Raw genomic sequence first — 72,089 nt, forward strand, 5'->3', positions numbered from 1 at the left:
ACTCAGTGCCTAATTTATTTCTGTCCTCCCTGCAATACATAAAGTAATATTTTTGTATGTGGTAAGTGAATGAGGTATTTGTTGATTGAGAGAGTGAATGAACTGCATTATTTTTAATTCCAAGAAATTAGGGTGATTAGCATAAATCACATAATTAACATTTTCATTTAAAAATAATGTATCATTGAGAGTAACAGAAAAGGGACTCAGAAATTGCTTACCTAATTAGAGACTAGTTATAATAACCATTCAAAAAACATTTATTAGGCACCTACAATATGCTTGGAAATATGTTAGTTTCTAGGGTCACAAAAGTAAATAAGATGCCAATTCTCAAGAAGTCCGTTGTCTAAGGAGGAAAGCCAGCACATACACAAATTTTTATTTTTCAATGTAATGGGGTCAGTAATGGTGAATAGAAAGTACTGGGAATGCAGAGAACAGTTTTGTGGCACCTGTAATTCCCCCAATATAACACTGGGTGCGCTCTAGGGTAGCACCAGCTGAATAATTGCCCTGCTGAAAAGACTGTAAGCTTGGCAAGGTACGTGGCTGTGTTTGCTATGTTTGCTATAGTCTCCAGGTAGCTGGCAGAGAGTCTGGCACATGGTAGGCACTAAGTAAACTTTTGAATGAATGAATGAATGAATGATAATCCTACTATCACTGCTACTACTACCACTAGCTGGGGGAGGTCAAGGGAGTAGAGGATTTTGCTTTTGGAGATCAGACACTGGTGTTGGATGGACTCAGTTTTAATCTTTACTTTGCTACTTCCTCACTGGGTGACCTAAGGTACTGGCTTTCTATGCCTTGGTTTTTATATCTGTGAAATGAGGGTCAGTACTGTAAGTCATAGCTTTATTGTGAGGATTAGACAAACCAGGAAACATAGGCACTCAGCACACTGCCTACTAAGAGTAATTACGGTAAATATTGCTGTTTCCTGTATTTTATCTTTTTGTTACTTATAACAAAAGTGGAGGAAAATAGTGGCAATATTTCTTCTCACTGTAAATCTGATAATAGTGCTTCATATTTGTTGACAGTCGGGAAAATGGAATCCCTGAATCCTTCCTTGAAATGCTAGTAATTAGTAGTCCTGATATACTAATAATTTCACAATTTGAGATTCAAAGGCTATGTCCTTATTCAAACGTTCTGTATAAGTTGATGATGACAAATAATTGACAGAGCACTGGTTTCAAAGACTAAAATGATTCTCATTTCATATTGGAAACCTTAAAAGATATGAATATTCTTTGTCCTGACAATTTTTCTTTCAGGGATTTATCCCAAGAATCAATCACAGGATATATGCAATGATTTCAATACAAGTTTGTTTATGTCAGTGATATTTAGAGTAAAATTGGGAATCCAAATATCCAATAATGAGAAGTGGTTATATTATGACTCAAAGGAATAAAGGAACACTCTAATACTAGTGACATATATATACATATATATATAGTAAATATATTGGTATCAAGAATACTAGTGACAGGAAATTGTGCTTCATATATTAATCAAGCAGGCTTGAAACTGTACATTCAGTAAACACACATAAATGTGAATGTGTCAATGTTTATAAATATCCTTTTATTTATATGCATATATATGTATATATATACACACACAACAAAGATATTAACAGTTGGTATTTTCTTTAATAGGAGTAAAACCATTCTCTGGTGTCCTGTTCATGATTAACTTATAGTTACTTGATGATAAATATCACTTTAAAAAATAACATAGCACTGCTTTCAGTTTTATGACTCCAAAGAATTAAAGGCTTTATTTAGGGGCTTAAATATTTTTTTGTTTAAAAAGGCTTAATTGGGTAAATAACAATTAGGACAAAGTTGATGACCAATATGTTTGTATCCATTTGAACACCCATTACTATAAAAATTTGTAAGAATATGATAATTATTAAGCAAGTTGTTTTATTTCTGAATGCTTTAGGATTGAAATTTATAGAGAGAGCTGATTTGGTAACTCTGCATTTTTATAGAGTAGCAAAACTTATCGCTACTCAACTCCCATCTTGCTGGTTAATACATTTCTTTTGCAATATAAAGGTATATAAGATAAAAGACATATATGACTGTATTGTAGCTCCATTTGGTTGTCAGATAAACATCTATGGTAGGGAGAGTAATGCCCATAAGCAAACGTCCACACCCTAGTTTCCAGAACCAGTGCACATGTTACTTTCCATGGGAAAGGGGAATTAAGACTGTAAATGGACACTAAGTTGCCAATCAGCTGCCCTTAAAACAGGGAGATTATCCTGGCTCCTCTGGAGGGAAAAAGTCCAGTATAATCCCAAGGGTCCTTCTAGCTGGAAAAGACAGAAGAGTCAGGGAGGTGTAGTCCAAGAAGGACTTAGCCTTTCTTGGTTTTGAAGGTGGAGGAAGGGGCCCCAAGCCAAGGAACATGGGCAGCCTCTAGAAGTAGGACAAGTCAAGGAAACAGATTCCCCTAGAGCCTCCAGAAGGAACAGGGTCCTGCTGACACCTTCATTTTAGCCCAGTGAGACCCATGTCACCTTTTAACTTACAGAACTGTAAGATAATAAATTTGTATTGTTTTAAGATACAAAGATTGTGGTACCTAGTGATAGCAGTAATAGAAAATAATGCAGCATCTCAAAGTTAACAAAGGCTATATATATTTATGGAATATATATATATATCCCAGAACATAGAGAAAAAGAGAAAATTTCCTGAGTTCTTTTTTACAAAGTATAACATTGAAACTAAACCTGATAAAGATACATACTGAATATCAAACCATAGAATAATTGCATTTTGTGAAAACAAATGTAAAAATAACATAGGTAAAATATTAATGAATAGTTTAGCAGTGAATTTAAGGTATGTTACAGAATAAGGAGGCATGATTCAAATGTGGAAAGCAAGAATGATTCAATAGTATAGGAGAAAAAATATGATCTTAATTGATGATGAGGGGGGCATTTGACAAAATTCAATTTCAATCTTTAAATGATGGGAAAAAACATTCAACAATTTCTAATTACCTTTGCTTCCAAATTTCCTGACACAGATCCCACATTTGATTCTAAAAATCAGACTAGAAATAGGGACCATGTCCGTTGGAAACATTGATTTAACATAATAAAAATAAAATAATATTTTTGTTAACTTTAAGCAATATTCAACCAGTGCTATTATGAAATCCTAGAAATAAACAGTACTGTTTATTTTATCTTGATGAAAAAATCTAGACAAAGTTTTCTAGGTTTTCCAACTTAGACTTGGAAGCAAATTCACTTTAAATCTATAGTAAATATTATATTACTATGTAAGAATTAGGGTAGTTTTTTACTCAAATTATATTGCAATGCCTAGGATAAGGATTTGGGTGCAATATAATAATCAAATTAATTTTTTTGGTATTTTTTATTTTATTGCTTCATCCTTGCTACTGAAAAGGTCTTAGTCATGGTTGAAGATTAACTTAATTTTGCTGTGATGATTGAAAATCACTCAGCATTATTATTTTTAATTATTTTAATTAAGCCCATTTTCCCAAATTACAGAAGTAGCATTTGCTCCTTTGGGACAATTAAACAAGAAAGGAAATGTTGATAAACTGCCCCAAATTCACTTCTCCATTTCTATTCCATGGCCATTTTCCATGCTGACTGACTATCCAGCGGCCATTCCCTCTGAGACCTCTCTGATGGAACACTGATTTTATGTGGTCCATCTGCCCAAGAGAGAGCTAACCCCTACAAAGCCCCTGGAGTCTGCATAACTGGTGTAAGGAAGGGTTTCCAAATTTTTGGTCTCATGGTCCTCTCTACACTCCTCGAATTAATAAGCTTTGCAAAGAGTTTTTGTTCATCTGGGTCTATCATATCTGTTGATAAACACCATTTTTATAAATTAAAGCAGAAATTAAAAAAAAATATTTATCGGGGCGCCTGGGTGGCTCAGTTGGTTAAGCGACTGCCTTCAGCTCAGGTCATGATCCTGGAGTCCCTGGATCGAGTTCCGCATCGGGCTCCCTGCTCGGCAGGGAGTCTGCTTCTCCCTCTGACCCTCCCCCCTCTCGTGTGCTCTCTCTCTCATTCTCTCTCTCTCAAATAAATAAATAAATCTTTAAAAAAAATTATCAATCATTTTAAAATAGTAATAAACCCATTATACATTAACAAAAATAATTTATTTTTATGAAAAATGGGTCTCAAGGGACCCCCAGAGGTCTCCTAACTGCACTTTGAAAATTGCGGTCTAAGCTAATTTATCTCTCTATTTGATGACTGAGGGACTTAAAAACACAATCGGCATTTGACATTCCCACTGGATTTGGATCATAAATGGCAACATTACTTAACTCAGGCCAGTGAATCTTGAGAAGGATTTCACTTAGGTCTTCTGAGAAATTAGTTTTCCCTCTCACGGTAAAGCCGGCAGAAAATGCCATCTCTCAGGGCACCTGGGTGGCTCAGTCAGTTAAGCATCTGTCTTCGGCTCAGGTCATGACCTCAGGGTCCTGGGACCAAGCCCCTTATCAGCCTCCCTGCTCAGCCAGGAGTCTGCTTATCCCTCTCCCTCTGCCTGCCGCTCCCCCTGCTTGTGCTCTCTCTCTCTCAAATAAATAAATAAATAAAGTCTTTAAAAATGTAAAAGAAAATGCCATCTCTCTCTCTCTCAGGTGTTGTGACATGCGAAGGGTGACCATAGTTCCCAGTCTGCCTGGGAGTGTTCTGGTTTGTGCCTGTTGTCCTGCAGTGAGTATTAATAGCACAATCTTCCACTCTCCAAAGTTCCCCTACTTAAGTGATGAGGTAGACAGACACCTAGGCGTGGGGATAGGAGGTAAAGAATTACAACAGCTATTTTGCCAGTATGAAGAAAGCAGAAAGAAGACAGAATTAGTGCTCAAAACCTTCAAAGAGAGCAGCCAAAGAAATCAGAAAGCACAGCCAGAGAGACACTGACCCCAAAATCACTCCAGGGCTTGATTTCTAGAATAGATTCCTATTCTAATCTCTTTTCTCAGTTTCAAAATCAATTTGAATTGAGATCGCTAGGTGGAAGCACCACCTAACGTGACCGGGGAGAGTGGTTTGGTGTGGATTCTGCCACCTTTCCCCATGGCCCTATAAACATGTACTTACATGTTTCACATGATAGGTTTTTGGTTAAAGTTTGTTTTTATAAGAATGGAATTACTATATGCATATTAAAAAATAATTTAATACGAATGTACAAACCCTCTGGGTCTGTAGATACATATCTGACACCTTTTTCATAATTCACAGTATTTCATCACAGAAATGTACCCTTTTGCCCCCTGTTCTTGGTTATATAGGTTGTTTCCAGGTTCTGCCACTTTTAATAATATTTAAGTGATGATTTTAACACACATATCCTTTGCATTGTTGCTTTTTTTATGATAAAAGAGATTCCTGTAACTTTGACTTCTTGATCAAAGGGAAGATGAGGATTATTATTCTTACAGGTGATGGAAAGCTTTTAGATGGAGAAGCCATGTAATAATAAAGACCCCCAGGACATATTAGAAGGATCAGTGATCTAAAGTCAGTGTACTTCTTCCTCTAAGGGTAAAGTTGGAGAAGGAAAGAGGTTTGGGATTTCTTTAATTACCATCCCCAATTTACCCCGATATTTTGGAAAGAGAGTATGGATGGAGAATAAAGAAGGATATACCCTCTCTATTTCGGGAATGATTTTTCTCCCTGTTGGCATGTTGAGGAAATCAAACAATTGATCAGTATCTATATGAAGTATAAACTACTCAATTAATTAGATACATATCATGTTTTATTTAAAATGACAATGGACATTTTTGTCAGTATATAGAAAAATTATTTTAGAAATCATAATAGTAGGTAGAAGATTAAACTCCTAAAAGTTGTTTTCCTTAATTATGAGACATAGAAGAAGATGTAAGTATAATAGTGTCTCATTCAAGGCACAAAACTAACTTCTTTTAAGGCTGTGATGATGTCAACCCATATAACCATGTATAAATGAGCAAAAGGAAGTCATAAACTGAATATTAGATTGTTTTTCTATTATTGTTCATGCAAAAATACTATGTTCTGGATTTTATAGTAATGTCCACTTTATAAAATAAATGGTTTTAAGTCTCTCTTTCTCTCTAGTTCTCTCTTTGTTGCCCCTGCAGTATGGAGTAAAGGTTGTGGAAACCAGGCAGAAGAAATTGGAAATAGAGATTATACTTACAATAAATATTCACCAATTTCTTTCATTATTTTCTAATTAAAGGGTTTAAGCAGTTCACACAATCACCAATTCATTCATTACTCACAGAGTTCAAACACTTCAGAGTTTCCAATCTATAGATTTTGAGGGGGTATAAAAACACAGAGCAATCATTTTTTTAAGTTGTCTTTTTTAATTGAGATAGAATCAACATATTATATTAGTTTCAGATGTACAACATGATTTAACATTTTTGTGTATTTCAAAATGATCTTTGCAATGAATCTACAGGCGCCTGGGTGGCTCAGTTGGTTGAGCGACTGCCTTCGGCTCAGGTCATGATGCTAGAGTCCCTGGATGGAGTCCCGCATCGGGCTCCCCGCTCGGCGGGGAGTCTGCTTCTCCCTCTGACCCTCCCCCCTCTCATGTGCTCTCTCTCATTCTCTCTCTCAAATAAATAAATAAAATCTTTAAAAACAAAACAAAAAAAACCAATTCTTTTCTTTTTAAGATATTTATTTATTTATTTGACAGAGAGAGCAAGAGCAGGAGCACAAGCAGGGGGAGTGGGAGAGGGAGAAGCAGGCTTCCCACTGAGCAGGGAGCCCGATGCGCGGCTCGATCCCAGGACCCTGGGATCATGACCTGAGCCGAAAGCAGACGCCCAACCATCTGAGCCACCCAGGTGCCCCAGTGATGAGAGCTTTTAAGATCTATTGTCTTGGCACTCTTTAAACATAAAATACATTATTATTAACTATAGTCTCCATGCTATACATACATTACATCCCTGGGACTCATTTGTTTTATAACTGGAGGTTTATAACTTTTGACCCCTTCACCCATTTAGCCCATTCCCTTATCTCTGGCAAACACCAATCTGCTCTCTGTAGCTATAATTTTTTTTTTTTTAGATTCCTCATATAACACAGTGTAATAGACAAGAATACTTACATATGTATTATTGCTTTTTACACAAATGATAGTCTAGTACTGAAAGCATCATGCTTTTTCATACTTAACATTGTGTCAAAGAGTTCCAGTCCAGTTCCAATCTATATGTACATATAGAGCATAGTTTTTTAATTAATTAATTAATGTATTTATTTATTTATCTATCTTACTATCTTTTTAATTTTTTAATTTTATTTAGATTCAATTAACATATAGTGTATTATTAGTTTCAGAGGTAGAGTTCAGTGATTTATCAGTTGTATATCAATACCCAGTGCTCATTACATCAGGTGTCCTCCTTAATGTCCATCACCCAGTTACCTCATCCTCCCACCCACCTCCCCTCCTGCAACCCTCAGTTTGTTTCCTATGATTAAGAGTCTCTTATGCTTTGTCTCCCTCTCTGATTTCATCTTGTTTCATTTTTCCTTCCCTTCCCCTATGTTCACCTGTTTTGTTTCTTAAATTCCACCGGGTATTTGTCTGACTTATTTTGTTTACCCATAATACCCTCTAGTTCCATCCACATCGTTGCAAATGGTAAGATTTCTTTTTTCTGATGGCTGAGTAATATTCCATTGTATATACATACCACATCTTCTTTATCCATTCAGCTGTTGATGGACATCTAGGCTCTCTCCATAGTTTGGCTATTGTGGATGTTGCTGCTATAAACATTGGGGTGTAGGTGCCCCTTTGGATAACTACATTTGTATCTTTAGCGTATATACCCAGTAGTGTAATTGCTGGGTCATAGGGTAGCTCTATTTTTAACTTCTTGAGGAACCTCCATACTGTTTTCCAGAGTGGCTACACCAGCTTGCATTCCCACCAACAGTGTAGGAGGGTTCCCATTTCTCCACATCCTCACCAACACCTGTTGTTTTCTGACTTGTTAATTTTAGCCATTCTGACCGGTGTGAGGTGGTATCTCATTGTGATTTCGATCTGTATTATCATTTAAAATTTTTAATTCTAGTATAGTTAGTATACAGTGTTATATTAGTTTCAGGTATATGGTATAGTGTAGTGCACTCCTTCATCCCTATCACCTTTTTCGCCCACCCCCCACCCCCTCCCCTCTGGTAACCATCAGTTCTCTAGAGTTAACAATCTGTTTCTTGGTTATTTCTTTTTTTTCTTTGTTCATTTGTACTGTTTCTTAAATTCCACATATGAGTGAAATCATATGGTAGTTATCTCTGAATGACTTATTTTGCTTAGCATAATACTCTCTAGTTCCATCCATGTCATTGCAAATGGCAAGATTTCATTCTTTTTTATGGCTGAGTAATATTCATACACACACACACACACACACACATACCACTTCTTCTTTATCCATTCATCTATTGATACACACTTGGGTTGCTTCCATTTTTGGCTATTGTAAGTTATGCTGCAATAAACATAGGGGTGCATACATATTTTAGAATTAATATTTTCATATTCTTTGGGTAAGTACCCAGTAGTGGAATTACTGGATCATTAGGCAATTCTATTTTAATATTTTGAAGAACCTCCATACTGTTTTCCACATTGGCTGCACCAGTTTGCGTTCCCACCAATGGTGCACGAGGGTTGCTTTTTCTCCACATCCTCGTCAACACTTGTTATTTCTTGTGTTTTTAATTTTAGCCATTTTGAGAGGTATGAGGTGATATCTCATTGTGGTTTTGATTTGCATTTCCCTGATGCTAAGTGATGCTGAGCATCTTTTCATGTGTCTTTTGGCCACCTGGGTGTCTTCTTTGGATAACTGTTTGTGTCTTCTGTCCATTTTTAAATTAAATCACTCATTTTTGGGGTGTTGGGTTATATAAATTCTTTATATATTTTGAATTTTAACCCTTTATCAGATATGTCATTTGCAAATATATTTTCCCATTCAGTATGTTGCCTTTTAGTTTTGTTGATTGTTTCCTTCACTGTGCAGAAGCTTTTTATTTTGATGAAGTCCCAATGTTTTATTTTTGCTTTTGTTTCCCTTGCCTCAGGATACATGTCTAGGAAAATGTTGCCATGGCCAATGTTACAGATATTATTGCCTATGCTCTCTTCTAGGATTTTTTTTGTTTCAGGTCTCACATTTAGGTCTTTCATCTATTTTGAATTTATTTTTGTGTATGGTATAAGAAAGTGGTCCAATTTCATTCTTCTGCATGTGGATGTCCAGTTTTCCCAGCACCATTTGTTGAAGAGACTTTTTCCCATTGGATAGTCTTCCTTAATTGATCATATAATCATGGTTTATTTCTGGGTTTTCAATTCTGTTCCATTTGTTTATGTGTCTGTTTTTGTGCCAGTACCATACAGTGTTGATCACCACAACTTTGTAATATAACTTGAAGTCTGGGATTGTGATACCTCCAGCTTTCCTTTGCTTTTTCAAGATTGCTTTGACTATTCAGGGTCTTTTGTGGTTCCATACAAATTTTAGGATTGTTTGTTCTAGCTCTGTGAAAAATGCTGTTGGAATTTTGAGAGGGATTGCATTAAATCTGTAGATTGCTTTGGATAGTAGAGACATTTTAACAATATTTGTTCTTCCAATCCATGAGCATGGAATATCTTTCCATTTCTTTGTGTCATCTTCAATTTCTTTCATCAGTATCTTATAGTTTTCAGAGTAGGTTTCTTTCACCTCTTTGGTTAGGTTTATTCCTTTTTGGTGCAACTGTAAATTGATTTTTTTTTCAATTTCTTTTTCTGCTACTTCATTATTAGGGTATAGGAATGCAACAGATTTCCGAACATCGATTTTGTATTTATGATTTTACTGGATTCATTTATAAGTTCTAGTAATTTTTTAGTGGACTCTTTAGAGTTTTCTATATAGAGTGTCATGTCATCTGCAAATAGTGGAAGTTTTACTTCTTCCTTACCAATTTGGATTGTTTCTTTTTGTTGTCTAATTGCTGTGGCTAGGACTTCCAGTACTATGTTGAATAAAAGTTGTGAGTAGACATCCCTGTCTAATTCCTGATCTTAAGGGAAAAGTTCTCAGTTGTTCCCCATTGAGTATGATGTTAGCTGTGGACTTTTCATCTATGGCCTTTATTATGTTGAGGTATATTTCCTCTTAACCTACTTTGTTGAGGGTTTTTATCATGAATGGATGTTGCACTTTGTCAAATAATTTCTCTGTATCTATTGAAATGATCACATGTTTTTTATCCTTCTCTTATTGTTGTGATATATCACATTAGTTGATTTGGGAATATTGAACCACTCTTGCATAACCAGAAATAAATCCTACTGGATCGTGGTGAATGATTTTTTTTTAATTTTAAAATTTTTAATTCACGTATTGTTGGATTCTGTTTGTTAGTATTTTGTTGAGGATTTTTGCATTTATGTTCATCAAAGATATTGGCCTGGAGCTCTCTTTTTTTGTGGTATCTTTATCTGGTTTTGGCATCAGGGCAATGCTGGCCTCATAGAATTTGGAAGTTTTCCTTCCACTTCTATTTTTTGGAATAGTTGAGCATAGTTCTTTCAAATGAGCTGCATATACTCTATTTAACCATTCTCCTGTTGTTATACATCTACACTCTATTTCAATTGTTATAAATAATACTGCAAGAAATATCTTTGTGCATGTCCTATGCTTATGTAGGAAAATTCCTAGATGTCAAAGGCATATGAATTTTACATTTTGACAATATTGCAAAATTGCCTTGTATAGAGATGGAATCAGTTCCACTAGTTGTGTGTGGGTAGTCTGCATGCCACAAAATGTTTTAAATATTTTGTTTGCAAATCTGATAAAAAAAAGTACCTAATTTTCATTTTATTTGTCTAAATATAAAGGAGATTGAGAATCATCTTATATATTTAGAATTTTGTTCTTTCCTGCTGACTGTTTATATCCTTTGCTCATTTTTTTTCTATTGAGGCATTGGCCATTTTTAAATTTTTTGATGCTCTTTCTGTATTAATCAGCCTTTTATATGTAGCACTTATGGAAAATGTTTTCTTTGCCATTTATCTTTTTAATTTTTTTATTCTTATAATTTTAAATATTAAGGTCAATAATTTTTAATATTACAGTAACTAAAATTCATTTATTTTCTTCTGTGGCCTGGATTTAATGTCAATCCTATAATGGTTAGTTCTTCAGTTTTTCTTTTTAAACCTATATTTTCTCCTAGTTGCTAGTTTTATTTTTCTTGTTTAAATGTCTGATCCACCTGAAATGTATTTTGGTATGAGTGAAATTCAGATTGAATTGTTTTCCTCAACCCATTTATTGATTAACCATCTGAAGACTTAAAGAAGCAATGCCACTTTGTTTCATATAATTTATTTCACACAATAAATTATATACAGAAAAAAATGCACATGTAAAAAAACAAAATATGATGTCTTAGTTATCAGGCTAGTTTCCCCTATACTTACTAATTTTTCAGAAGTTTTCTGGCTATGTTTGAGTCCAGGATTGTTCTTCAGAGCAACAAACTTAGTGTGTCCTGCAAAAGGATATTTGTGGGAAGGGTAGTGAGATTTAGAAAGTATTTACATAATCTAATATAATTCCATTTAAGTTTATTTTAAAAAATTCAAACAAGAAAAGCTTTTTATTAAAAAGAGAAGATAAATCACTAGGGGTGCAGACATGACATTAAATTATATAAATCTCTGCTCCCCACCCCCCACAGAAAAACACACACATAACAACATCCTTATTCCAGTGGGGTTCTCCTTAGATCATTTTTATATTTGGGTGTTCAGTTGTTATTTGGGAAATGTGACATACGTATTATCTGAATTTCTACATATAAAAGAAAATGGTGAGCATTTTTTTCTCTTTTTTCCCATGTTTTCTGAACTAGTTTCCCCTAATTAAGCAGCAATTTAGCTCCTTACACTTTGATGTTTGGCTCATTACCTGGCTTCTGTATGTCAACAAAAGGCAACATCTAAAGCCCTCAGTATTGGGCCATCACTTTGGGGACTGCTAATTGAATGTAATTACTTTATTTTGTGCCAGTGTTCATACTTGTAACATTGCCTTGTAATAATTTAAATTGTCTGCCTACTGCAGGGGGACTATTTGACGCCAGAGTGGAGACAGCCAGGCAGCCACTTGGGTCTTGGAAGCAAAGTCAAAAGTAAGGAGACATTGTCATTTGCTTACCTACTCATTAGCTGCCCTCTCTGTCTGTTGTTTGGAGTGGACAGGATGTGTAGTGACTGAATCTTGCCCCTAAAAATAGCTGTGAAAACATGCATTTGGGATGTACAGTAATTGGTTGCTTAGTCGATCACAGATATTTTTAGACCTTGAGAAAAGGCAAGATATTTTTAAACCATGACCTTGCAATACCACATTACTTTCCACTCTCTGTCTCTCTGTCTCTGTGTCTCTCTGAATAAAAAGAAATAGGAAGACCCAAGAATTTTAACAGAGCAAAGATCAAAAGGATAAAACATAGGGTTATCCTTCATTATCTCATTTGAGGAATTTGAAGAACAGTGTGTCCTTGAAGAATAAAACCATGTATTTTTGCCTTTTCACTGGCCTGATATTTTGACAATCACCTTACTTTCAACAGGAAGCATCACCTGAACTTCACATTTTTACTGCATGTTAGAAGGAAGTTTATTGTAGAAGGGGAAAATTATAAGCTTGAAGCCCTTAACAAGCTCTGGAAGGGCCCTCTGATCCACACACTAGGTGCATTCCCAGCTGAATTTTTGCCTCTATTTGGGTGATTAATCATATGGTGAATCTAGTCTCACTGGCTCTAACAATGGGGCTTACTTTTGGCTTTTTGTGGAGCAGGGAAATAAGAGCATCTTCTCTGAGTGTCAGAATCCATCCCTTTTGTTCATGGTGCCAGCAGGTCTAAAGCACTGGCAGTTAAAGCTAATGTGAACCTTTTATTCTCAAATTACATTCGAGTGTAGAAAGGAAAAAAATGCTATAGGTTTGAAGGAAAGGGTAAAGTATATGGTAACAGGGAAAAAAAAATCAATGAAAGAAACAAAATGACTTTGAATTGGATAAAATTAAGTGTAAATCTTTGATTTACCTGAATCCCCTGTAATTATTTCTTCAAGATGATTGGAAGAATAAAATGACCACCAAAGTAATAGATGCCAATTCTTTCCTAATATGCATGTATTTAGAGTGTGTTTTTTAAAGATGTAATTCACATACCGTAAAATTCACCTTTGTAAAGTGTACAATTGAGTGGGTTCTAGTACATAAACAAAATTGTATAACCATAATCACTAATTCCTCAACATTTTCATCACCCAAACATGAAACTCCATACCCATTAGCAGTCACCCCGATCCACACCTTCCCCTACCATCCCCTGGGACCCTGTGTTCTACTTTCTGTCTCTATGTAGTTGCCTAATCCGGACATTTCATATAAATGGAATCACACAATATGTGGCCTTTTGTGATTGGCCTCTTTCACTCAGCATGTTTTGGAGGATTCATCCATACTGTAGCCTGACTCAGCACTTCATTCTTTCTTATGATTGAACAGTATTCCAGAGTTTGGATAGACTGCATTTTGTGTATTCATTCATCACGTGGTGGATGTTTGGGTTGATTCTACTTTTAGGCTCTTTTGAATAATGCTGCTATGAGCATTCATATCCAAATTTTTATGTGAACATATGGTTTTGATTCTCTTTGTTATAGTATATACTTAGAAATAGAATTGTTGGGGCATATGGATGCTCTGTTTGAATTTTTGAAAAACTTCTAGACTGTTTTCCAAAGTGGCTGCACCATTTTACATTCCAACCTGCAATCTATAAGGATTCTAATTTTTCTACATCCTTGCCAACACCTGTAATTGCCGATCTTTTTTTCCATTTTTTAATTTTAAAGTCAATTAATTAACATATAATAATGTATTATTGGTTTCAGAGGTAGAGGTCAGTGATTCATCAGTCTTATAAACACCCAGTGCTCATTACATCCTGTGCCCTCCTTAATGTCTATCACCCAGTTACCTCATCCCCCATCTATGGTTTTGATTATAGTCATCCTAGTGGATATGAATTGGTATCTCATGGTTTTGATATGCATTTCCCCTAATGACTAATGACATTATGCATCTTTAGCTGGATTTGTTGGCTAATTCTTTGAAAAAAATGTCTGTTCATGTCCTTTGCTCATTTTTAATTGGGTTATTTGTCCTTTATTGTTAAGTTATAAAAGTTTAAATATTCTGGAAACTAACCATCATCAGATATGTGATTTGCAAGTATTTTCTCCCATTCTGTAGGTTGTCTTTCACATTCTTGAGAGTGTTTATCCATTTTATCTATTTTTTCTTTAGTTGCTGGTGTTTTAGTGTCTCATCTAAAAAAAAATATTGTCTAATCTAAGATTTCAAATATTTACTCTTATGTTTTCTTCTAAGAGTTTTATAGCTTTAGTCCTTACATGTAGGTCTTTATTCCATCTTTTTTTTTTTTAAAGATTTTATTTATTTATTCATGAGAGACAGAGAGAGAGAGAGAAGCAGAGGGAGAAGCAGGCTCCCAAGGAGCAGGGAGCCCGATGCGGGACTCGATCCCAGGACCCTGGGATCATGACCTGAGCCGAAGGCAGGCACTTAACTGTCTGAGCCACCCAGGCGCCCCGGTCTTTATTCCATCTTGAGTTAATTTTTGAATATGCTGTGAGGTAAGAATCCAGCTTAATTCTTTTGCATGTGGATATCCAGTTATCCTAACCCCATTTGTTGAAAAGACTATTCTTTCCTACTGAATGCTCATGGCACCCTTGTCAAAACTTAATTGACTGTGTATGGGTTCTTTCAATTCTATTCCATTAATTTATAATTCTGTCCCTTTAGCAGTACCATACAGTCTTGATTACTGTAGCTTTGCAGTAAGTTTTGAAATTGAGAGGTGTAAATCTTCCAAATGTGCTTTTCTTTCCAGATTGTCTTAAGTGTGTGTGCTAGTTTTAATTATTATTATAATCAAAATTACAATAGAATTTTTTGACTTAGCTTTTTATAAGTATTTTTTAAAAAGATTTTATCATAAAATAAATATTACTAGATAACCTGAACATCTCAGTCCAAACTACTCTCCAGTAAAAAAGGAATTTTTTTAGTAACTTCATAATGCATCCAAAAGCCAATTAACATTTTGACAAATTAATATTTTAGAATGCTAAATTGTTGTAGGAGTAGAGAATGCCATAAAATATTCAGACTTATATGCCTAGAGGAGAATTTGTGTCAGAATGCCTATGTTTTTCTTCAAGCTCTGCTATTCACTGCTGATGATCTTGAACAAGGCACTTTATCTTTCCAATCTTGCCTTTCTTCTTCATAATTTGTTCCTGGCACCTGGAAGGGAGAAAAAGGGAAGTGGTAAGCACATATCTTCCATGTAGACTCAATTTTGAGTATTGCCAACATCATTTCTGTTCACATATATTTACCCAGAACTTAGTTACAAAGACCATCACTAGCTGCAAGGGAGCCTGGGAAATAGTCTTAATTCTGGACATCCATGTTCCTAGCTAAAATTTGGAGGAATTATCTGCTACCGGTGAGATAGCACTACCATTCTGCTATCAAACTCCTCAATTAAGTCCCACTAGCCCTTTACTTCATTTGCATGGCCAATTTGTGTATCTCACAGTCAGAAAGATTTTTGCATGTTTTTAATGACACACTTTTTGTGATTGCAACACTTTCTCAGAACATGCAAATGATTTTCTCAGACCCTCCCAATCATTTTCTTTCCTTATTTTTAGAGTTGAGTTTTATCAAAAACTGTAGGTACTTGATAATAAATCAAACACTACAGAAAAGTTTATAATAAAAAACCACAGCCACTCCCTGTGCCCACAGCCTGCAATTTGTTTCTGTTTTTAATTCTTGTGGTTGTAACTTACATAGCCATATGTTCTTGGACTTCTGTTTCCTGTTTTATCTCCTTTAGACAATACCTATTGATTCTCTGACATGGATGATAAAGATTTTCCTCACCTGCTGTATCCCACTCCCCCATGTACTCACTCATATCAGTGTTTAGTATTTGCTTTGTTATTTTTTATTGGTTACCTTTATAGCCTTTAATATACTTATAGCTCTGATTCTTATTCCATTAATTTTCAGAGTCTTTATTTCAACTTTGTAAAATGAAGATATTAGTACCCCCACTGTTTTAAGTCCCTTTCCTCTCTTTATTTCCCATTTTTCTATCAACTTCATTTTTACTTGTACATTATCAAAATTGTGAGCAGTTTCATTCTGCCTGAGAACTACATAAAGTCTTGATATAAATCTTTCCTATAAGTTGGCTCTAAAAGTTGGGGAGTGATTGTAGGATTTACATTATTATGACCATGTAAACAGTATGATAAGTTGGGTCAAGTCATGCTCTAGAATTACATTTTCATGTTTATAGGTCCATTGCCACAACTATTGGGCAAATCAAAGTAGATTGTTCCTAGCATTAGTGCCAAATGACCTTTTCTTTCTTATGCCTCATCAGTTACATAAAATCATGCTTCATTTGAGTTTGTTTCTTGGTTGAAACAAAAATTTCTTGTTCTTGAAATTTCTAGTGTTCTCTATTTCAGTATTTGCCTTTATCATGAACTATTTTTTCCTTCCAATTCTCTATCCAGTCATTTTTTCTATTGGTCCTTTCACCTACACTCTTCCTTACAGACCTTCCCTGCAAAACCCTCCCTCTCTCTGCTCTAGTTAGCTGGCTGTCCTTGCCCTGCTACTCAGTTGTTAACTGGATCTTACTGTCACTGCTTTCCTACGTGGGAACCTTTGCCCCTTGGGTCAAATTAATTCTACTTTTTGCTTTCATTTTGCTGAAACATTTCACATAACTTTCTAAGAAAATGTCCATGAAATGTAAATGTCTGAGTCCCTCCTTGTATGAAAAAAAATAATGTCTTTTGTGTTCAGACATGAATGCTTAGTCTGGCTGAGTGAAAGATTTAGGTGGAGATGATTTTACATCAGAATTTAGGACACTTTGCTCCATTGTCTTCTAACATACCATATTCATGGAAGCATGCCGGTTTGATTTTCAATTCTTTGCACAGAACTTGATGTTTGCTCTTGAAACTTTTTTGTGATTTTTCTTTCATGCTAGATGTTCTGAATCTCAGTCTTTGAACTAGGCATTCTCTGAGATCTCCATGGCAGCTTCAGTGTTGCTGCAGGCAGGGCCTGTGTGCCTTGGTGTGCCTGTCTTCTGTGTATCAAATCAACTTCTGAAGAACAGGAATAGGAAAATCACAACCAGTATAGTCAAAATTAGCCTAACTATAGTTTTATTTTCTTGATGATGAACTTTTTCTTTCAAATGGACTAAACATTTAAATTTTAAAATCATAATAAAATGGTCTGGCATAAAATATAGGTATATAGGGGGCCTGGGTGGCTCAGATGGTTAAGCATCTGCCTTCAGCTCAGGTCATGATCCCAGGGTCCTGGGATCGAGCCCCACATCGGGCTCCTGGCTCAGCCGGGAGTCTGCTTCTCCCTCTCCCTCTGCTTCTCCCGCTGCTCATGCTCTCTCTATCTCTGTATCTCTGTGTCTCAAATGAATAAATAAAAAATCTAAAAAAAATATATATATAGGTATATATATGTGTGTGTGTGTATACATATATATGTGTGAATCTAGAAGTGAAAGACTTTCTAAGCAAAGAGTAAGGGGAGATACCACTGAGAAAAACTTCACAAGTTTGATTACATTAATTTGGGAAGCTTCTATGCTGAAAAACATAAGTAAAATCTTATAAGGCAGATGAAAAACTGGGAAAGTTATTAGCAAAATAGTCATAGAAGTTTGATATTCTAATGATGATAGTGAACTCTTATACATCAAAAAAATAAAATACTCCAAAAGGGGGAAAAAAAAAAGGAAAGATATGAGTAGGCCATTCACAAAGGAAGCAATAGAAATAGAAAATAAATTATGAAATAATATTCATTTAAAAAAGTCAAAGAAGATAGCCAAAATTTGATTTTTTTATGTATCAAACTACAAAACCAAAAATAATTTTAAATAAAGATGTTTATTTAGGGATGACAAACTATGGGAAAACAGGCGCTGTTGTACCCAGTTTGTGCCGTTAAGAAGTTGTAAAAGTGAATGGTATTCAGTTAACCAATATATATCAAAGGCCATAAAAATTTTTCTTTTACCCAGCAATTCCACTTTAAGGAATTTAATCTACAGGGGAAAAAAAATCAAGTAATAAGTATGTGAGGGTGCATGGCTTTCAAACACTGAGTTGTTTATAAGACAATTGGAAACAATCTAAGTGTCCAAAAATAGTTGTTGGATTTATGTTGCATTCATGTAAAAGAATTAAAAATGATGCTGTATTTATGGACATAGGAAGATATCATCTAGCAAAAAATGAATGCTTCAAAACAATATGTACAGTGCAATTCCAATTTTTTAATTGACCCGTGTAATTAAAAATCATGCCAGATTTGATCCAGAGGCTCACATAGCACCATATATTATTACAGAGTACAGAAGAACATACCTTATAACATTAAGAGTGGTGTTCTCTGGATTGTGATTTTGGTTTTCTTCTTTATGATTTTCTGTATTCTCTAAAATTTCTAAGATGAGCAAGTTTTTCATAAGCAACAACAAAAAAGAATTAACTCATTTTCTTTCTTCTATGTAAAGATTTTTTTTTTTTGATGCCTCTTGACAATCAGAGGCCATCAGAATATAGATGTCCAATGGATACGGTGTGGGATAAGTTCCCATTTCCCATAGCAGCTTTAACTTCTCTTACCTCACTTCTTATACGGGCCTTCGTATTAGACTCAACCGCAGTAAATCTATTTTTCCCACGTGTTATTTCCTTTCTGTGGTCTCATGTTTTCCACTTACATAAAGACAAGCGCTCACTCTTCATTTGGACAAAATGTTATCCCTATCATTTGGGATATTTTCACAGGATAATATAATAGGTTTTCCCTTATGAATTTGACTATTAAAACATAAATAGTTCACACTAAATTAAGATATAACAAACAACCCATTTAATCAGACCTCATGATGTGATTAAAACTGCTTTCCGGTAGACAGAGTGTAGGTTGAGTACTTATCCAGATAACTTGATTACTGTAAACAGTCAACTTAGCCTGAATTATCTAGATAATTGCCTCACCTCTCCATTTGACATAGCCTAAGGTTCTAGGTTTATTTTTGCATCCTATGGGCCACTTTTTGCAGTGATCAGCAATCAGAGAAAATCAGATTATCACTCTGTTTAACCTTCCTGTGCCTTGGGTAATTAAGTCAACAAATTAGCCGAAGGCTCCAATGCGGAAGGGGATTGGTAGACTGTGGTCAAGACACATATTTATGAATTTTCCCTTAAGCTGCTTTTCTTGAGGAAGCTTTGATAAGAAACATATGATCTCAATTATCATTAACTCTCTGTGGTTTCTGTGTTTGGGAGCTTGACCTAGACTTGAGAAGGCCTAGGACCCCCTTCAGTGTGCGCCTGAGCGGCATTTTGCCAGTCCATTCACATTTTCCATCTTGTTATCTCACTTTGAGAAAGGGGACTTAAATCACTCTACACACACTCATTGCAGACTTAGGGGCAATACTGCATATGCAGGATGCTTTTAGTTGCTTTTACTGCCCTTTGGTAATATGCTTTTCTAACCAACCAAAGATCTTTCTTTAAGGCTCTTTTTCAACGTAAGATTCTTTAAATGAAATCTGTTAAGGTCAAAGGGAAAATACGTAGACATGAAAACAGTTCCTGTCATACATAGGCAAATAAGAATTGAACAAAAAATACCATTACTATTGTTCGAAAATCTAACCCTGTAAAAAGAGATTTGTTTTTGCTTTTAGAATTTTGGATTTAGTTTCCTTGTGTGAAAAAAAGCTTAAAGGAATATCAGAATGTTTAATTGCTGATGAGTCATAAAAGCATCTTTGAAAACACATATTGAAATGCTACTCCAAACGTTAACTTTTGATTCAGGAGTAGGAATGGGGCTCCTAGTAAGGACTTGTCAGGGCTGGCTGGAATGTGTGGGCTGACTGTCCCACTGCACAATTTTAAAAGGGGCATTTCTATCTCCCTAATACCACTTAAATATGTATACCATTCAAATTTTAACCAAATAAAATGTTCTGTCCAATGAACCCTTCTTCTTTATAACAGATAGCTTTAAGGAAAGAGAAGATTAGCTCCCAGAATAATTATCTTAAACATTGTATTTGACCAGAGGTGAATTATTTACTTATCTATGTGTACATTATAATGCTCCAGAAGAAAAATATTTTAAATATTATCGCTGTACTCTACTACCTCAAAATCTAATAAGTAGTTTATCTTAAATAATGAAAGTAATACATGAGCATTATAAAATCTGAAAAATGCCTGAAAAGGTTAAAAAAATAGTTGATCAAGTAGAGATATATTTTACACATTTACCAGTGTTTTCTGTGAATATACATTTTCCATAATTGAGAAGACACTGCATAATACAATTTTGATTCATGCTTTTTCCCCCTCTTCATATTATAGCATACCGTGTGTCATTTAGAATTTATTATGTTTCAAGGGCCAGTAAACCCAACTTAAACTGGCTGACACACACCCAGGAAATAACTGGCTGTAGAGCTGAAAAGTCCAAGGATGAAGGGGATTTGAGCACAAACCAGAGGTTCATCAGAACTCTGGTTCCATGGGCCTCTATTTCTCTCAGATTTGCTTCCTTCTTCCTTCCCTAGGCTTTATCCTCATGCTAACTCCCCTTGGGTGTGGAACCAAACCCAGCAGCATCACACCCTCTCCCCAGTAGCCAAAGAGAGAGGTTCTTCTAAGTCTATGAAGAAAGTTTGTTCCAACATTTCCAGCAGAAGCACTAAAGTGCACTCTAATTGGACTTGCTTCAACCAGGTGCACACCCTCGAAGCTGCTACCAAGATAAGGGAACATTTTACTCTGATAGACTTAATCTGGCGCCCACACTCAGACCCACCCAAGCCGCATGGGCTAGATACGCTTTAATAAACATTTACTACCACATTAAAAGCATTTTCACAAATGTCATGGTAATGTCTGTGTGCTATCTCATTTTACTGTAATATCAACATTTTATTTAACATTCTTGTTAGACATTCAGTCTGTCTCCAGTTTTTCTCTAGCACAAGTTATATTGTGAATGTTCCTTTTTATAACTTCTTGGCTGCCTTTGGTTTTAATCTTAGGATCTATTACAGCAAATATAGTTGTTAGGTCAAGGAACAGAGTATTTTTCTTTGTTATGTTGCTTTTTAGAAGAACCAGGTGTCTCATATACAAGGCTACCTGTCTTTTCACACTCTTGCCAGTGTCATCATTTACAAACAAGTGTTTGCTAATTTGTCTAGTGAAATGTTGTACATCATGAATATTTTCCATTCAACTTTGTATAATTTATGGATGGAGTTGATGTTGTTCTATAATAATACTTTGATAATAGTAATTGAGCATTACTATTCCTATATCAGTCACTGGTCTGGGCATTTTATATACATCAAATCATTTACACATTATAAAATATATATAACTAATTAACTTATCACAAGCAAAATGGCCAGCAAGTGGATGACCAGCCAGGATTCCATCCCATGTCTACAGACTCAATCCATAGCTTTCAATAGTCATGCAAAGCTATTTCCTGTGTTACGCATAGTAACTATTTGTATTTTGTACATTGTTTGGTTGCAGTATTTCCTAAAATGCACTGTGAAGAAGCCTAATCTCTGTGTCTAGAAAGAATCTAAAATAGAAAAAAGACATCACAGTTGAAAATGACTATAGAATTGCAATTTTCTAAGCAAAAACAAAACCTCCAAGTGAGAGTCAGGGTTGCCACAGAGATTCCCATCTTTCAGTCAGTCAGTCCATGGATGCTAAACTAGAGCTCTCGCTACAACTTTGTATTATTAGTGCATGCAAAGTGGGAAAGAAGAAAATATGTTGTTGCTCTGGCTCTCCTGTCTACATCCTCGTACTCTCAAATCCACATTGCTTTGGTAATGCTCTGATTTTTTTGTTAATATTTTGTCCAGATTTCTAGCTGTTCTCAACGGGAGGAGTAGTCTGTTACAGGCTAGTCTGTCACAGTTGAAAGCAAAGTCTACAAGTGTTAGTTAACCATCTCCTTATAGTGTGTGTTAAGGATGCTTACAAAGTTGTCAAGGTAAAGAAGACACAGTGCAGATCATACCTGCAAGCCGGAGGTTCCAATGTGCCACTAGACAGGGAGAATCCTAAAACGAGTGTCTCTGCATTTGGATTAGCTTGAGACAGGGTTACACCCACAGAATGTCTTCATGATATTTCTGAGGAATATTCAGTACAGAGCAAAGAAACACATTATTCCTATAGTGTGACCATAGGAAGCCACAGGAAAAAACTTTTGTAAACTTTCTGGGGTATCAGGTTGCCCACAAGGTGATCAATTTTTACATCCTAATTCATTCCACTAGAAGTCTGTATAAGCCACATATATGACACACATATGTCACAACTCAGTCTCTACAACAATTAGAGGAAAAAACCAAGTAACAACACAGCATTTATCTTCAAATAGCCTTCCTCCCATCAACCCACACACACACACACACACTGTGCATCGCACGCACACCACATCACACCATACACACCACACACACACCACATATCACATACACACCCCACATGCATACCACATACTACACATACAACACACGAACACCAGACACCGCACACACACTTCACTAATACACAGCACACATGCACACACACACACACACCACACACACACCACACACAAATATCTCACATGCACACCACATACTACATACACATAACACATGTACACCACACACACCTCACCAATACACAGACAGTGCACACACCACACTCACCCCACCAACACATACATACCACAGCACACACAAACTACACACATACACCACACACATACACACGCCACACACACACCCACTCCACATGCACACCACAGAGGACATACACATACACACCACAACACACATATGGCCCACCCACACAAACACACACTATATACCACACACAGAGTAAAACTATAAAATGTTCTTGGTTACTGTACCACCACCACTGACAAGTCAGTTCGGTTGAGGAGATACCTAAATTCTTTCTGACATTCTGATGTCTCCTCTGTGTCCCTTAAATGTGGAGAGATATTAAGTTATTAACTTGGATAAGTCCTAAAGCTTCAGTCTCAGCCATATTACCAGATACTAGTCATGACCTTTTCTAAAAACTTTGTTTATTTTCTTTTCCTTGGTATATCAAGTTCTCATTTCTACCTCTAAACCTGTCATGAGCCTGTATCATTTACCTGAACCCTTATTTCACAACCCGTTCATCACACAGAAATAGAAAGCAAAAACTTATGCACATATAGCAGAAGACAAAAACAGGGGTGCCTGACACAGGTAAAGTGTCTGCCTTCGGCTCAAGTCATCAACTCCGGGTCCTGGGATCAAGCCCCGCATTAGACTACTCCCTGCTTAGTGGGGAGTCTGCTTCTCCCTCCTTGTGCTCTTGCTCTCTCTTTCTCAAATAAATAAATAAAATCTTTAAAAAAAAAAGACAAAACATTGAAATTAAACAAACATAAATCATATTTGGCTAAATATAGAAGAAATACACTTTATGACATATAAATATGCTTTTAAGAAATTAACAAATCTTTAAAGAATTTCTATAACAATGGTGACAAAGGGGTAACAGTAGGTAACTCATAAAATACATTTCTTAATAAGTTTAATATTCCATTTTGAGAGTTTGATGTATGTTAGGAAGTCACATACTCAACTTAGTTTTATTGCACTTGTATCACTTCAAAAAGCCACCAGTAGAGGGAGTAAATAATTTAAAAATCAATTGGATCTACTTTATTTTGAACTTGTATATGAATTTACCTATTTCTGTAAACTATCTGGATTTAAAGGTCACTAACGTTGGGGTGCCTGGGTAGTTCAGTCGGTTGAGTGTCTGACTCTTGGTTTCGGCTCAAGTCATGATCTTGGGGTCCTGAGATTGAGCCCCACGTCTAGTGGGGAGTCTGCTTGGGATTTTCTCTCCCTCTCCCTTTGCCCCTCCCCCTGCTTGCTCTCTCTTTCTAAAATAAATAAATTTAATATTTATTTATTAAAATTAACCAATCAATCTTTAAGATTTATTTAAAAATTAAATTAATTAAACAAATTTAAATAAAGTAAATCTTTAAGAAAAGGTCACTAATGTAACTTATGCAAGATCTAGAACTATATAGGAAACAGAACAATATAAAATAACTATTAATGTAATTTGTAAATCTCTTCCCAATGTAAACATAATCACAGTCTTATGAAAAAACAGGGCCTGGGACCCACAAAACCCAAATTATGCTATTCTTTCCCATTTTTTTCCAATTCTGGGACTTGGGGAAAGCCACCCAATTTCCCTAAGCTTCATATTTCATGACTTCAACATGGAAATAATAGATCACAGAGATAGGATGTCACAGAGCATCTCTGAGAGAATTAGATATGATGATGTATGTCAGGAAATTAGCACCAATAAATACAAGGGTTCTTTACTTCATTAGATTTCCCCATCTGTGTGTGATCCCCCTCAAAAAGAATGTAGATCTCACCCTAAAGACATCCTCCTGGTCCCATTTCTCAGCAGCCACAACCCTGTCTCATGGCATTGTTGATGCATATCAAAATTTCCCGCTGGACTTATTAACTGTAGGGACTTAGGGTGTTGAAGGGAGAAAATTAAAGTTTCTAAATAAATATGAGTTTTTCCAAAGTCTAATATAAAGACACTCATGAAGTTGGGCACTGGTCAGTGAAGACATTCTCAGGAGCATCTCCTGTTCTTGAACTCACCAGCTTGAGCTCAGGTTTGAGCTTTCTGGGAAAGCTCTCATCTGTAAGTCTTCTCTGTGAGTTAGCACTCTGAGAGATTGCAAACCCAGACCCACTACCTCCCGTAGGACACTTCCCCAGGACTAAGCTCTTCAGTTTGGCCTAATAGTGCAGCCTTACTGTAGGACACCCCCAGTGTCCTTGGGCACTCCAAATCCCACAGAGCACTCCAGTTTGATCCCCTTGAAAATCTCCTCTTTAATCTTATTATTGACTGGCGGACAGCTTGGAGTCCATGTGTGGGTGCATGTGCTCATGTATATGCACATGTGTATGTTCACGTGCGCACACATATCTCTGAAGGACACAAGTTTATTCTCATAGTTCATTTAACTTTTTTAAAAAAGATTTATTTGAGAGAGAGAATGAGAGAGAGACAGACATGAAAGGGGGGAGGGTCAAAGGGAGAAGCAGACTCCCTGCTGAGCAGGGACCCCAATGCGGGACTCCATCCTGGGACTCCATGATCATGGCCGGAGCCAAAGGCAGTCGCTTACTGAGCCACCCAGGCACCCTCATTTAACTTTTTTAGAGAGGAGTTTTCCTAACTGCATTATCATTTGCAAGGTCACCCATTTTGCTAGGTGTCACTAATTCACATTTTAGGCAGACCAACACAATGTTTCGTTTGACTCTCAAATTGTGCCACCTAGTTGTGCTGCAAATAAGACATAAGCCAACTGGTGACTCATTTATCTGCTAATCATCACTGCCATAACCACGCAAATACGTGGCCAGAGTTTTGAATTTATTCCTCATAAGGCCTTCCATAAACTTCTTAGTCTTCTCTCTAGATTCCTCAGAGAGGAGAAAACTATTCTGTATTTCTAGATACACATGTGAACTAAAATAATTGGAAGGGAATTCTGAAGGTTTGTGGTCCTGACAGTCGAGTATAGGAAAGAGGAGATTCTTTTTTTTTTTAAAGATTTTATTTATTTGACAGAGAGAGACACAGCGAGAAAGGGAACACAAGCAGGGGGAGTGGGAGAGGGAGAAGCAGGCTTCCCGCCGAGCAGGGAGCCCAATGCGGGGCTCGATCCCAGGACCCTAGGATCATGACCTGAGCCGAAGGCAGACGCTTAACGACTGAGCCACCTAGGCGCCCCGAAAAAGGAGATTCTTTATTGGAAGTTTGTAATTTCTTTTTTTTTTTTTAAAGATTTTATTCATTTATCTGACAGAGAGAGACAGTGAGAGAGGGAACACAAGCAGGGGGAGTGGGAGAGGGAGAAGCAGGCTCCCCGCAGAGCAGGGAGCCCGATGCAGGACTCGATCCCAGGGCCCTGGGATCAGGGCCTGAGCCGAAGGCAGACGCTTAACGACTGAGCCACCCAGGCGCCCCTATTGGAAGCTTGTAATTTCCACTGAACTTCAGAGTTACAACTTCCAATTGCTCAAAAAGCAGGAGGATGAAGGAGAAACCTTTAGTTCTAAGACTTAGAATGTTGTACTTCAGGATATAACTGGAATAATTAGGTAAAGATGAATGAGAACACCAAGAAAATGAGTATGTAACATGAGAATGACTATGGAAGCCACAGCGTAGGAGGCCAGAGAAAAGAAACTCCCTCCAGCTCATGTGCTATAAATCCACTGATGGACTGAACGTTTGATCCATGCTTTATTGTTGTCCCTGGGACTTCTTTCTGTTAACTTGGAGAAACCTAGTGGGAGTAGGAAGTGATACATTCCCTAATCACCATAGCTGATTTTTCTAGAACCTGGGCAGAATATTCCTGCCAAGAAGGGATGTTCCTAAAAAGAGTAGATGAGACCTTGTGTTAAAAACATCACTAAAACTAGAGTTATTCTTACGACTTTCTCTTAAGAGGATTATGGGATGTGGTCCACATAAAATAGGGATGAAGAAGAAATGTAAGCACCGGAAGCATAGAGGAGGAAAAGGAGTCAGGGTCAGTCCTCTCTGACAGTATGATCAGAATCTGATCATCAGAATATAGGCTAAAGTAATCTGTGCTAGTAATTATTGAATGAATATACACAATCAGATAGTCTATATTACATTAAAAATGTGACGTCAAGTTCTTACGTTTTTGACTCACCTTCAGTAATTTGAGAATTTCAGGCAATGGCAGGTCTAACCATCTACCTCTTGCCACTTTGTGACTGTAACCTTGGATCACATACTATTTTCAGTGAAATAGACAAAACATGATCTCTCTTACTTCTTTGGCAATTTCCTTTAAAAATATGACATTCACATTTCAGGACTATTTCTTAATTGTCACAAATCAATAAATTAAATGGCTATAATATAAATAACTACTTATATCAGATAAAAGTAAAATTGTTTATAATAGATAAAAGTTTATTATTTATAAAAGTTGTTTATAATAGATAAACAAAAATTAAAGTGTATATTACCTTTCATGTTCAATTAATTTTTTTAAGTTGCTGTGATCAGTCCCATAAATAATATTAAAGACCACCAATATACTGTATTATTTGTTGACTTATTTTTTGGTTCATTTGTTCTGGTGTTGAAGGGTTAAAATATTAAGGTAGGAATGACAACCACATTTCTTTTAAGTCCTCAAATCAATAAGCATAGCACTAGGAAACACTCAATAAACAATTAACTTGACCTGCATAGTATTTTTCCTAGCTAGACCCTGTTCAGAGAAAGGATTTCCACATCCGGTGAACTTGGATTCCACAAGTCAGTTTAAGATTCACAGTAAAAGACTTCTGTTGGTTCTATAAGACTAAGGGCATTGAAACCTTCCTTATGATTGATCAAATTCCCATTCTTTCATTGTTAATGTGCAGTAGCATTTTCCTAGTGAGTGCCCCCAGTGACCTGTGCAAGGCTCCATGGAGCATAACACGAGCACCAGCAGGAGACAGGTACGGTGCCGCCCAGCATAGGAAAGAAGATGCTTCGGGGCCAGTTTCAGGGCCAGGGGACACCTTAATAGTGCAAAGTGAGCAGAGCAAATGTTACTGTTATGAAGGGAGACACAGGTACGGAGTCACATAATGGCCTCAGTGTAGGATAAGCACAAGTACCTTACAATTCTCCTTCCTCCACCCAGTCTTTATAAGCTCATGATGCTTTTCCTTTATATATTTTTTCTTTACTAGACTGTTACTAGAGCAGAGTATGTATTTTCCTCTTTACTTACAATCCACAGAACAATATTAAATTCCTTTTATGTGCCAGACACAGTGTCAATCACTGGAAAGCTACAAATAAAAACATTGGTATAGGCCAGAGTCACGTGCTCCTACCCAGATTGTCAGCTTGTGTAAGTCTTACTCCAAGCACCTGCGCTGAGAGAGGAAAAGGTGGATCCTCAGGAGAGTGCATATGTGGTCACCAAAAGAAGGGAGCTCAAGGGCTGGGTGGCCAGAAAACAGTCTCCACTACACCACAACAATCTTTTATCTCCAGGATTCCGCCCAAAGTGCATAAAGGGCAAGCTTTTACATTCCCTAAGATTATGATGCTGACATTATTTATGTTTATTACTCTTTAATTATCACCTGAACTTTAGAAATCATTTTGCATATCCAAGCCTTGTCTCAGCAGTGTTACATAGTACCCGTTCAGTACTTAAGGACAGACTGTTGAAGTCCCCTTGACCCAGCACAGGGTGAGAGAAGGCAGCAGCAAAGATTCTGAAGTGGGGGATAGAACAGGAGAAGGTTCAGGGCAGCAACCTCTTTTCTCAGGGACTCCAACATTTCTTATGCCATCTTAATAAGAATTGTATCCAGTTCATTCAAGCTTGTTATCATTATGCTGCCCTGTGCATTCCCGAAGACATAAAGACATGGTTAATGTTTTCATGTTCACTTCAATAAAATCTCATTGCCCTTTCAGGCACAAAACTTGAGCTCTGTTGGTTTGAAATGTCGAGCTGTTTTATCTTTTGTGTGCTCAAAACTGTTCCTCATTATGAACCAGCTCCTTCTAAAGATCTATGCTTTTTCACTCAAGATCTATAGGAAAATAAATAATACTGGTTCCAAATATCTTTTCTAAGAGAATGTTCAGAGTTTGATCATATGCAGACCCCTTTGTTGTGATACAGTAAACCTCTGATTGCATCACGCTATCCAAACATGTTTCTCCTGTCTCTCTGTCTGTGTGAGGAAATCAAGATTGGTTTTCTTGGTTGGCTTCCTGTTTTGTTTCTCTTAAAGCACAATGCATCCAGTTGTTCCTGGAGCACTATGTTCCGCTGAGCCTTTCTCTTATCAATCTGCTAGAGGAAAAAAAAAAATCCGTAAGGATGTTTGTTTTTGCAATAATTAGGAAGGAATTCTACCGTCTATATTCTCACAGATAGCAGGAAGTAGACCCACTGGCCGCAATCCTAATCACTAAACTTCTGATTCCTTAAAAGCTCTATTATTTTAACTACCATTCTCTTAAAAAAAAAAAAATGACTAGTTGTGGATACCTCCGGAAATGCACAGGAAATAAGTGCCTGAGAAAATGTTAGCCAGAATTGGGTCATGTAACAAAGTGGCATGGAATAACTAAAACTACACCCAAACACCATTATTTAACTTCCCCAACCGTCTTCGTTTGTGGCATTACATACTTGTAAAGAAACAACTGTGACGATATGGAGATCATGTCTTAGAACTATCATTGCTCAGTTAGGCAAAGAGCCAAGACATCCAGTTAATTGTTGACTTTCCAAGGCAAGGGGAAGTGGAGAGCAGAGTCAATTATTCAGGCAATAATCTTGCTACTGAGAGAATTTGTGTTTAAAGATTCCGGAGTGATTGGCCACAGAGGCTGCCTGCAATTCACTGTTCATTTTGATTTTGGATATCCATTTGATTTACAAGTTTATGGATACATGAAATTGTGAAGATAGAGCCTCTGACCCTTTCTCTTAAATCTTTCTGGCTGATGCTTTGCACTGGAGAGAGCCAATGTAAATATGAGACATTCCTTCTGATTACTCAAGACCGAGGCAGCTGTATGCAGATTCTGTAGTGGGCAGACCTGGGTTTACATCCCAGCTTTGCTACTAGTGCAGTGTGTGTGAATTTGGACATGTTTTTAAAATCACTAAGACTCAGTTTCTCTATCTGTAAGATGGCAGTAACAGTACCTTATCCTTTGGCTTAATGATACATTTAATTTTACATTTGAATATTTCTAAATTTTGAATGAGTTCTATAACTGATGCGTAAATTTAATGCAGTGCTCTTATTTTTCCTAATATGAGAGAAAGAAAGAAATTTATAATCCCCAGAACATAGAAATCAATAAAATGGTCCTAACTCTGGGCACCTGGGTGGCTCAGTTGGTTAAGCAACTGCCTTCAGCTCAGGTCATGATCCTGGAGTCCCTGAATCGAGTCCCGCATCGGGCTCCCTGTTCGGCAGGGAGTCTGCTTCGTCCTCTGACCCTATCCCCTCTCATGTGTTCTCTCTCTCTCATTCTCTCTCTCTCAAATAAATAAATAAAATCTTAAAAAAAAAAATGGTCCTAACTCAACGTCTTTTCTAAGGATTTAATGAGATAAGCCTTGAACTTTTGTTGTCAAATACAGAGTACTAAGGAAATGCTAGTAACCACAACTACTACCACCATTTTAAGTATAACTACCATGACTACAACTACCAACCTCTCGGTCTGTTTCCTCGGGTGTGAAATAAGGGAAATAAGACACACCTTATCTCCTAGGGTTTACATGAAATAACTTACCTAAAGCTTTTTGCATGGTGCTTGGCACATAAGTGCTCATTCCGTGTTAGCTACTCCTATTTATTCACGACTGTAGCTGTGACCGCCGTTACAACTGCCACTACCACTATTAGGAGGACTTACATCCTCATTAATCTCAAAGAACTTGAACACTAATTATAAAATCATTAAAGCAAAATATTTCAAAATAAAATTTTCTTTCATTGTTATTCCATTTAGCTTAGCCAGACACTGGAGAAAATCAAAATTACAAGGCTTAAGATCACCTAATACCATGGAGCAAATTTCTGCTTCTTTTTTCCAACGTCCTCAGGCAGGAGAACATGTCAGTGTTCACCATGCATTGGAAACCTTTGCAGAGCACCACTGATTCAAAATAACTCCAGAGCATTTTCTCTGGAGTTTAAATCCATACGGTTGGTAGCTGGGTTTCTGATCACATTTCACCCTTCTCCCTAACCCCACTGTTTGTACCCTGATGCACTTACACAAACATGTACACGTACAAATTGGCCAGAGCTGGGGAAGGTAGCAGAGGAAACCCAAAATGAGCAGCATATTACTGAGTATACCTTGTAGCCATTCAGAAGAAAAGAATAGTTTATAGGATGTGTGTCTACTACCTGTTCTACCTTTTTCCTCCTCCTCCCTTGTCTTTTACATGTGTTTCAACCCCGGTCGACTCTGCCCTTCTCAGTTCTTTTCCTAAACAAGCTGTAACTAGAGTTGTAGGCTGCCATAACTAGAGTGCATGTGCTTGCCTCAGTGTGAAGGGGAGTCAGAAATGTGTCTAACAACAAAAGAGAAAAAAGTACTCGGGAAAGAAAAGATGAATGTGAAACATTATATCACCGGTGAAAGGAAATAGTTCCTTTTCACAACTCATAGTTTCCTTAACTAAATTTCCTGTTCATAGGACCATATTCCAGGAGTACCTAGAACCTAATTCAATAGAAAAAGATAAAAAGTATGTGATAAGCGTAACTATATTTTTTTCTTTTTACCAAGTCTAGCAAAAATACACGTTATGGTTGTTTTATTAGAACCCATTTCTTGGAAGTGACAGAAATCCAAATCAAACTAGCTTAGGTAAAGGGAGGGATATTGGCATGTGTAACAAGCCCCAAGAAAGCCAGTGGTGGGGTTGGGGACAGTGAAATGGCCTAACAGACAATCCACAGAGTCTCCCCCTCTTCTTTCTGACTCTGCTCGCGTCAGTGGAGTAACTGAAAGATCTCCTATTCTATGTCACAGCCTTGCCACTGGACAGAGGCTGAGAGATGCTTTCTGTTGTTTATGTTCAAAAATCCTAGGCAAGAATTCTGATTAAGCCTAACCCAAGCTGAACCACCCATTCATTTCTATTCTGTGATTCATCAAATCAGTTTCCTGAGAATTAATTGCAATGCAAATGAACCCAACACTATGTTCACCTTAGTTTTTTAGTTTTCTCTAGAGTTGTAATAATTAAATCAAGAATTTCCATCTTTAATTATGCAGGTCTGTGCTTACACAAACTACTTACCTTGAATTAAATGAAGTATTTCTGAAATATAACTTCCTACTTGAGTCAATTTCTGTTATCTCCTAGTTCTTGTTTAGGGACTATTTCTTCTATTGCTTTAATTTTCAAACTTTTTTTCTTAAATCAAGATCTATAGGAAGCCACACTAAACTCATTCAATACTGTAATAATACAAGTGTTTCTGTGTCTCTTGAAATCAAATCACAGAGGTTAACTGTATAGTGTGGTTTGCAGGGTTTGGGAAGGAATTAAGAAATTAAACAAATTAAACATTTTTATGAAAATCCAGTTGGAAACCTATGGACTAAAACCAGCGAAAGCTCACTCAGCACAAGAAGCTTTTTACATGTTAACAGCACCCAGCTGTGATCTGTTCATTTCAGTTATTACCAAGACAAATCAGAAGTTTTTGTTTAAGAGTAAAAGTTACCTTCTTTTCATTTGACATTTGAGTATTAATTTCTGTTAACCAATTCTAAGTATGAGATCAGTAATGAATGTGAGGGACTTATTAAAAGGCTGGGAGAGAAAATAGGATTGACATATACGAAGAACTGAAGGGAAATGCTCTTTATTTATCCTGAGGGCAGGCAGACATGGTGGTGTTGAGAATGGGGTAGCTCCTGCCTTGACAGGAGCCCACAACTCTGGATTATGATTAATCACATTGTATAGTCTCAAGATCTGATTTAAATTTCTCACCCCAGCAGTAAGCAAATTATAAAACTATACTCACCGACACTAGCTGTTGAGCATAAACAAATTTTTTTTACTTGCTTTATGTTGTCCCACCAAGTGCCTTCCATGTTTGCCCTGGTGACACGTTACAGATGACTTACCTAAAGTTACCTCTCAGTTGAAGGCCGAGGGATCATTTAAGGAAAATGAGGAGAAACCTGAAATATGAAGCAAACTGCTTCCCCGGGTCTCCTCGAGGGGAGGAAACAGATTGGCAAAGGGTGTTTATTTAAATTACTTAATTACTTTTATAGCGACTTGAGGCCAGGGAGGTACTTATTTGCAAAGCTGTAATAGAATGTCTTTAGCAGGAAATCTTAAATAAGGGCAAAACCACTTCAGGACCTTGGCTGGAATTTTGAACTATGAACATTAAGCAATCAGCAAGAAAATAATATAGCATTATTTCATTGATACAGACTGTGCTATAAATAAGCAGAAATGAAGGAAGGAAGCAGTATACTTTATTGCTTTGGTACTAAATTTCCCTGGCAAGGAAGAAAATAAAATAGGAAAACATAATAATTTGCTTTAAAAGCAGAGCAATAAAGATATTTTGAAACATCCTTTAAAAAAAAAAACAAACCCTAATCATTAGCACTAAACATCTATCAAAACTAGAAAGCGGTGGAATAAGAAGAAAAGTCACAAAGCATGGTTTTCTTCCTTGGGCTTTTTTTAGTCTTTTAGTGCTGTGGAATTAGAGCAGCAAGCTGAAATGATTTATGAAATGAAAAATTCCTGCCCACCCAGTTCACAGACAATCATAGGCAGTAACTACTGTGTTCTGCTATTTGCCATAATATTTAGCTCAGATGTAGCCAGAAAATCCCACTACACACACACAGAGTCAACCATAAAAAGAAACAGATTTCCTCGCATTTCTCTCTTATGTTTGTACACTGACACACAGGAAAATAATATATGCGTATTTTCACACACATCAGTAATTTCCCTTATATCTTACCCGTTTGCTTTTCTTTTCCTTTTTTTTTACTTTACTTTACTTTTACTTTTGAAGTAATTCCTATATAAACTTCTCACCTCCTTTCTCCATCTCAACCCCCTAACCTTTTTTGCTCTCTACAAGACTCAGAACCAGGTTGTTACCTGAGTAATTTAGCAAATAACCACTCATCTACATGGAATGGTTGGGCCACAAAAAGTGATTTTGTTAAATACTGGTTTTCTTTATGTTCCTAATTAGCTTTATTAGGTATGTGACTACTCAGGAGAATATCGTCTGCCCTGAAACTGTAAATAGTGCATTTGTTTGTACTGTTATACAAAGCTTAATGAAACATTCAGGAGAAACTGCATTAGATGAAGAACCACCATTACCTGATAGATACAAGACTACTGGCAAGTCCTTCCACACATACATATTTAACTCAGAAAAATGATCTGCTGTGAAAAAAAAAAAATGAATGAAGTAGAAGGCGGTCCTATACTTCCCTTTGACAACCCTGTATTTATGTTGGAAAGTCTTACACACACAAAAATAGAGACTACTATAAGACTATCTACAATCAAACACTCTAGTAGTTCAGGGAAATGGAAAGACTGTCATAAACTGGGAGAAATGGGAACAGTTGATGAAAATGTGGGTCTTCACATGGTTTTGAAATACAGTTTTGGGTACTAAGACCTTGCATACCATGCATGGCTCTTGTCACAGGGGACTGCCTACAAGTGACATTAAAGCTAGACTTCCATCGTCCCAGGTAATCATATTTTTCCATATCCTCTGGATATCTGAGGCTACAAGGAAGTTTGAGAGACAACAAAGTTAAGCAAGAAAGAATGATGCAAGTAGTTGCCTAGGAAGAGGTATGGTAGGGATAAAGGAATATTAATTTCATCTCTGCCATAATCTCATAGTGAATTTTTTGGGAGGCATTTAAAGCAGTCTCTGCCTCAATTTCTTAAGGATAATGATTGTGTTAATGCCAATGATTTTTAGAGGATAGATGGGTGGAGAGCAAAATGGTTCATAGTACAGGGGTAGATATCAAAACCTCTCACAGACAGAAACTTTCTAACTATTCCTATAGGAGAGTGTCCTAAATGACATTGTAAAGAACCTTTAAGTCACCAACCCCATCCTCTTGCCCCTTCTTTGCCCAACACATAGCTCTAGATGAGGATTACTTATTGTAAATATATACAGATGGGGGTGGGGGTGGGGTGCAGAGTTCAGAAGTGTATTCTCTATTTCTCATTTCTCTTGCTCAGTTAAAAATTGTTTATTTGAATAATCCTGTATTCTATCCTTAAGAATTTTTTTAGGCTCACAGCTAAATTCCAATGCACTTTTCTTTCTTTCTTTTTTTTTTTTTAAGATTTTATTTGTTTGAGAGAGAGAGTGTGAGAGAGAGAGAGAGAGAGAGCACAAGTGGGGGGGAGGGGCAGAGGGAGAGGGAGAAGCAGGCTCCATGCTGAGCAGGGATCCCACTGAGGGCTCAATACCAGGACCCTGAGATCATGACCTGAGCTGAAAGCAGACACTTAACAGACTGAGCCACCCAGGTGCCCCTCCAATGCACTTTTCAATGGACTATCAGAATACTTTCCTGTTTGATCCAAAAACTAATCGTGATAATGTTTTATGATCTGAGCTCAAGGCAGATAATTAACATCTACATGATCTCTTGCTGTATGAATTTGGAAATCATATCTTTAAGCATACCTTTTAAAGATGGTTCCATCCTTGACTATAGTAAATTTAAAATTGACATTGAATTATTGAAGATTTTTTTAAATTAAAATCTATTTCCTGATATTTTTCCAGTATTTTCTGGTTAAACTGATTCTCCGATCCATAAGTTTAATAACTGGACTAGGTAAAAACATACCTACATGCCTTACTTAGCTTTTTTCTGTTGAAGGGGTCAAGGTGGATCCTGTTCTCATGGAAGCAGAAAATAAATTCCTTCAGCCTCTAAAAGGCAATACAGATATAGGCATAATCACTGGAAACCTTTCAGTTGGAAGTGATAAAAACCATACTCAAAATAGCATAAGTAAAAAAATAAGAGAAACAATATTTGAGAGTCTTTGAAGACCATGTCATTAAACATCCAAGGATACATTTCCTAAAGTATGGCTGGGATTCAAGGTCTTAACAGAATTCCATCAGTAAATCACCTCTTTATCCAATGGCTCTCTTCACATGGCTGGATGATGGCCAGCAACCAAGTATTGACATGTGGCCACAGAGTGCCTTTCTTAGCTCGGAACAGACCTTCTGATTAGCTAGGCCAGGGTCACGTGCCCATCATGTGGCTTGGTAGACAAGGGTTCAGTTTCATTCCCAACTGAATCATGTGGAATGTTTTTCAGATGAAGTTTTCATATGAAGTTTTTCAGATGTTCTTCCTTCCAAAAGGAAGAAGAAAAGATAGGGTAAAACAATGTACCTCTACCACCATATGGGCAAATTCCCAAATATGCTAGGATTTCAGCACTCTCACTGTTAGGCTTTGTGGCAGCCCCTTCTTTTCCTAAAAACTGCACAGGAATACCTTTTTTTCCCTTCATTTATTTTATTTTTTAAATTTTATTTTTGTTTTTCAATACCTTGAGAGAAAGAGGGATAAATAGTGTTGTGAAAGATCCATTTGTTTAGGGGCTGATTGTATTCCAATTTCAAAGACAACCGAAGCTCCATATGAAAACTGCAACATTTTCTAGGATTTCTGAAAAAAATATAGCTAACATTAATTGAGACTTTATTATGTGTACATGAAGTGTAAGGAACTACTCTCTGTGATTTAGATATATTACCTCATTTACAACTCACAACCATCCTATGATGTGGGAGTTGTTCTCATTCTGTAGAGAAAAAAATTGAGTCACTGACAGATTAAGTAACTAACCCAAGTCACACAACAAAGTTGGGATTTGAACCACTCTTAACTACATTGCTTAAGTTATGTCATCCAACAGTTTCCGTAGATTTATGGTTTTCCTTTTTTTTTTTTTTTTTTCTTCTTCAGAAGCTGGAGTTTTTTGTTTCTGGAAAATGAGAATTAATTAAACAGAATAAGCCATACCTATGACAAAGACTTCCTCTTTTTTCTTAGGGCCTAAACTATATATTCTAGAAAACATTTATATAAAAAAAGAAGAAAGTATAGACATTTCATTCTCAAGCTTTCAGCAGGCTTTTCCTAAGTAAATTGACAAAACAAAACAGAACACATTATGGTTTAAACTACTTATTGGTCAAACTCTAAAGTCAATGTATATAGCCTTATATCATTTTTAATATCTCTCTGATTATTAAAAAGGTTCTGAGAATGAATTTTCCATTCAGAGTTTTGAAGTTGTAAACACGTGGTTTTCTTCTTGTCCCTCAATTCCTAAATGAATCCACATGGATAGAGAAATGACTTCATATGCCTAGTGAGAAATACCAAGTCATTTGCTCTCTCTGCAGTATGGTAATAGAGTCCATCTGAATTAGCTTGGCATAAAAGGCATTGGAGAGTATTGGTTAGGACTTGTTTGGTTGCAAGTAACATAAACTTAAGCCAAAAGGGGAAAAGATCATAGTATTTCTCAGGAGCATGAAATTAAGATTTAAAACTGAGCCTCAGGAACAACTGAAACCAAGGGCTAAGTACTATTAGGATATTTATTCTGTGTTTCAGCTTTTTATCTGTTTATTGCTGAGAAATATTTTCTGCTATTTGCACAACAGAAGAAAACACTACCAATACCCAAATTTATACCTTCCTCTCAGACATACCTATATTCTTAATCCTGATTCCAAATTCCCAGAGAGACTAAGAAGTTAATCTTGGAGCAGTTGCTTATTGCTCGTCTAAGTAGTTGTCACTAGGAAGAGGATTAGAGTTGACTGAGGTTTGGTCAGTTACCCACTCTTGAAGCAAACACAATAGCACATGTGGATGGGGGGAGTGGCAGTTTTCAGAATAAGAGGATTCTAGCAAGTCAAAACAATAGGTATCTACAGCCCTGATCCTGGCATTTAAAGTTTTTATCTGATTTCTACTTATTCGGCTGAAAGGGACTTGAGACTTAATTATTTTCCAATTTATAAAGGTGGTACATTTTCTGCAGATTCCAAAGGGCAAGAAAAACCAAATGCTTAACTCCAGTAACTCATATATTGGCTGTGTAAATGATCTCAATAAACTTTTCAGAGCAATACAGAGATGATGGCATACATAGAAAACACCAGAAAATGACTTGATCTGTATTTATTCTCATTCAAAGCACACCAGGTGCTAGGAAGGAGAAAATGTAATTGATGCAATTTTTGCCTTTTTTTTTCTTTTTTTAACCACAAGGAGAAAACAATATACATCTAGGAACCAACCATAAGGGAAAGAGCTAGAGGAAAGACAGGAAGGAGGACATTGAGGAGACAGGGTTGGGGTGGCTTCTATTGACTGAGGACACTGATTATAATGAGACTATTTAAAACATTATGATAGGGGGCTCCTGGGTGGCTCAGTCTGTGAAGCATCTGCCTTCAGCTCAGGTCATGATCTCAGTGTCCTGGGATCGAGCCCCGCATCGGGCTCCCTGCTCAGCAGGGAGTCTGCTTAAAGATTCTCTTGCCCCTTCCCTCTGTGCCTCCCCCTGCTCCTGCTCTCTCTTTCTTTCTCTCTAACAAATGAATAAAATCTTAAAAAAAAAAAAAAATCCTGATTATGATTAAGGTTCTTTCACTGATGGAACACAGGCTTGAAATAGAAATAAAGTTATAGCATACACAGAGCCGAAAATTCCATTTCTTGAATACTATGTATGTGAAAATTTGTAGTCATTACTTGCTCAACAGTAAAATTGAGAAAAAGATGCCTATTAACTATTTTTCACTTATTTTCCCCCAGTGAAGTGTTTTCTAACCCATAGGTTAAAAATAGTTGTTTTTTTTAAATGATCCCCGACCCTTTTATGTGTGTGTGTGTTTTAATATTTTCTCCCTCTGCCTGGAAGCTTGGGGAATCAAGCTTACTGACATTTTAATTATTTGGCTACCTGTTCAAATGGGATGACTGCATTTACTAGAAATTTTTATTTGTTCTTTTGGGATTCAGTCCTACTTGATGTTTAATTTATGAATCTTTCTTCTTTTGTCTACTCATTTCCTCACTTCCTCCAACTTTCTAGTTTTTAAACAACATCATCATATTGGGACCTCCTTGTTATTTCTCAGTTTGCCAGTAATAAAAAAAAAAACTTTTAAATATACTTGCATAGAGGCCACATGTGTACCATATATAGGCCTTAATGTAAATCATGAGCAGAGGGCCTCCAGCATCCTAGGAGTAAAATCTTGAACTTGGTATGCTATAGTAGTTAGTCTTTGATCCAAGGAAACCCACAATTGAATTAGCAGAGATAATTTCTTTTTTGCTTTCTTCCCTTTTTCATGCCTTTGGTAGATCTGTAGCTCAGAAAACTATATCCCCAGAGAAATAGGAGGAATCATTCTATTTGCAATGTCTGCAGCTTCTCTGACCCCAGTGACTATAAGCAAGGGAAAGTGACAAAGCTAGACCATTTGAGAGAATTAAACTTGCCCCAGCCCTGTGGTAATAGTCTCATTATTCCAGAGTGGGAAGCAGAACAAAGTGAGCATTATAGCCAAGTGATGAATCAGATTATGCCGAGTCCCTCTCTACCACATAACCTTTAAGATGTGCATTTTGCTTATTTGTGTGCTAGCTCTACATGGACTGGCAGGGCAGTGTCATATGGAAGACATTTATTTAGGAGAAAAAAAAAAAAAGCCCTCCCAGCTTGAGACTTCTGGTCTAAGTCAGGAGTTGACCTCCACTCTCTGCAGTATCAGGCTTCCAACAAAAAGGGGCCAAGAAGCTATAAGCTTAGGTGCCTAAGCATGTTGAGTTATAAATAAGAGTTCTTTAAGTAGCCTGTAAACTCCATATGAATACCTAGTCTTCTCCTGAGTATCCCCCACCATGTTAATGTTATGTCTATATTTTTCTTCACCTTGTGTCCAAAGGATTTATAGTGATATATGAAATATTTTAAGTTAATATAAATTAGAAGTTGGTAAAAAAGGAGAAAAAAATTATTGGTATATTCAATGAAGTCAGGAATGAGGCTAACTCAGAAATGCATATTACATGATCTTATAGAGACATGCAACATTTGTCTAGCTTTATAACAGGACAAGGAGAAAATCTGATGGGTTAGTTATATCTGATTTGTCATGGTGTTCATCTGCTCGTAATTATTTAGAAGAAATGGAAGGAAAATCATCAGAAGGATCCTCATGGTAAAAAAAATTCTTAACCCTTGGCACTGTGCTAGATAAATAGTAGGTACTTGACACAGACTCTCTGGTTAATAGGATAATTGAATCTATAACTACTAGCTTAAATTATTATTTTGGATTGCCTATGTTTTGAAGAAATCAGAAACAAAAGTCAAAATGTCTTTTAAAAAAATCTTAATCATTTACTTCTAGCAAGTTCAGCAGAGACAGATATATGGCATAGAAGTTTGTTGACACTAAAATGTGGAGGAGAACCCTTTGTCTTAGGAAGCTTCCTACACCACATGTTGGAATTAGCTCATACAGAAATTTATGAAGGCCTTTATTACCAGAGGGTGAAACTGGTCATATCTGAACTTAAAATCTGGGTAGAACAATGTGGGAAAACTTGAATAGTTGAGAACATGCCTTTTAACTTTCATCATTTGATACATGACTCATTTCTTTAGACTATGACATGGGCTTACCATGGGAGTCTGCCCTGGAATGTTTCACCATCCCACTAGGGAACTCATTTTAGACAGCATTAAAAATTTGCATTTCAACAGTTTTAGAAAATTTGATGCAAATATTTATATTTTTGAAATATGCAAATATGAATAGACATAAAATTCATTGAACTACCCAACTTGTCAGTTAAACTGACCTGGTGGTATCTATTTAATTGGCCTCGAATACAGTCATAGAACAATGAGCAAAAGACTCTTGACCCCTCCAGGAGATAGAGCTTACTCCTCTCCCACCTCATGTGAGGATAGTCTAGACTTAGTGATAGAGGAAATAGAGCATGGAAAGGAAAAAAAAAATAGTGGGGAAATCTGGCAAACACTGGCTTAACCAAGTGATGCAGGTAAACACCCCCAGTGATGTCATGTGACTATCATCTACCCCTGATGTGATGTGATGAGAAGGGCATATCACCTGTGATATTCTTCCACAAACTGTATAACCCCAGCCTAACCATGAGGTAGCATCAGATAAACCCAGAATGAGGGCAATCTGCCAGATACCTGGCCAGTACTCTGCAAGAAAACCAAGAAGGGAATGAGGAGATATCAGGACTAAATGGAATATAGTATCCTGTATTGGATTTTGGAGCAGAAAGAGGATGTTAATGGAAAAGCTGAAATCCAAATAATGTCTGAAGTTTAGTTAATAATAATATATCAGTGTTTGGGGTCCCTGGTGGCTCAGTCAGTTAAACTTCTGCCTTCAGCTCAGGTCATGATCCTGGGATCAGGGTCCTGGGATCGAGTCCCGCATCAGGCTCCCTGCTCAGCGGGGAGCCTGCTTCTCCCTCTCCCTCTGCTCCCCCCCCCCCACTTGTGGGCACACACTCTCTCTCTCTCAAGTAGGTAAATAAAATATTCTAAAAAAATAATATATCACTGTTTCTTAATTTGACAAGTGTATCCTGAGACATAAAATGGCAACGCTGGGTGAGTGGTATACAGGAACTCTGTATTGTTTTTGAACATTCCTTAACTGAAAAACTAATTAAAAATTGAAAGCCTGGGGGGCCTGGGTGGCTCAGTTGGTTAAGCATCTGCCTTCGGCTCAGGTCATGATCCCAGGGTCCTGGGATCGAGCCCCGCATCGGGCTCCTTCCTCAGTGGGGAGCCTGTTCTCCCTCTCCCTCTGCTGCTCCCCCGGCTTGTGCTCTCACTCTCTCTCTGTCAAATAAATAAATAAAATATTTTAAAAAATTAAAATTAAAAGCTTATTTAAAGAAAGAGTCTCAAGATATCTATTATTAAATAGTTTTGTGATCTATTCACTTTGGATAAGGAATGAATCTTTAAATTTAAGAGGGAAAATCAGTGGCAAGAGGAAGAGAATTGTCTAATTAAGCATAAATTAGCTAAGAAAATAAACGAGGCATACATGCTATAGCAAAAAAAAAAAATCTTTGGAACACAAATGTGAAAAATGATTTGCTGTAATTCTGCATAAAGATGAAACTCTCCATACTCTTTTATAATTCCTCAGAGACATGTATTCTCCTTATATTTCCTCCCTTGTAACATGACCTTCTTCCTAATATTAACCACATATACTTATCCCCATTATACATAGTCCCCTGAGCCTTTCTTTAGCAAGTTCAAAGGGGATTTTTTTTTCACACCCAAATTATTCTGAGGTATTTTCCTTCTTTCTTCTTCTGGCATGTTTATCTTGTTTTAATCACCTTGCCTCTACCATGAAAAACAACAAATGGTATCTGAGGTTCTGCTCTGTCAAGCTAGTGAGCAGTGCAGGGAAGCTGGTGACCAGCTGCTTTCCATTTCTGCCATGGAAAGGAGAGCAGAGACCAGTGCCCAACTGACGGAACAGCATGCACAGTTTCTATGAAATCCTCTTTCAATGACCTTTTGCTGTCAGAGCAGGTACCAGAACAAAATGGATTCTACCACATTTTCTAAGTGCTGTCATGCATTTGAAACAAAATTGACGCACATGGACCGGATCTATTCATCCAAGCTGACACAATAAAAGAATGAATGATTAAAAGGGGGAGATATTCATGCTACAGTTTTCTACAAGAACATAGATGCAGGACACTTATTTATAATAAACTAATGCAAAACACTTCTGTAGAAAATAGAGATGTTTAGAAATGGGAAGAAAGTACATTCAAGAACTTTCTTTCTTCTGTAGCATATTCAAGCACTAAAATGTATACAGCACTATGTTAGTTTGCTGGGGGGAAAAGGGGTACAAGCTTCATAAACCTAATGGGAGAAATGACCTGAATCTCTTATGAGATATGAGATAAATGTTAATTTCTGTAATGACAAATGTGATATTATTTTATAAAAACCATGTTGACCTCAGGGGCACTACTAAAGAACTTGCGTCTCTTTTTAAAAAAGTTTTTGTTTTGGTGCCCCTGGGTGGCTCAGTCGTTAAGCGTCTGCCTTCGGCTCGGGTCGTGGTCCCGGAGTCCTGGGATCGAGCCCCGCATCTGGCTCCCTGCTGGGCGGGAAGCCTGCTTCTCCCTTTCCCACTCCCCCTGCTTGTGTTCCTTCTCTCACTGTGTCTCTCTCTATCAAGTAAATAAAATCTTTAAAAAAATAAAAATAAATAAATAAAAAATAAAAAAGTTTTTGTTTTGTTTTGTTTTTTACAATATTTAATAGTTTGAATTTATAGTGGGAAGTTGTCATCTACTAATTTCCTGCAGGGGGCAGAATTATCCTGGAAGAAATAGATGGTATAAAATATGAAGAAACAAGAAACAAAACAGAAAAGTAAAAGTTTGTATCCTTTGGACTTTTTCCAAGTTGAAAAACACATTACCAATTTTTAACAAAACATTCTTCATGAAATATTTAGCCAGTGATAACCTAGCATTTATCACCAAAGGCAGTTTCTTCTAGCTGCTCAGTAGAAAGATTGATTTTGTACAATGCCCTATATCAATTTCTTACTATTCCTATAACTCAAGGAGAATGGTTGAAGCTCTAAAAGAGAGAGAAGAGAAAATAGTTGAGCATTTTCACAAGAAGGTGATCCAAAGCCTCATAAGCTTGTATGTTTGCCTTCTCATGCTGACTCAAGATCCACTTTGTTGGAAATTCTTTTCTTTCTAACTAAGGCTTCACTGAATCGAATAAGAAACAGTGGAAAGTTGTAGCTAGTGGTGTGCTAGTGAATGTTTAACAACCAATTTTCTAGAGGGAAAACACAGTGTATCTGTGTGTATGTACATCAGCGTATTATAAATTTTACTGATATAAAGAATGTGAATGTTTTTGTTTATTTTTTTTCCAACTCCTGTAATCATAGTCAACCCGTAGTTGCCATTGACAAATACCTGTGGTCCGGTTGGAAATGTTTGTTGATACTTTTCTTTACTCTTCTTTACTCTTTAAGATAAAAGAGAAACAATAAAGACCAATGTCAGAATTTCAATCCTTCATCAATAATGTGAGCAACATCTTTACTGAATCAGATAATAATGCCTTTTCTCCTTTATCAAGATGAGTTGACTGTATTGATGAAGGTCTATTTCTGGGCTCTTTATTCTATTCCATTGATCTCTTTGACTATTCTTTCCCCAGTATCACACTGTCCTGATTACTATAGCTTTATAGTAAGTCTTGAAGTCAGGTAGTATTGAGGCATACTAGATTATTTCCTCAATTTTTTGTTACACGATGTTACAGACATGACACACTTTTTAGTGTAATCTGCATTATCACCATTTTCTCCCTCACTTTCTTAAATACAGAGGCTATAAAGAAAACAATAAATTAAGCCCTGATTTGTAGCATTTGCCTATTTCTGTAAGTATTTTCTCCGTGGCCCATTACAAATTACTAATGTAATGCTAACGAACAGAAAGTTTGGAAGTGATGTTCAGTAGTTTATGATTATACATTATTGCCACCATAGAGACACAATTGAGCAAATAACCTAAAGAACACAGATAATGACAAAATATATACGATAACTAGGAAGTGCTGAATATTAAATATTTATTACCTTTGTTTTTAATATAGTTTAATTATTAATGTATTTAATTGTAAATTTATATAATTTCATTTTTTTTTTTTTTTTTTTTTTTTTTAAGATTTTATTTATTTATTTGAGAGAGAGAGAATGAGAGAGAGCACATGAGAGGGGGGAGGGTCAGAGGGAGAAGCAGACTCCCCGCCGAGCAGGGAGCCCGATGCGGGACTCGATCCAGGGACTCCAGGATCATGACCTGAGCCGAAGGCAGTCGCCCAACCAACTGAGCCACCCAGGCGCCCTATAATTTCATTTTTAATAATGCTTCTGTTTAACAGCCATCTTGCAAGCTGACCAGTAATGGAAGGATCCACTCTTGCAAGCTGTTATGAGCCAGTTCAGCACACTGCTGGTGTGGCAGGAAGTTTTGTGAACCTTTTAGGCAAAGGTTTAACACAAAAGGAAATACAATCAAAGCAATCCAAGATAGACCACATTCTGGGTGATACAACATACCTCAACAAATTTAAAAGAATAGAAATCATAGTGTTTGCTCTCAGAGCACAGTGAAATTAAACTAGAAATCAGTAAAAAAAAAAGATAACTGGGAAACCCCAAAATATGTGGAGATTAAACAACACACAATTAAATAGCACTAGTCAAGAAATCTCAACAGAAATATAAAACATTTTGAAGTAAATGAAAATGAAAGAACAACTTATAAAAATGTGTGGGATGCAGAGAAGGCAGTACTTACAGGGAAATTTATAGAATTAAATGCATATATTAGAAAAAAGAAAGATCTCAAATCAATAATCTAAGTTCCACTTTAGGAAACTAGAAAAAAAATGCATATTACATTCAAAGTAAGCACAAGAAAAGAAATAATTGGGGCAGAAATCAATGAAATTGAAAACATGAAATCAGTAGAGAAAATCAATAAAAAACCAAAATCTGATTGTTAGAAAAAATCAGTAAAATCTATAAGCCAAGCTAACTAAGAATAAAAGAGAGAACACAAATTACTAATATCAAATAATAAAAAGGGGACCTCACTATAAGTCCCACAGAAATTAAACGGATAATAAAGGGCTACCATGAACAACTTCATAAAGTACTACAAATTTGATGACCTAGATAAAGCAGACTAATTCCTTGAAAAACACTATCTGCTAAAATTCATACAAGAAGAAATAGATGTTCTGAATAGGTCTATATCTATTAAATAAATTGAATCAAGAATTAATAAGTTTTCAAAACAGAAATCACCAAGCCCAGATGGGCTCACTGGTGAATTCTACCGAACATTTAAGGACAAAAGTTTACCAATTTTCTATAGTCTCTTTTAGAGGATAGATGCAAAGGGAATACTTCCTAACTCATTCTATGAGGTCAGCCTTACCCTAACACCAAAATCACACAGAGGCATCACAAGAAAAGAAAATCACAGGTCAATATCTCTCATGAACATAATGCAAAAATCCTCAACAAAATATTTGCAAATTGAATCCAAAAAATATAAAAAGAATTTTATACCGTGACCAAGTGGGATTTATCCTAGATATGCAAGTCTGGTTCAACATTTGAAAACCAGTTAATGTAATCCATCACATCAACAGACTAGATAAGAAAAATCACATGATCATATCAATAGATGCAAAAAGGGCAGTTGACAAAATCCAGCACCCGAAAATTTTCAGGAACCTAGGATTGGAAGGGAACTTTCTCAACTTGATAAAAGATACCTTTTTTTTAAAAAAAGTCTTATAGCTAACATCATACTACATGGGGGAAGCCTCTGAAACCTTACCACTAAGATCTGATACAAGGCAAAGATGTCCCCTCTTTCCACTGGTTTTTAACATTGTAATGAAAGTTTCTGCTGATGCAGTAACGCAAGAAAACAAAGTAAAAGGTACATAGATTTGAAGGAAGACATAAAACTGTCTTTGTTTGCAGGTGGTGATAGTCTATGTAGAAAATCCAAGAGCATCAACAAAAAAACTTCTGAAACTAATAAGTGATTATAGAAAAGTTGCAGGACATAAGGTGAATATACAAAAACTAATTGCTTTTCTACATACCAACAATGAACAAGTAGAATTTGAAATTAAAAACACAACATTATTTATATTAGCACCCCAAAGTATTAAATACTTAAGTATAAATCTAACAAAATATGTGCAGATCTATATAAGGAAACCTACAAAACTCCGATGAGCAAAATCAAAGAACTAAATAAATAGAGATTTTTCCATGTTCAAGGATAGGAAGACTCAGTATTGTCAAGATATCAGCTTTCTCATTTTGATCTATAAATTCCATTCAATCTCAATCAAAATCCCAGAAATTTTTTTATGGATATCAACAAGCTGATTCTAAAGTTTATTTGAAGAGGCAAAATACCCAGTAGAGCCGACACACTATTAAAGGAAAAGAACAAAGTTAAAGGACTAACACTACCTGACTTCAGGACAGCATGATGTTGGAGAAAGAATAGTCAAAGAGATCAATGGACTAGAGTAAAGAGCCCAGAAATAGACCTTCATCAATATTGTCAACTCATCTTTGACAAAGGAGAAAAGGTAATACAATGGAGCCAAGGTAATTTTTCAACAAATGGTGCTAGAACCAGACATCCACATGCAAAAAAAAAAAAGACAGACACAAACCTTACACACTTGACAAAATTTAATTCAAATGGGTTGTATACCTAAATGTAAAATGCAAAACTATAAAATTCCTAGAAGATAACATAGGAGAAAATCTAGATGATGATTTATGGTGATGATTTATTAGATACAACACCAAAGACACATGATCCATGAAGAAACAATTAATAAGCTGGATTTCATTAAAACTAAAAACTCTCTAAAAGACAATGTAAAGAAAATGAAAGAACAAACCACAAACTGGGAGAAAATATTTGCAAAAGACACATTTGGTAAAGGACAGTTAACCAGAATATACAAAGAACTTATAAAATTCAACAGTAAGAAAACAAATAATGTGATTTAAAAAAATGATCCAAAGACCTTAAGAGCTACCACACTAAAGAAGACATACAGTTGGTAAACAAGCATATGAGAAGATGCTCCAGATCATATGTCATCAGGGAAATGCAAATTAAAGCAACAATGAGATGCCACTGCACACCTATTAGGATGGCCAAAATCTGGAATGCTGACAACACCAAATGCTGGTGAGGATGTAGAGCAACAGGAATTCTCATATGCTGCTATTGGGAATGCAAAAATGTACAGCTATTGTGGAAGACAATTTGATGGTTTCTTATAAAACATACTCTTACAATAGAACAGGCAATGGCACTTCTTGATGTTTACCCGAACAGTTGAAAAAGCTATGTCCACACAAACATCTGCTCATGGATGTTATGGCAACTTTATTCCTAATTGCCAAAACTTGGAAGCAGCCAAGATATTCTTCAGCAGGTGAAGAGATAAATAACTTATGGTACATTATTATGTATTATTCAGTGTTAAAAAAAATGAACTATTCCTCCTTGGAAAACAAGGAGGAAACTTGAATGCATATTTCTAAGTGAAAGAACCCAATCTGAAAAGGCTATATACTGTATAATTCCAACTATATGTCATTCTGGGAAAGGCAAAACTGTGGAGACAGGAAAAAGACTAGTGGTTACTGCGTGGGGGCTGGTGTGCAGGGATGATTAGGTGGAGCAGAGGGAATTTTTAGGGTCGTGAAATTACTCTGTGTGATGTTGTAATGATGGATATATGTCATTGTATATTTGTCCAAACCTGTAGAAGATACAATATCAAGCATCAGCTCTAAGGTAAACTATTGACTCTGGGTAATTAGGATGTATTATGTAGGTTCATTCTTACAACAAATATACTGTTCTGCTAAGTGATGTTGATAATGGGGGGAGGCCATGCATGAGTGGGAGCAGGGTGTATATAGGAAATTCCTGCACCTTCTTCTCAATTTTGTTGTGAACCTAAAACTGACTTTCCCTTCCCAAAATAAAGTCTTTAAAAAATTCAGTGCCAAAGACATGAAAATAGAAATGAAGTTAAACTTTTCTCCTGTTTCTTCCATTAGTACTAATAGTTATAAAAGCATTGAAAGAAATTGAATTCATTGGTAAGTCAATATATAAATTTTCTGAACCCATCAAATCATACCTAGTACTTTTGTGTTTCTCCCCAATATAACATAATACATATATATTCTTGTGTTTCTCCAAAATGAAGTGATTTATAGGTAAAATAGGACCCTAGGAAATTTTACATTAGCATTTTCCAAAATTTTTCTTTCAGCTTTCATGATGCCTTAAACATTTCAGAAATTTTCTCTAGCTGGGTCATGAAGATCATCCTAGCCTGTCTGAGCTTTGTTTCCTGGCTGGCTCCCTGCATAGTTACATCATGGCTGAAGCATATGATGATGTCAGTCTCCTCATCACAAGAGAATGTTCCTGAACAAGATTCCTGAGATTCATTCTGATGGGAGATATGTAGGCCACATGCTCACCTTGAAGTTAAGGGTGAAGTTATCTTCTGATGAAACATACAGACTCTATTGAGGAGAGGTCTCAGTAGGTATCCAGAATGAAATTCTGAAAACTCTTAGAAAAAGCAGAGCAAAAAACAAAGGTCAGATAAGAACCAACAAATGGGGGCACCTGGGTGGCTCAGTCGTTAAGCGTCTGCCTTTGGCTCAGGTCATGATCCCAGGTCCTGGGATCGAGCCCCGCATCGGGCTCCCTGCTGGGCGGGAAGCCTGCTTCTCCCTCTCCCACTCCCCCTGCTTGTGTTCCCTCTCTCGCTGTGTCTCTCTCTGTCAAATAAATAAATAAAATCTTTAAAAAAAAAAAAAAGAACCAACAAATGCCTACTATGTCCCCTATGCCAAAGTAATTAGGGGATCTCAATTTAAAAAAAAAAAAATCAAGTTTAAATTTCTCTGTTTTCGAATTGTGCCACAATTTTGTCCCACCCTAACTCCCCCACTTTATTTCTTAACCAATCTCTTTCTATTCTGGACAGGCTAGTCTCATCACCAAGGAATAGAAATGTTTAAACCTGGTTTTGTACTTCATGGTGTTCTCTACATGTGGAAGATCTTTTCCTTTTTCATTTCTCCCAACTGTGTTTATCCAGGAAGGCCCAATTCAAAACCTATATTCTGTTTTTCTTCTCACCATGAACAATGACAGTTCAATTCAATGAAACATTTGTGTGCTAAATAGCTGACAGGTGTGACAGAGGAAGTTTTTTGGGAGCATATTGAGTTTGAAGTACTTGTGGAAAATCTACACATAGATATTAATTAAGAAGCTACAAAACTAAAGATCTAGAGTTATTTAAAGAGTCAGTAAGAGATGTAGACTTAATTATATAGAAATTGGAATAAAAAAAGTTGCCTAACATAAAACTATAGAGAAAGAAAAGAGGACAAAATACAGGTACAAGAAATGAGATATGCAGCAAAGAGTGGTGCCTGAGCCCTGTCACGTGGAGATGGAGGACAGGAACAAGAATGAGAACAAGGTAGAGAAAATTTCTAAAATTGCTAAGGTATTACATAAATCAAAAGAGGAAACCATCAATTAAAAAGGAGCATATACAAAAGTGTCGGCTGTAGTTGAATCAAGGATGATGTGAGCTTTGACTCACTAGTTCTTACCATTGTCTGATTAAAGTCTTTCTCCTGTTCTAATTTTGATAATACAGAATGGATTTGTCACTGATAAAACTGGCTTATGTCTGCCCCCAATCCCATTAGCCTTGGCCAGAATAAGGCAGACCGTTTGCCATAAATAGAGTTATCTCTTCTCCTCCACATGGCCTATGTCAAAAATGGAAGCATGGAGGAGGCATGTCAACCCAAACTGAGTCTTCTTTAGCAATTAATTTTATCCTCCAAACACTCCAGTTTACATCCCTTTTGTCACATACCCATCATTGAAAGAACAAAGAATGCCCTTAGTTGGATTTCAATTTAAGTTCAATTGAAATGGCTCTTTCCTTCAATATTTGGTATAATTTGGCATCTCCTATGATTTTCACTGGTGAGGCACATTAATTTCTTAATCACCTGTATATCACTTCAAACCAAGTAAAAACATTACTTAGATTAAAAAAAACATATCTGACCTTAAACCAAATGATTTCCCCCCAGCTCTGCATAAAAGAAGAAGGAGAAAGAGAAAAACATCCAGGCATTAACAAGATTTTTCCCTCCCTATTCTGTGAGTCCCAAAGCTTGATGCCATAAAATAGGCACTTTCTCATCCACAGACTGGATGTTATATGACCTAATTAGAGGAATCTATATCTCACTGATTTAAAATCTGTTTCCCAGGGGCACCTGGGTGGCTCAGTCGGTTAAGTGTCTGCCTTCGGCTCAGGTCATGATCTCAGGGTCCTGGGATTGAGCCCCACATCGGGCTCCCTGCTCAGCGGGGAGTCTGCTTCTCCCTCTGCCCCTCCCCACTGCTCATGTGTATGCTCACGTGCTCTCTCTCTCTCTCAAATAAATAAAACTAAAAAAATAAGATAAAATCTATTTCCCAAAATATATTTGTCCCAGCATAAGGCTACCAAGTACATTTTAAGGGTATTGAAATTATGTCTACTCAATACCTGATTTACCAGGGATACTTATATCTTAAGTGACAATTTTCCTAAATGTACTTAAGGAACAAAAAGGCATTCATATTTTCACATCAGGGCTGCCAGTGCTGATGGTAGGAGAAAGATGTGGACAACAAAATGGGGCATAAGGGAGCTTTTTTGGTTGATGAGAATATTGTCTTGATTGGTGGTGACAGTTACAGGACTGTATAAATTTGTCAATATTCACAGAAGTGTACATTCAAAAAAGTGGATTTTACTACTAGTAAATTATACCTCAATAAACAGAGAGAAAGAGAGAGAATGTGAAGACTAAAATAAAATGAAATAAAAGGTAAAAGTTTATTCATTTAGAAAATTATTTCCCGAAACTCTTAGTAAAGAAAAAGGAGGGATTTAAAACTTGCCCAAATCACTTACTCTGAAGAATTTCTGAATTACATAATTTTCATATGCTGAAAAGTTAGTAAATATATACATCCTTACAGACTTGAAAATGCAGTGAAATCAGGATATGTAAAATACAGAGACATAACTTTAAAAACTAAGGGACACAGTAACTCTTCAATCCTCAAAATTTGGATTTGACTTTTTTTCAATCTTTTCATTTAATTCAAATAGTTTTTTTTTTTTTAAGATTTTATTTACTTATGAGAGAGAGAGAGAGAGATAGTATGAGCTAGTGGGGTTAGGGGCAGAGGGAGAGGCAGACTCCCCGCTGAGCAAGGAGCCCGACTCTGGACTTGATCCCAGGACCCTGAGATCGTGACCTGAGCCAAAGACAGACACTTAACTGACTGCGCCACCCAGGCACCCCCAAATAGGTTTTTTTAAATAGTAGTCTCATTTTAAGGTACTTTAAAATAACTTACAATAAGATTCTTTGAAATGTTGTATAATATTTCAGACAATCCAAAATGTAAAATTAATGAAACTAATTCCATTCATCAAATATGAATAGCCCCTACTAAACATGTAAGACAGTGTTGTTTTAACAATGACTAGGAAGGTGAACAAGCTGATTACTCAGTTAATGGAAGAAATAAATACACATAAGACAGAGGCTTTAAGCAAGGCTGAATCCACACACAACAAAGAGGGATGTTGGGGCTGCTGGAAAGCTGAGCTGAAAAAGCCTACATTCCCCCAAGGCAGGAGCAGTATGAGCACAGCCTGTTGGGAAGTTTGGAAATCAGAATAGTAGACTGAGGAGGAAGCCAAGCTGAGAGAATTTGTTTGGAATACAAGCTCGTGCGCTGGAGTATCAAAGTCCTCGAGAGAACCATTGCAAGCAACAAGAGTGGTATCCAGGGAAGAGGTTCATCTCGTCCAGGAGCTGGGTTACTTCTTTCTCAGAGACAAAGTACAAACAACTAAAACTAAAACGTAATAATGTGCAAGAAGGTAGGTGCTGCCATGTGATATCACAGGATGGCAGCTGTGCTTCTGGGGAGCTCAGAGTTGGAGTGATTACTTGAGCAACACCAAACACTGAGTTGATGGTCACGCCCCAGCCCTGTGTATAAATCAAAATGAAAATACTATTAAAGTATTTGTAATGAAGTAACAAAGTTCTGGTATTTCCTGTAATAAATACTTCTGTTGCCTTACTCTGAAATAGTAAATTATTTGAAAAGAAGTGATGTTTAGTGCTTCTGCTTTGCTGGTCCCCAAATTCACGTCTAGTCTGTCATTGGCTGGTTGCTTGGCCATGTGCAAAGGATAGCATCACTTTCATGACTGAACAAAGTGATGGGTCTAGTCCTTAATATCATCTCATCATTTGATTAGTCTCATAGGGATGAATCAAACCAAACAAACCCCTAAGATCTGTGGTGTAAATGAAGAAAGCAAACGCATTAATAAAGTGAGCAATATTACAAGCAACCCTAAAATACTCTAATTTTTAGCACCCCTTCTCCCTTTGCTATTTAACCCACAGCAGGGATATCCTTTTCCAGGGCTTAACATGCATAAGTCTGCATTTTTGCCTTTATCAGAGAACCTGATAAAACAGGCAAAGGATTAGAAATGTACATGAAGTGAACACAGAGCAGAGCATTCGTTCCTTCACCAAGCCTTCACATTCCAGGAGCTAAATCAAGCACTGGCGTGCACTGAAAAATGAAGGAGGTACATTATGAACCTCCTATCTTAGAACCTAGCGGAGGAAAGAAACATTAAAATAACAATTATAAAAATAGAATTCTACCAAATAATGGAGGAATTGATTTAGTGGGTGTGGCCAGTGGAGGCATCTCTGAGAGCAGCACACAGTAACTAACATTTTGCTGTATAATCTTGATGTATATTCCACCCAGCTCTTATGCTACATTGGAGAAAAACATGTGCCTAAATGACCAGAAGTTTCGTATCCTGCAGATTGAATGTGGCAGCTGGTGTTAAAAAACAAGACGCTCGGTAGTCGTGAAGAAGGTGTGTTCTGGGGTCAAACTGTCTCCTTGGAGATGCTTGTTGGCTGCAAGACCTTGGGCTAGTTATTCAACTGGTACCAACATCAGTTTCTTCATCTTGTAAAATAGATGTAAATTATTTTCAAGATGTACTGGGGCAATCTGTGAAAAGCAGTTAGCAGGATGACTGGCTAAGCGGTAAATATTCAATACCTATTGTCCTTGCTGCTCTTGTCACATTAGGTTTCTCCTCTGGAAATGCTGAATAGACCTTGCCAACTTTTGCTCTCAGGAGGGTGCTCCCTTTGTAATGTTCATTGAGACTATTCCTGTTTGTTGACACATTCTTTCCTTAAATACATGAGTATCAGATCAAGTTACAGACTTTGGCTTGAAGGCATTGTGTACTTTTAGGATGACTACTTCAGAAACCCGGTAGGTACATCACGATTTTGATAGGTTAACTGCTTCGGAGAGAGGTGGTGTTGTAGTAAAGTTTAGGTGGATGGATTCCAGACCCAAACTACCTGGGTTAAAAATCCCAGCACTAGCATTTACTAGCTGAGTGACCTTGAAGAAAATACTTAAACTTTCTGGGGCTCAATTTCATTATATATAAAATGAAAATAATAATAGTACCTGTCACATACTATCCTTATAAGGAATAAATAAGTATGTGATGCAGAGAACGTAACACCTTGTCTGGCACTTGAACACTGGTATGTGCATTAGCTATTACAATGCTTTCATTAAATCTTCTCTACAACTATATGCATTCAATATTAATATTTAAGGAGATTTTAAGGTCTGTGGAGGCACGCACCTTTAGATATGATTCATTATTCTATTTCCAGTACTTAGAACAACACTTACTCAACAAATACTATAAACATAAATAAATATAAATAAATTAAATCAATGAATGCATGGATGTTGAATGGATCTCGACATTATAGATAAGGAAATTGTAACCGAAAGTGGTTTGATAATTTGTCCAGTACACTCTGAGCATGTAACAGCATTGACCTGTGTCTGTCTGATTATAAAACACATAGGCTTAACCGCACACATTTCTAGTGGAAACATGCAGGGCTCAGCTCAGGGAGAAGAGAAGGCAGATGGTGGAAATTACCACTTTGGGGAACTGATATGGTGTGGCAGAAGAATTAAAGGGAGTCCAAACATGGTTTATGGAAAATCCTATCCTAAGCACTTTCCAAATTGGAATCTGTTAGGATGGTGCTCTGGAATCTGCATCCCTAATGAACAGCCTGGTAATTCTATGCTCTCAATGCTTGGGAAGTCCTAAGCAGAACATATTCCTAATGGGCTGAAATGATGGGCATTGAGGTTAGGAAGTGAAAGGCAAAGAGAAGTCAGAATGAAGCTGAGAGTGGAAAAAAGAGCGGTTACAATTGGGAAATAAGTACTAATTTCAAAGGAGATCATAATCTCTCCAGCAAGAGGGCCAGAATTACTGTTATTGGAATAAACTTAAAGTATCCTATGATCTATGAAAAGTATATTTTTGTTACTTGAACTGTCTGTTGAAAGGGTTTTTTGCTTGATTTGGTAGGGATTTAAAGAAATAGGATCCTGAGATTTTAAAGAGTAGTTCTCACGACATGCATGTAAGCATTCTGGGCAATGCCAAGTTTAACTTGCCCTCCACGCTTCCACGTCCTGGGACTGACGAGGGCGGTGTGGAACCTGGGTCTGTGGCTGTGGTGTCAGTTATGAGGATACTTGCCCTACGGGGCTCCAACACCCTCCCCTGTCCTAGAGACAAAAATAGCAGTGTCAAAACTCTAGCCCACACCTCACAAAGTCCTAAGTACAGGTCACGTGTATGAAATAGCAAGGAAATAGTTTTAATACTTATTTCTCAATTATTGTTGATTATTAAATAACAAACCTCCCTTTAGCATCACCCTTCTTTATAGTACTATTTTAAAAATTACAAGCATCAGTTTAAAAATGAGATAGTTATTGTTTCAAAAACTTTTTTTTTCACATTTGTATGATTTTTTAAATACTCAGAGAATGTTGTTTTGATGTTCCCAAGAAATGAGCATTAAGTTTAGCAATGGTGGGCCCACAGTCTTTCACACACGATCCTAATTTAGTCCTTTTCACCAGGCTAAAGAGGAAGTGCATTTACAATTAATAATTCAATGCATTTGTGCATGTTTAGATTATTATTTTGGATGCCATCCTTAATATAAGAAATGGAAACTAAATATTCTTTAAAACTGCTTCATAAATACTCAGTATGTCTATAAATTATTAAATCTGTTTGCATATACACCTGTGTTTAGACACTGTTAAAGAATTCTCGACGATAATCGTCACTTTCTTGCAAATGGAATGCCTCCAAAATTCATTTAAAAATGCTTAATCAGGGGTGCCTGGGTGGCTCAGTCCATTAAGCAGCTGCCTTCAGCTCATGTCATGATCCCAGGGTCCTGAGATGAGCCTGGGAGTCTGGCTCCCCACTCAGCGGGGAGTCTGCTTCTACCTCTCCCTTTGTCCCTCCCCCCGACTCATGCACATGCTTGCTCTCTCTCTCTACTCTCTCTCAAATAAATAAAATCTTTAAAAAATGCTTAATCAGCCCATTTTATGTAATCTAGCTATATACCTACTCTCTCCTATTTAATGTCATATTGGTAAATATTTAATTATCTTTTACTCTAAAACTTATTTTGTTGGCTCTCTGATGTTTTGTGCTATGCTGTCCATCTACTTTTTTCCTTCTTCCAACTTTCCAGAAATCCTCTGGCTACTTCGCTTCCAACTCATTTAATGAAGCTACTCTCTTGAAAGTTATTACCAAATCTAATATTTTTCCCAGTCCTCATTTTTAAAATGAGTGCCTGTTCTAACAACTTTGCCCTCATTTTATTTCTGAAAATTGAAAGTGTTTAAATACATTTTCTCAGTCTCCTTTCATTTGTAAAATTTTATATTATGCAACATACTTAAAAGATAGAAAATAATATAACAGATTCCTCATGGATTCAGCACTAAAACAGATGTTAACGTTTTGTCATATTAGCTTAAGACTTCACCTTTCTAACAGAATAAGAAGAAAAGGATTCACAAACAGCCAGAGCCCTAACCAGAAGCTTTGTCTGCTCACTCCCTCCTCACAGGAAGATGCGCATTTCCTACGTATTTTGTATATTTACTACATACATGTATTCACAAATAATATACACTATCATTATGTCTTTATATTTGCACAAATCTTACCATATTCTGCATTGTTCTGCAACTTTTTTACTAAAATTATGTATCATTAAAATTATCCATGTTTATGCACGTAAATCAAGTTTATTCATTTTATCTGCTGAATAGTGTTTCATTATAGGAATAAATCATGATTTATTCATTTCCCTAATGAGTGGCATTCATTTTTTTCCTTTTTTTTGCAGTGACAAACAGTCCTGCAATTATTATCTTTGTACACGTCTCCGTGTTTAAGAATTTCTCCATGTGTTGAGAATTTTCTCCAGGGTAGACCTTGAGCAGTAGAATTTCTAACTCAGAGGGTATGCATAGCTTAAGTTTTATTAGTTATCGTTAAGTTTTTCCCCAAAGTGGATACACCGATTTATGTTCCCACTGGTAGTATAAGACTGTTTCCTCTTCTCCATATTCTCTCCAACACCTGCCATTACTAGATGCATTGATGTTTTCTATGTGATGGTGTAATGCCTCCTTCTTTTGATTTGTATTTTCCTTATTACAGTGAGGCTGAGCATCTTTTCCTGTTTATTGGACATTGGTGTTTATGTCTTGTCCTCTGCACACTCAGTCTTTGCCCATCTTCTTTCTGTTGGGTTGTCTTTTTCTTATTAGTGTATAAAAGCACTTTAAATAGACACTAGTCCTTTGTTACTTACATAGAATGCAAAATATCTGACAGTAAAAAACTTCAAAAAAATCTTTGAAAAAAGCTCTTTGCTTGTTTCTCTTTATCATGCAACAGTTTTATTCCACATGTTATTTTTTACATATTTGGTATATGTTGTAAAATAATGTTTCCTATGTGTTACTCTATTGGGTACAGTATTAATGGTATCATTAATCTTGTGGATTTTGTTGTTCAAGCCCTTAGAAGTATTATTTTTTCACCTGATTTGTCTATTAATTACTGATGGAGGTGTGTAAAAATCTCCCATTACAATGATGGCCTTAATTTTTTCTTAAACTTCTATCATCAGATATTTTAAGCATGTTCAATCTATGCTTAGAAATATTACATTTTTCTGATGAATAAAACTTTTTATCACTGTATTAACTATGTTTTTATCTTAATGCTTTTTACTTTCAAATCTATTGTCTCATTCTATATTTACACCAGTTTTGTTGGAATATCTCTTCAATTTTCTCCTATCTCTATGTTCTCCCAAAATTCTGATTAGACTTTCTCATTCAATAGATATTTTACTAGCTCTTTGATATTTTCCATTGCTTTCTCTGTGTGTCATAAGGGAATTGTTTTTCAGATGAGTCTTTAAGTCTACTATTTTTATCTTGTATTGAATTCTAATTTCAATGATTATTTCTGGTATCTAGAAATTATATTTGGCTCTTTTACATTTTGTTATATGTTCTTATGTGTAGTCCTAATTTTTCCCACATTTATTTCTTTATACTCATTAAATACACTTCTTTAAAAATTTATATGCAGTATCTTCAGTCCCTTCAGGGACTTTTTATGCTGTTTTATGTATCCTCACTCATATTAGCTTGCCTTTTTAGAAGTTTGTGATTTAAAAATGCGAGTGAATGTTCCTTGTAACTTTAGCAGCATGAATCCTTTGTTGGTTGGGATGAAGATGTGTTCCTTTTTTTTTTGTTTTAAAGATTTTATTTATTTGACAGAGAGAAATACAGCGAGGTAGAGAACACAAGCAGGGGGAGTGGGAGAGGGAGAAGCAGGCTTCTGGCTGAGTAGGGAGCCCAGTGGGGGTCTTGATCCCAGGACCCTGGGATCATGACCTGAGCTGAACGACTGACCCATCCAGGCACCTGAAGTTGTGTTCCTTTAGAGAGGATTTATGTGTGCTTCTGCTAGAGAACACTTCCAACCCAGGGTTGCTTGAAAACATATGGAATGTTAGGTGTTTGGGGACCACATTATTGCTATGTATTCTGGCTTCCAATTCACATAAGGGACACCCTCCAGTTGGTACTTTTTAGAGATTTCTTTTTCTCTCCTTCATTCAGAGGTAAGGCCCAGAGGGGTAAGTCTCCTTACAAATTTCCTTTGTAGGCAGGTTATTTGTTTGTGTTCTTATTTTTTAAGATTTTAGTTATTTATTTATTTGACAGAAAGTGTGAGAGCATGAGGGGGTGGGGAGGGAGAGGCAGAGGGAAGGGCAAAGGGAGCAGCAGACTCCCCCCTGAGCAGGGAGCCCTATGTGGGGCTCAATCCCAGGACCCTGAGGTCATGACCTGAGCTGAAGGCAGACCCTTAAACGACTGAGCCACCCAAGCATCCCTATTTGATTTTTTAGATCACACATACAGGGTGCTTCTTTCATGTGGAGGTCTTGGTCCCTCCTTCCCATCTTGACTGGGCCCTGGGGTATGTCTCCTTTCCCTCAGAAGCAACTGGTGTTTCAGCAGAGAGAGTGAGCAGGGAGGAGGGAGGTGAGCATGAGACAGTATGTGAAGCTGTTGCTGTGCTTGGTGCTGGTTACGTGTGTGCAGAGCAAGAAGAGAAGATTTGGGAGAGAGGCCAAGATACGCCTACACGCAAAGTCAACTGGAAAAGGCTGCCACAAACATAGCTTGTACATTCCGTGTAGAGTTTTAAACAAGTTGGGCCTATATTCAAACAAGTCAGGGCCTTTCATATAAAAATACGATTCTGTTGAAAAAAAAATCAGAATTCTGGCATCAAGGGGTCCCCATTCCGAGCGAGAGTGGAGTGAGCCTATCCAGTTGGGAATGCTGCGTGTTTTCTCAGCTGGACTGCATCCCATCATGTAAATCACCTATCTCAACTCTTCATGCACTAGAGTTTGCTCCAGGACCTTGGCTAATAATGGCTCTATATTGTGTGATTGTTGAAGAGGATATGGACCTTGATGACTGGAATGGGGCAGGGGAAAAAAAAGAGCAAAACTCAAAATATTACAGGGATATTGAGTGTCTTTCCCGAGACTGGAAAAAACATATGTGCTTCTATTTTTGTTGGAGGTAGAAGTGTTAGGGAGTGGGGTTCCTGCCCATTTCCATGCAAAGCCCCCCAGGGAAGTATGACTTCAGCATGATTGCCATGACTGCTATTGGCCCAGAGGGAACAGAGCAACAAACCTGTAAACAGCAAAGCTGGGCCACCCAAGGCACAACAAAAAATCTTTAAAGGTGCCAGCTAATGCCAGAAAAGGAGCGAGTTCCACCCACAATGAGTTAGGAATAGCACTGGATCCCCTCAGAACACATATCCCCAAAAGAACAATTTAATTTGTGGTTGGAGGGTTCTGAGCAAACAGACCAACCAACCAACAAAAACCCAGCACTTCAGAGAGCTGCACTAGGAGAAGGATCCAGTGAAAGCCAGTTCTCGTGGCATCGCGGACAGGGATGACAAGCTATAGAATGTGCCCTAGTGGATTCAGTCATGACAGGAGGGAGGGGAGGCTGACGTGAGCATGGGAAGCAGTGGAACTGAGTGTGCTGGGGCAGCAGACTGCTCCTCAGCATGGGATCCCGTCAGAAGATAAGAAGCCGAAGGAGCACCATTTAATTTCAGTGCTTGGGGCTTGCTTTCAGCCCTCTTAGGAGGAAGACAGTCTTAATATGGGTGAGCAAGAGAGCAGAGATCATGAGAACCAGTGAAATAGGGAAAACTCAACCGATACCAAAAAAAGTATTTACTGATACGATTCAGGAAATTTTCTTTACGATGGATAAATCCTGCATCTGTAGATGGTTATATAATGCAGAATATTTCATACAAATGAAATCTAGCAGATTATTTCTAGCAGAATATTTCATACAAATATCAAGACATCCCACTATCTAAGGCTACAGACATTTTTCTAGGAAGCAGATTTTTTTCTACCAGAGGGAAAAATTCAGTCTGGTTTCAGCCTTGTCCAAAGCAAATTTAAAGAGAGAAGAACATGGAGCAATTGCCACAGAATTTTCGAGATAAAGAGGTTGTGACCCAAGGATTACATCCAACCTCGGTGTTATTGTGAAGACATCAGGCAGGTATTCTTTTTTTTTTTTTTTTAAAGATTTTATTTATTTATTTGACAGAGAGAGACACAGCGAGAGAGGGAACACAAGCAGGGGGAGTGGGAGAGGGAGAAGCAGGCTTCCCGCCGAGCAGGGAGCCTGATGCGGGGCTCGATCCTAGGACCCTGGGATCATGACCTGAGCCGAAGGCAGACGCTTAGCGACTGAGCCACCCAGGCGCCCCAGGCAGGTATTCTTAAAACACAAAGGACTCAGGAAACAGAGCACTCATGATCCCCCTTGAACACACTATTCAACAATACATTCTGGCCACTTAACCATCTATGAATAAAGAATTCAGGATTGGAGGAGCTGGGTTAGAAGGTTCGCTTCTGAGCTTTGAAACCTATTTAAATAGACTAGAGAGAATGTTGTTTTTTACCTTTGGTCTTTGGAACTGCTTTGAGAGGATTGATATATATTATTTGAAATGTTTGTTATGAAAACCCCTTCCTATCAAAAGAACAAAGGACAGGACCTGATCAGGTGGAAATATTCTTTGATAAAAAGTACCAATTTGAAATGAAAAGTATAAATTTTGGAAACATCAGAGGAGAAAAAAGCTGCTAAGTTTACTGTTGTTTTTTTTTTTTCCTTTTTTCCCTTTTCCCCAAAAGAACACAAAATCAGTAACAGTGAAATTCTGCGAAGACCCTGGAACCAGATAAAACAATCTTATTAAACATTGAATCACGGTTAAAGAGCAGTTGCCCAGCAACCAACAATCTCATCATTTCCTTCAAATCCTCCACAGTGCATTTTTTTTTTTTTAACAATCTCATAAAACTAGGAGAGAATAAGAAGTCATGGAAAGAGGTGGGAAATGAAGAAGGTTGTGGGAGTGGTAAGACTGAATATTATTTGACTGCAAATTTGATCCAGAGACTCAAAGGCTGCACCCCAGGTTGAGCCATTCATTTGGGCCACGAAAGCCATGAAGCCCTCACATACCTCCATCATCCACGGAGCAGGCAACAAAGGAAAAACAAATGACACAGGAGCTTTAAAGTCCACGGTTAAAGGAGAATCACAAAACACAGGGGCAGGGAGGATTCTGAGGCTCCAACCCCTTCATTTGGCCGATGAGCAAACACACCCAGGCAGGTGGAGTGGCCATGCTGTCTCATATTGAAGACAGGTGCTCTTGAAATGGCAACACGCGTCATCAAGCAGTTATTAGCCACTCAAACCTGGCTAGGATAGCAATAACTGTTCTAAGAGATCAAAAATTTTAATATCCTAGTAGAAGGAAGCTTCCACTGGTTATAAAGTTCTAGGGTATGTATGTTTATTACCGAAGCTTTGTAAATGATGCTATCATGGATGACCACAGACATCCACCACTCTCAAGTCAAGGTGGGAATAATTCTTCAGTTGTAAACACTCTGGCAATCAACATTTGAAGCACACATGGCCTTTCTTAAGTGTGAATACCTGTGTAGGAATCAAACATCTATAAGGGGGACCTGGAGCCCTATTAGTTTCTGGCATTTCCACACCCATCAGAATATTGTCCTACCAACAAAATCACTGGGTGTATAAAATACCATTGAGTTAACTACCTTAGCTTGGGCAACTATCATGAATTTCCATGGATCGGGTGGCTTAAACAACAAACCTTTATTTCTCTGAAGCTGGGAATCCCATGCTGGCATAGTTGGGTTCTTGGTGAGGGCCTCCTTCCTGTTTGTCCTCATGAGGCTTTTCCTGTGATGTGTGGTGAAGGGAAGGGGAGGAGGGATCAAGTGGACACAAATGTATACTTTCTACAAACACAGGGAGAAATCACTTTGTTTCGAATAGGTCAATTTAATCTTTCTGGAAGATCCCTCTGAGTTAGAGTGGTTTGGTAAACAGAGCAAGGAAAAGTACGTTCTAGGTGTGGGATACGGCTTGAGAGAAATCTTGAAGTTGGCAGAGGGTGGGATAAAATACAATTACTAGTGCCTGGAATTGTTCTAAGTGCTCTGGATAGGTGACTTAATTTTAATTAAAGCCTCTACAAAATGGGTTATTTTATTACTGCTATGTTGCAGCAGAAGTTGAGGCTTGGAGAATTTGAACCACATGCCCAAGGTAGATCCAGCAAGACACAGGGCCAGGACTCGAAGCCGAAAATCCTGATTCCAGGACCAGGCTCGTAAATACCTTATTCTGCAGCCTCTCTCAGAAAATCACAATGAGTAAACGTCCTTCACAGTAAACTTGGTTCTTTAAAAGACTGGCTACATACTTGTTTTACCTTAGCTTTTCTTTTTTTCCTTTTTTTTTTTAAAGATTTTATTTATTTATTTGACAGAGACACACACAGCGAGAGAGGGAACACAAGCAGGGGGAGTGGGAGAGAGAGAATCAGGCTTCCTGAGGAGCCGGGAGCCCGACTCGGGGCTCGATCCCAGGACCCTAGGATCATGACCTGAGCTGAAGGCAGACGCCTAACGACTGAGCCACCCAGGCGCCCTTACTTTAGCTTTTCAATAGCATGCTGGATTTATTTCTTTTCATAAAATTTTTACTGAATATTTAACACAGTTATAAAGCTAATAATTCAATTCATGATTTTCTGAAGACATGTTAAAAGTTATTATTTAATAATCAACAGATTACTAGTTGAAGAGAACATGTATTTCTTTAGCTCTTTTTAGTTAAAGTGGTCCATATTGGACAAAATATAGAATAGAGTCCAGCTTACCTATACATATCAATTAATAAAATACTGCAATGAGGAAATTATTCAACTAATAAATCAAGAGCAAAGAATTATCTGAAACAAAACAGAATTTAATATAAATTTTGAATTTCTGTATGTTATCTTGAATTTCAGTTTTGAATTGAATCAGAGCTCAAATGTGAAAGAAATAAGAATGAGATTTAAAAATTTTGCAAAAATATTAAATATATAAGTTCAATTTTGCCATACTCTACTAAGTACATAAATGACAATCAGGAATACTTGGAAACAAACAAAGTATATACCAGACATTGTGAAAAGTACATTTGACTAGATAATTCTCAATTTTTATTTTTTGGAATAGATGAAAGATGAGTACATTTATGACACAATATTTCAGTGCTTTTGAGACAATTATTTTCAGTTCCCCCCAAGAAAAGCCTTAACAAATCACTATTCAGAAACATACCATTGCACATTTTCATTTCTTCTGTCTACATTGCAGCACCTAATTCCCTGACAAAATTAAAAATCATAATTGGTAAAAAAAAAAATCACAGTTGGTTTTTCTTAAACCCTCAGGTACATGAAAGCTTTTTTTTTTTCCCATTAAGATCTGAAATGTATTGACTGACTTCTGGGAAACACCCTTTATTCCTGGAAGACCTTAGCTCCTTGCGTACTGCATCCCTCCCCATTACTCCCCTTTAATATTTGGTGACTTTTATATATATTTAGATGATCTGACTATCTGAAGACTATCACTTCCTTCACAGCCTCTTTTCCAGTGACCCCTCATGGTCATACCTCTGCCCGGTCTTTATCAATCACTACAAATTCTCCAGAATCGCTGTTTCAAGTGTCTTACTCTCCAACCACCACTTTCGACCTGTCCAGCTACTGCCTCTGGTTGGTACCCAAAGTCAGATGACCCTTCTGCCACCCTGGCACTTAAAATCTATTCATACTACTACCTATCTGTTAAATTTCATGGTCGATCATTATTATCTCCTGCTCGCATATATCCTAACTCCTGCTCCAGCTCTTAAAGATCTGTACTTGTTTGCCAAAACCCCACCTGTAGTTAAATCCAATGACCCAGTTACTCTGCCCAGCGGGAGAAAAACACAGACTTACCAAACACTTGAGTTTCAATGACTAGAAATCCCGGGTGAGTTTTAATAACACCAGCAGCCATGCTTTATTTCCCTACTCCATTCACACTCCCAGACTCCTGGGTAATGAAAGCCTCCTGTCTCCTCAAACCTGTAACATCTCTCCCAGCTCACGACATACTTTCCTGATAAAAACAGAAGCATTCAGAAAAACAATCTCGATTCCCAACACCTACAACCAGGTCTTTGCGGCATCAGTACACGTGGGCTCTGCCTTCTCGCCTGTTCCCCCTAGAGAGAATAACTGCCCATACTCCCCTAAACCCAGTCCTTCCAGTTTTGTGCTAGACCCCATCTCCTCTCTCAGAGACCTCTCTCCAGCTCCCTCTCTCCTGCCTCATTAATTATTCCTCTCTCTCTCTCTCTTTCCTCTTCACTGCTTCCTGGATCCTTTCATTAAATTCAAACATTCTCTTATTCCCCCACCCTTCCCATTTTGACAGGGTGCTTTGCTCAGAAACCTCATTAACAACTTTTTCCCCCAGTTAGATAGCCACATATTTTGGAAGAATATCTCCATTTCACTGCTGTGCACATTCAAGTGAGTTGGTTGAAGCTAATAGGAAACATGAGTTATTGATAAATGGCAATCTCTGTCACCAAAGGGGAGCTAAATGAGGTCATATATTTTAGAACGCTGTGTCCTGGCCCTAGCTTTATGTCAATACATCATGAATGGAATTACCTTAAACAGCTGAGTGCTACAAAAGCAAGAAGGAACAACTGGGCGGTCTGCCGAAGTGTTTCCATCCGTGCCCAGGGTGCGGCGCTAATAGAGACAGCCCCTTTCCTCAAGTTAATAGGGAAAACTTCTTTAATTGAAAGAAGATCAACAAGTGATGAGGCTTCCAGCAGCAAGGCAAGCAAATTCCTTAAGATAATGCTGTAAGTTCATGCAGGCTAAGGGCCCATAACAGAATGACAACATGGTAAATGATTTACTTCTAATTATGGATCCTTCAATTAAGCTGTGAAGTTTAAAAGCAATCAGTTGGACAGGTCATTTCCTGGAAAATGATTTCTGTTTTTTGACTGAGCATCAGTTCATTTGCAACTCACACTAACTGTGATGCTTTATAAACTCATTAATGTCAATAGAATTAACCTTTTATGGGGAGTGTTAGAGGAATGGCCAAACACAGTTTAACAAAATTCTAGAAATGCCTGTATTTTTAAACTATTTCATGCTTTGCCAATATTTTTCCAAATTTAATGACTAAGTTTATCAGAAATATGTATTCAATGCTGAAATAAGAGGGCAGACCCATCTAAATGGTCAGAAGCTATGCGGATTGGTAAGCCATGTTCTTAAGACATTTGGGCTCTTTCCATAATTTGGCTATTGTTGATAATGCTGCTATAAACATCAGGGTGTATGTATCCCTTTGAATTAGTATTTTTGTATCCTTTGGGTAAACACCTAGTAGTGCAATTGCTGGATCATAGGGTAATTCTATTTTTAACTTTCTGAGGAACCTCCATACTGTTTTTCAGAGTGGCTGCACCAGCTTGCATTCCCACCAACAGTGTAAGATGGTTCCCCTTTCTCTGCATCCTCACCAACATCTGTCGTTTCCTGTGTTGTTAATTTTATTTAAAGATTTATTCATTTGAGAGACAGAAAGCAGGCGTGTGAGTCAGGTAAGGGGCAGAGAGAGAGAGAGAATCTTCAAGTAGACTCCCCGCTGAGCATGGAGCCTGGTGCAAGGCTTGATCTCACGACCCTGAGCTCATGACCTGAGCCAAAACCAAGACGCTTAACTGACTGAGCCACCCAGGTGCCCCTCCTGTGTTGTTAATTTTATCCATTCTGACTGGTGTGAGGTGATATCGATCGATGAATGGATAAAGAAGATGTGGCAAATATATATAATGAATATTAGTCATAAAAAAGAATGAAATCTTGCCATTTGCAATGATGTGGATGGAGCTAGAGTGTGTTATGCTAAGCAAAATAAGTCAGAAAGAGACAAATACCATATGATCTCACTCATATGTGGAATTTAAGAAATAAAACAAATGAGCAAAGGGGGCAAAAAAGAGAGGGGCAAACCATGAAACAGACTCTTAACTAAAGAGAACACACTGATAGTTACCAGAGGGGAGGTGGGTAGGGGGCTGGGGGAGGGCACTTTTCGTGATGAGCACGGGGTGATGTATGGAAATGTTGAATCACTACATTGTACACCTGACACTAATATTACATTGCATATAAACTAACTGAAATTTAAATGAAAATGTGGAAAAGACACTACCTCAAAGTGTTACCTTAAATGTTCACAGATTAAGCTAGATAGAGTTGCTGTCTGAATATTATTGCTAAAATAACAAAAATCCAATAATAGCCTATATTTGTAGAATGGCTTTTGCTATTCCCCATATAAAACTTTACAATCTTTATTTATACTGTCCACTGGGGTCTCGTGAAAGTCCAAACCTCTGCACATGGTTTAAAACCATCTGGCCTTCATTTACTTCTCTCCTTATCTTTCCATTCTCTGGCCCAATTCCCCACACTCACTGCTCCAAAAAAAGTGATCTCATTTTTATTTACAAAACATGCCAAGCTCTCCTTCCTCTCCTGATCTGTGCATGCTCGCCATCCGAAAAATGTTGCCTCTTCATTTACCTGGCTGTCATTCAAGTCATACAAGTGTTACCTCCTACCAGAGTTTTCTGAGGCTCAACAGATGCCCCTCCTGCCGTACCATAATACACTGCAAGGTCCATGTGCTCAGGGTTCTCTCACTCATCACTGTAGCCTTAGTTCCCAACACAGAATTTCCTGACAGATTTCAAAACAGACTATCACAGATGGTATCCACTTGACCGCCGCAGCGTCTTTACGAACAGACAGAATAAATGTTCTCATTAGCAGGTTGGTTTACAAACACGGAACCTGATATTCAGGGAGGTGAGATAACTAGCCCGCAAAGAGATAGATTTTAAAAAGAACAACAGAAATTTGATTCTAGATCTTCATATTATAAATGATACACGTTTTCATGCAGGTGAGATCCAACTTCTAAAGTCACTACACCGTGCAAACACAAACTTTCAGAGCACAGGTGGCAAATGTGAAAGTAGATGCACCAATTCCCGAAAACTTATTAGTGACATCAGAAATTAACTAGCACACGAGGACATGGGCTTACCAGCGATGGCACGGTAAAGAAGTTGGGGCAACCCAAAAATGAATGTGTATTCATTCTACAAAAGCTATTCAGTTGTTCTCCCAGACTAGATAAAACTTAGCGTTGTGTTTATGAATCTGGAAAATTCTAACATGGGGATTCTTTGTGCCTTTCCCAGGCAATTAAAACATTCAGTGCATTTGACCTCAGCTTTTGAAGGGGGGAGTATGTTGTCCTCCCTCAGTCTTCCCCGCCAAATGTGCCGCCTTCTCCCCAATTCTCCCATTTCATTAATTAATCAATATTACAAACACAATTGCTTTAAATATCACAGAACTAGGTAAACCAAAAAAATAAAAAAGGTTGACAATAGCTGACAAAAATACTCTGCTCAGGTAATGTTTCATGAGGTAAATTAAGGTGATATTCATTAGCCAGAGACAATCAGATGGCTTGTTTCTGCACGGAGAAGCTGGTATAGAAAGGTTGATTTTCACCTGTTTGGAGCAATTCTTTCCTTTAACCTACAGAGCTTCAGCTATGCATACCATTTTTTTCTGAATCAGTGTAGAAGATTACAAGAAGTTCTGTCATGAAGTGGAGTTGATGCAGAATCCGGGAACGCAGAAGGAAGTGGAGTAGATACCTATTTCTCATTTCCTTCTGCTTCCATGTCAAATAACGTATAGTACAGATAACTCAAGAATCTGCTCCCGAAAAGCTGCATAGATGTTTTATGTACTAATACTGAACCATGACTTATTGAGGGAAGTTTCATTACGTAGAAGATTTTGCAATGCTTTTCATGGTAGTCTTTCTTCATAGTTCATCAGGCTGGTTATATCATACTGGGTTTACACAGGTGCCATGACTCTGAGGGACCCCCCCCCATGGGATCTGGTGGTGATCACAGGAAAGATTAGCACAAAGCACAGAAAGCTTCTTGAACTTGTCAGAGACATCCGATGTCTTAACACAAGCTCTGGGATTAGAATCCTGGCTTTCTGTTGTTCTCTTAAAATAATGCAATTGGGAGAATATCAGGATAAGCAAGTTATTAAGAAATCATCTCACATTTCACCTTCCCTAATGAATAAAAATAGAAAGAGTTCTCTGGATAAATGTTTTGGAAATCCTGCATGCCATAGCCTCTCTGAAGTTCTCAAAAGTATTCTGATATGTTAGAGGTTTTGTGAAATCTTTCAATAAAGAAAGCTCTCTAACCCCAATCTTCTCCTGTTTGCTCCACCATCTCTTACCATCCTGTGACGTCATACTGGGAGGCGTGCTGAACTAATTTAACTCTTCTCTGATATCTGCTTCGCAGAAAACATTCTCTCTTACTGCTGTTGATTCTTCCAAAATGTAGACTAGATGTCTGTGTCCTCCCACCTCGTGGCCAGACATGACAGACTGTCTTAAGAGAACATTTCAGTTCTGGGTGGACAGACAACAGAACGTGTCTCCAATCTGAATCTGAAATGCATGCCTTCCTCAGACTCATTCTCCAAGCCCCTGACCAGAATTGGATTGTTAAGTGTTATGGAGGGTGGTAACTACAACTGGTTTGGATTGTTTGTTTGTTTGTTTGTTGCATAGTGAGTTTCCTTATCTTTCTTCTTCTGGGGACAGAACCTGTTCTCACTGATTCAGTTCTTGGCATGTCCTTTCCTCTTCCTTCTGGAAGCTGTGATGGATCCGAGGATGAGCACATCACAAAACACGGCCAATCAGGGTCTTTCTGGGAGATTAATATATGGACCTTGGGGAAAAGCAACACTCTCCTTCTACAGAGTTTGTTAGACTGGGAGGACTTGATGTCCATTGGTTCTGGCCATCTGCTTTCCTGGCACAGAAAGACAGCCCATGAAGCCAAGTAGAAACAAGCAGTGGAGACAGAGAGTCTGACTAAGCATGAGGTTCCAGAATCTCAGGCCTGAGTACCTGAGTGTCAAAATACTTTGAAACTGTGAAAAAAAGAAGTATGCTTCCCAGTATGTAATCTGTAAATAATTTTAATTAAGATCATTTAAATTAACCTATGATTAGGAACATCCTTGTTCACAAGGGTCAGATTATCCGTGCATAACTGATTTAAAGATTTTGTATATGGAATAAAATTTAAGTGTAAATTACATCTTTGGTAAATTATTTCTGTATTATCCTTACTTTTGCAATGAAAGATAGTTTATCTTTCAAGGCCTACAAGCAGGCAAAAGTTTCTCTTTGTTTAATCATTGTACATTCTACTATCTGGATTCGGTCTTAGGAAATTGTTAAAATTTGTAATGGGAATTGCCCCAGGAATAGCAGGGAGTAAAATATTTCCCCATGAGGACTTCAGCACTTTGTGTTCTGGTGTGTTTGGTGGGGAGGGGTGTGAAGAGTAGAGTTCTTTACTCTGACTTCTTTACAACACCCTTCATTAAACACTCTGTACAAGACCTAGATAAAAACTGTCCCCTGGCTTTCTGTGCCTTTCCTGTTTGGCAAAAGTCATCCTCAAAGATGTTATCAACTGAACAGAATGTTTTGTGTCTGGAGCTTGAGGTCAGTGAGTCAAGCATTGCTACGATGAAAATCAGAATGATGCCCTCCTGACTTGAACTCCAAGAGCGAACAGCGCTCTGATAGCATTTAAGATGAGTGGCAGAGTGCCATGCCCTGCCCGCGCACATCCTGATGGATGCGCTCAGAGCTGTGTTCAGTTCTTGGGTTCCTTCCCACATGGCACCTCCTGCTGCAATTCATTGACACCAGATGTTCTCTGTATCAGTAAGACTTGTAGCAATGTCTATTTAAAGTTAAATGGAGTAATTGAAGCCAGAGCATTGTGCTCTGAATGAAGTAAATCAAAGCACATCACAGTCATAAAAATGCAGACTAGTGAAAACATGAATGAGAGAAATCCATTATAAAAAAAGAAAGCCAGACAAGTGAGATCAAAAAGCTCTGATGAGAATTTATCATCTCACACAACACTGATAGGAATCAATTGGGAACCTCTCAGAGCTCTGATGCCAGAATTAGTGGGCATGCCCCACTGTATACATCAGGCAAGAGGCTTTTGTCACAACGACCTTCTCCCCCGTGACTGCTCACGGAAGACTGTTCTTGAATCAGCATGGCGAGCAGAGGCAGAAATCCAGCTAATGACAGGAGACATGGACCTGAGGTCTAATCATTTTACTAACATCATGCGTTAGATGGAGGTTTTAACAAATCCAGGCTTAACTAATAATTGATGGTAGGAAAGGGAGACATGTTTTAAAGTGATTTAAAAGCAAACAAAGACAGGAAGGACCATGTGATTAGAAGGGCTCAAAGCGAACCTTGAGCATTCATAAATGCAGATTTTAATAGGTACAGGCCTGGCGGCCAGCAGACAACCAGGACTCAGATGGCAAAGAAGTGAGAATTTCAGTACCCCTCCTGAATGGAATCACCAGAGGCAATCACACATATACCAAATCATAATAGTGATTTAAAAGCACAGAAATCAAAGCTGTGAAAATCAACATTATAAAGTGTATGCATGGCAGGATAATGTTTTAATGACGTTAACCACTGTTTTCCTTTAAAAAAAATTTTTTTTCCAGGCATTTTCCCTATTTGATGCCTCATGCAGGCAAATACTTGAGTGCATTCAGCACTTCAGCAAAGGGATATGGCAAGACACAAAGCAGAAGGAGCCTCTCAGTCTCTGCCTTTTGTGCTCCAAAAGCTTAAATCCCTTTGGAGAACGTTAAGGATTTAGAATAAAATGTATAGGAAAAGCAAAAGAAAAAAGGGGTGTTTCATGCCAACTCCCATGCAGACTAGAGAAATAATCCCCTGGGTTGAGGGGAAAGAGAAGAGATGGTAGGAAGTAAGAAGAAAGAGAAACTGTGGAGTCTGACACAGGGGCCCTGTCCCCTGATTCCAGAGCAGGATGCTTGAGTGCAGCCGGGGAAGGCGGCAAACCACCAGAGAGAGTAAG

This window comes from Neomonachus schauinslandi, chromosome 6, assembly GCF_002201575.2.
Source record: "Neomonachus schauinslandi chromosome 6, ASM220157v2, whole genome shotgun sequence".
Classification (NCBI taxonomy): domain Eukaryota; kingdom Metazoa; phylum Chordata; class Mammalia; order Carnivora; family Phocidae; genus Neomonachus; species Neomonachus schauinslandi.